General features: G+C 33.4%; 4 protein-coding genes across 6 annotated transcripts; 2 read left to right on the forward strand and 2 right to left on the reverse strand.

The window, feature by feature from the left end:
• The first annotated feature begins 35,674 nt into the window (after positions 1–35,674).
• On the forward strand, positions 35,675–37,865 carry LOC127138584 (probable ribonuclease P/MRP protein subunit POP5). Of its 3 annotated transcripts, none has more exons than XM_051065081.1 (4): positions 35,676–36,392; positions 36,493–36,630; positions 36,804–36,974; positions 37,487–37,865. In XM_051065081.1, exons 1-3 carry the CDS (start codon positions 36,218–36,220, stop codon positions 36,950–36,952), a joined length of 462 nt encoding a protein of 153 aa, XP_050921038.1. In that variant the 5' UTR covers positions 35,676–36,217; the 3' UTR covers positions 36,953–36,974; positions 37,487–37,865. The 3 variants fall into 3 exon arrangements, with proteins under 3 accessions (XP_050921029.1, XP_050921038.1, XP_050921024.1); XM_051065067.1 differs by having other exon boundaries at positions 35,684–36,392; positions 36,804–36,978; XM_051065072.1 differs by lacking the exon at positions 37,487–37,865 and having other exon boundaries at positions 35,675–36,392; positions 36,804–37,292.
• LOC127108694 (patellin-5) lies at positions 37,096–39,556 on the forward strand. Its single transcript, XM_051046019.1, has 7 exons — positions 37,096–37,189; positions 37,273–37,327; positions 37,896–38,232; positions 38,343–38,467; positions 38,999–39,192; positions 39,292–39,394; positions 39,514–39,556. The coding sequence occupies exons 1-7, from the start codon at positions 37,096–37,098 to the stop codon at positions 39,554–39,556; spliced, it is 951 nt and encodes a 316-aa protein (XP_050901976.1).
• A 497-nt stretch (positions 39,557–40,053) lies between these two features.
• Positions 40,054–54,212, reverse strand: LOC127108710 (MDIS1-interacting receptor like kinase 2). Its single transcript, XM_051046021.1, has 2 exons — positions 54,085–54,212; positions 40,054–42,304 (listed from the first exon to the last, which is right to left on the reverse strand). The coding sequence occupies exons 1-2, from the start codon at positions 54,210–54,212 to the stop codon at positions 40,147–40,149; spliced, it is 2,286 nt and encodes a 761-aa protein (XP_050901978.1). The 3' UTR covers positions 40,054–40,146.
• Positions 54,213–60,294: 6,082 nt separating this feature from the next.
• On the reverse strand, positions 60,295–63,494 carry LOC127138605 (probable protein phosphatase 2C 40). Its single transcript, XM_051065088.1, has 5 exons — positions 63,261–63,494; positions 62,369–62,458; positions 61,125–62,219; positions 60,775–61,039; positions 60,295–60,687 (listed from the first exon to the last, which is right to left on the reverse strand). Exons 3-5 carry the CDS (start codon positions 62,208–62,210, stop codon positions 60,560–60,562), a joined length of 1,479 nt encoding a protein of 492 aa, XP_050921045.1. The 5' UTR covers positions 62,211–62,219; positions 62,369–62,458; positions 63,261–63,494; the 3' UTR covers positions 60,295–60,559.
• Between the last annotated feature and the right edge of the window lie 8,595 nt (positions 63,495–72,089).

Genomic DNA, 72,089 nt, shown 5'->3' on the forward strand with positions numbered 1-72,089 from the left:
GAACAACCCCATATCTTCGCTCTTGTCCTCTTCTTCTTCGTCGCTCGAGGAATAATCACTTTACTCTTTTTCTTGAGACTTTGAGGAGGAAGTCTTAAGAGCTATTGATTTCTTTTCACTCACCTTTGTTTTGACTTCTTTTCTTTCTTTTCGTGTTGTTCTAGGCTCAAGAGTACTTGTTCGTGCTCTTGTAGTTTGCCAAATAATGTTGTCAAGTCTAATACAGTGAGATCATTTGCTTCTTTGATGGCGGTCACTTTCGGCTGCCATTCCCTGTTAAGACTTTGAATGGAAAGCAGGAGTATGATATCGCTCCAAAGCCCTTAGCCAAGAGGGAAGTTTATAAAATACAACAACACATTAATTTTGTCTTTGGAAAGAAACAAAAAAATAATGTGCAGAAAAATATTTGGAAAAAGAGGTCGGTGTCCTTTGATCTTCCATACTGGTATAGTCTTGATGTAATACATTATCTTGATGTGATGCATGTGGAGAAAAATGCATGTGATAGATTGATTGGAACACTCTTCAACATTAAAGGCAATACAAAAGATACTAAGAAATTCCACAAAGATATGGTTATGATGGGTATACGACAAGACTTAGCCCCAAAAGAAATAGGAAATATAACCTATTTTCCCCCAGCATGTTACACTCTGTCTAAAAAAGAAAAAAAAATTGCCAATGTTTGCAGGGTATCAAAGTTCCCCAATGATACTCATCAAATGTGAAGAAACTTGTGTTAATGAATGATATCAAGTTAGTTGGCTTAAAATATCATGATTTTCATGTCTTAATGCAACAACTTCTACCAATGGTTATTCGTGGCATTTTAATAATAAATGTAACGGTAACTATAACAAGATTGTGCTTATTCTTCAATGCTATATATAGTAAATTTATTAATCTTGGAAATTTAGATGACTTGGAACGTGAAGCTGCAATTATATTGTTTCAATTAGAGATGTTTTTCCCTCCATCATTCTTTGACATAATTGTTCACTTAGTTGTTCATCTAGTAAGGGAGATAAAAAAAATTGGTCCGATTTATTTACAGTGGATGTATCCGGTAGAGAGTTACATGAAGATTTTTAAAGAGTATAAAAGAATCATCGCCGTTTGGAAGCTTCGATCGTAGAAAGGTACATCACAAAAGAAGCTATTGAATTTTGTACAAACTATTTGTCATAAGCGAACTCTATAGGAATCCCTGGGTCGCGTAATGATGGATGTTATGATGATAGATGTATTCAAGGTTTAAATGTTAAGACATTTGTCCTAGAAGTAGTTCTTCAAGAAAATTTATATATATTTAATAACCTTAGTAAAGTTTAACCTTACTTGAACGCTCACAAAAGTCTTATAAAGAAACAATTCCCCCGGATGAATGAAATATGGTTGTTGACAGAGCATAACAAAAATTTCATAAATTGGTTTAATGAAAGTGTTTCTAAAGATAGTAGCCCATCAGATACAATTAAATGGTTGTCATGTATGCTTAAGTTTAATATAATTATTTGGAGTGCATACAAAATTACTAAATATTCATTCCATATAAAATCAAGGATGATCATATCACCATGCAAAATGTGGAGTTATGGTTGAGGCTGAATCCATGTACTTTTCTAATTCCAAAGATAACAATCCTTTACTAGCATCTAGAGTGTACTTTGGGGTCTTTGAGAAAATTTTGGAGATTGACTATGTTGTTTTTAAAGTGCCTTTATTTAAGTGAAAGTAGATTTATAGTAACACTGATGTAGAGACTGATGAATTAGGATTCATACGGGTTGATCTTCGAAAGACAACTTATACGAACAAACCACTCATCATGGTAATCCAAGCAAAACAAGTTTTTATGTCACTAATCCTGCTAGTACTAGATGGTCAATTGTTCTTCAAGGAAAATATGTTCCCAATAGTGTTGATGAAAATCAAGGTTTTAGCTATGAGACTCTTTGTTTAGCAACTCATGTACATCAATCATCTAAAGAAAATGATTCAGATGATGTGCATGTCATTTATCGTGATCATGAATAGGGAATATGAGAAAACTAGTAAGTAAATGTTTTATATAGCTTAGTAATTTATATTCATTTTACTCTTTTTAATTCCTTGTACTATAGATTTAAAGTTGTTGTTGACTATCCTAATTGGTTTCAAATGTTGTTCAAATTACAGGTGCTTAATAACCAATGACAAATCCTATTGGAAAGCCTACAAAACTTTCCATTTTGGTTATTATTTTTATTGGTTAATCATTTGTTTTAGTTTTGTTTTAAAATTATAAAGTGTGTGCCATTTTGGGTTTGCATTTGGTGTGAACAATGAATATTTGTGGTATAATGTTTCAGATCGAGAATTTAGCAAAATGTATAATCTTTCTGTTTCAGGAATCTGCAAAATATTGTTCTATATTCTGTAATATGGTTTTGTGATACAAGTGCATACAATAATACTAAAAAAAACTTATCCCTTCAGTTTTCACACAAAAATCGAGGTAATAACATTACCTTGGTTCTACACAACACCGATAGTTAATATTGGGTGCGCCATCCCGTTATAAAAATAATAAAAAATGAAAATGATGGGTATTGAACTTATGTGCAAATAACTTTACGCCTCAGTTTTTTAATAGTTGAGGGGTAAAATTTCCACTTTTCATGACGCCCTTTGTTACCTCGCCTTTGTAACCGAAGTTAAATGCATTTTGCGTCTGACGTTAGATGTGTATTTTGTAGTAGTAAATCCTTTTCAAGTTTGTTTAATACAACACCATCGACTTCATGTGTACAAACAAATAGACCTTCCTTCACAATATTCCAAATACCATGATCCATCCCTTATATAAAAAATGTTATTTTTTCTTTCCACAAACTATACCCTTCTCCATTAAAGGATTGAGGTTTTTTTAGTGAATAACTTGAAGTCATTTTCTTCCTAGGATGATTAGTCTTTAACAGGAGTTAGGCTCTGATGTCACTTGTTTGACAAGTAACTTTAAGCATAGAAGGGGGGTGGTGAATTATTATATTTAAAATTCATAATTAATTTAAAGGTTTTATTACTTAAGAAGTAAATTGTGTTATTATTTTTAAGATTAGAGAGAAAATTGTAAAGTAAATAACAAGAATTTAAAATGTAAGAGTTAGAGAGATGGCACAAGAGAATTATTCAGGTTTGGAAGAACGATGGCTTAGTCTTGTCTCCAAGAGATCTTCTTGAGATTTCACTATAATATTGGGATTTTACATGTTATGCCCACGAACCTTTGATACAACTGAATCCGGATATTTTACACTGACTTATTCCCCCTAACCAAAAGAGAGCTTTTCCACAAGCTGAACTAAAAAACAAAGTAAAGATTTTATAGGATGATCTTGCTAACCAAACAAAACTTTTCCAGGTTAAGTTCAATAACCAAACTGAGATTTTGCAAATGGTTGATCTCAAGAATCAAACTTAATTCTTCAAGAGTATCATACTCTTGAAAATAACAATTGTGGCACGACACCAGTATAACTCTTTCCTAACAAGTAGTTTTCACTCACAAGGCACTAAGTCAACTTTGTTGAAAGAAATTATTTAGAGAGAGAGAAAGAGAGAATTAGGAAAACTCTGAATTCTTGTGTAAAATGAAGTGAGAGGAGGTCTCCTTTATATAGGAGAAAAATTAGCTCAAAATTAAAACAATATATGGGCCGAATTAATGGCCTAATCGATTACATGCGTCTAATAATCGATTATTATGGCCCAAAAAGGAAGGTTTTGATATAAATCTCTTACTAACCATTAAGAGACTGTCATAATAAATTATGGAATCTATTATGCATCATCTAATCAATTAGTCATATAATCTAATCAATTAGATTGTTCAAAAAAGTGTGATAGTCAAGCAGACAACCCCGTACTCAACTATCTAGGCCTTGAAGATATTTTTAGGTCATTTTGTTAAGTAAAGAGATGCCTTTAAACTATTTTAAGTGTGTGCATGTGTGTGTGTGTGTGTGTGTGTGTGTGTGTGTGTGTGTGTGCGTGACTGACCTTAGTATCTTAGAAGTTACTCTTCTACTTTTACAAAATTATAATTACTCATACAGACAGGACCATACGAGCTTTCTCTTTCACAACTCTAAAGCTTTTAATTTCCTTTTCCTGATGTACCACTCATATAATCACTTTGGTTGAACCTTGAATATTTTATTTGATGCGGCTTGAGATATCTTCAAGTTAATCACCATCAGCAAAGAGTTAGAAATATATGACCATATATTTTAACAATCATTAACATTATAGTCATCAAAATGTTATGAAGGTTATCAACAGGATCATCAACTTCATACATGCAAGCATATAGATCCATAATTTCAACCTTAACCTAGCTTTGCATACTCTCGTTCATCTTTTGGCCAAACCTATGGTTAAGTTAATACTTAGTTTGGAGCTCCTCACATGTCTTTTCTACCTACAAACACTTGGATTAGGCTTCCATCTCACTCCCGTCTACCTTCCTCATTTGGTAATCAACCTAGTTCACTAATCACCAATAACACTCCTACCTATACAAGCTAATGGTATCCTGGCCCAAGAGCTTCTTTTCATGTCACTGGTAACTTAATAAATCTTTAAAAGTTCACTCCCTTTAAAGGACATGATCAAATATACATAGGTCATGGTCAAGATTTTCATATTCAACCCTAGCTTCAAGCACCTCTACCTACCCAACCTTATATGTCTCTCACGCACCCTCAATCACTAAAAATATTTTTAATTTTTAATGTCATTCATTTTGCTAAAGATAATATATATTTTTATTGTTTAATTCTAATGAATGTCTTAACAAATCTTAAGAAACCAAAAAAGTTATTCTCCAAAATTATGAACTCTATGGGTTTTTTGTCGTGACTCTCAATTATGTTAATTTTCACTCCACTTACTACATCTTATAAACCTATTGATTTAGTCACCAACATCATAAATTTTTATTATAGATACTAATTAGTACCTAGGGCATTTATGCATATGACATCCTAACGCTCATTCTTCAAAAGTTGTTCTTTAAAAGTGAACATTTCTTTGAGTGATAAATATATTCTACCCTTTGCATTGCATGTTATATGGGCAACACTCACACGTTACATCCATAATCTTCACATGATTTTTTTTTTTGAAAAAAAAAATTATAAAATGAAAAGGGTTCAAAATTTGTGAGCTTGACCCGATCCAAAAAAAATAAAAATAAAAAATAAAAATAAATAAATAAAGATAAATTAAATTAAATTAAATTAAATAAATAGAGAATTCAAAAAATTATTACACAAGTTACTATTCTTTGATCGAGTGTTATGTAAATATAACCCATTTGACATGTTTTTCTTTGTTGTCTTAGAGATTACTTCTAAAAAAGAATTTTCTTTTTTCATCCGTGTGAGTCGATTAGTGTCTGTAGCATCTTTACATATTCAATTATTCAAAATATCTATGTCATGAATAAAATTAGGATGCATATTAATGTTGTTGTTACTTTGTTTGTTTCATTTCTTGAGTTTTTGCTAAATTCTTAAACGTTTTAGAATTTTGAATCTCACTTTCTTATATTTGAGGTAATTCTTCTTACTTTTTATCTCATGATAATCATTTCTCTCAAAATCTTCACATAAATCGAATAAAGGATCATGTATATTGTCAACTGGTCCCTTAGTATAATCTAAATGTTTTCGTATAGTCTCATATAAAAGAGGATTTCTCTCCATTATGATTGTATCCTTTCTTAGTAGGTCATCTAATGTCTTTTAGTAATATTTTCAACCTAATGATTATATTTTATTGGAACATAAAGTATATTCTTAGTTATCTTTTTCTTTCTTAATTGCGCAACAATTTTTGTTCGATAGTGTTCTAATGAGTGAAAAATAATATGACAAAAATAACATAGAGAATATATTTTTTTGTACTCAAAGTTAACATTAAAAGCATAACCCTCAATTTCAACATGAATCAATTTGACCTAGAATTCTAACAAATCAAGCCCCGCTAAAATTCTAGCATAATACCCCCCAAAAAATATTGCTACTTGCTTCATCTAAGGCTAAAGGTGCACCGGTACCTCTTGCAATTAAAAAAAGAATTTGTGGTATCAAATATTAAATATAAAATGTATTCTAATCCAACATTATATGTTAGTATTTTTAATCAAATATGGATTGAAGTTTCATGTCAAGGTGAATACACAAAGGATAGCCGGAGACATAGTCCGATCCGATTGCCAAAACCTTCATAAGATCATCAATAGATGAAAATGAAAAAAAAATCTTACTAATAGGTGTGAGAGATCATTTTGTCAAAAAGCATTCCAAAAAATATTTAACTTGCCATTCAATATTTTAGTTGTTGGAGAAGATTCTCCTTTTTTTCAACACTATCCTTCCTTGGAGGAAAATTTTGCAGCTATCAAGACCATGAACACATTCATCTTCCAAAACTTTTATGGCTATTAAATCCACTTTAAAACAAAACATTGGCAGTTGTCTTAGAGGTGTGTTGCAAGTTTTATTCAAAACATGCTTGAATGTTTTCATAACCAAATCAAAAGTCTTGGCTAAAATTGAATTAGAAATATTTTGTTGAGTTTTTAACTAAGATCGTAGAAGGTTGAAACTTGCACCTTTCATTAATACCATATCTCAAGTTGCAGCTCGAAGCACATTGATTTGTAAATAATTTGAGAAAACGAATTTCCAAAAATCTAGTGTAGTGTGAATGTCTCTTCTTAGGCTAATCTTCCTCTCGCAAAGGTTATATGGATATATATTCAAATGGTAGAATGTATATTTTATGGATCTATGTACTTGTAGATATAATCAACTGATTTTGATGATGGCAACTAACGACAACTCTCAAACAACTTTTACATATGATAACTCTATAAGTCAAAAGTGGAGTTGATAACAATTTTCCAATAAACTCTTGGTGATGGTATATGTTCAAGAAGAAGATATTTCAAATTTTATCAGTTAGATGATTCAAAAGATCGAGTTGAAGTGTTAATAAGTTGTCAGAAGATATCTCAAACTTTATCAGTTAGATGATTCAAAGATCGAGTTAAAGTGTTATTAAGTTGTTGAATCAAGTAGAGAATCTTTAAGTATGAAAGAGAGAAATTGTGAAAGCTTTCCTAGTCTCATTCTTAGCTTCTTACAGTGATCCGTTTAAATTGTAAATGACGACTAGTAAGTCTTGAAGTACTAAGGTAATCACACACACATAGAAAAGTTTTTCAAACCTATCTATTTTTATTAAAAATTCTAAAGACCTGTCAAGACATGCATGTAATTGATTAAGTGTTTCTAATCGATTAAAGAAGTTAATTCACTGCCTAATTGATTAAGGATTTGGTATTTTAAGGTTTCCTTTCTAAATTATGGGTGTTTCCTTTTGAACCTCTTATTTGATTAAAATAAGTTTTAATCGATCCATTGATCATTTCCTTTTTAAGCCAAAATCATTTATATATAAAGGAGGTTTCTCCTCATTTCACTAATCACCAACAACACTCATACATATACAAGCTGATGGTATTCCGACCCTAGAGCTTATTTTAATGTCATTGGTGACTCAAGCAATCTACAAATGTTCACTCCCTTTTAAAGGCATTATCAAATCTATGTAGGCCATGGTCAAGATTTACATATTCAACCCTATGGTTCAAACACCTTTTTCTCCCCCTGCAAAACCTCACATGTCTCTCACACTCTACAATATCTTTCACTCTCCCTCAATCATTAAAAACCTTATTAATGTTTTCCATTTTACTAAAGATAATATTGTTTATTTCTTATTAATTTTAATGAATGTCTTGTCAAATCTCAGGAAACAAAAATTATTCTCTAATGTTGTGAAAACCCTGATAGAGTATATGAATTTTCTACCCTGACTTTCAATTATGCTAATTTTTTCACTACATATACTACATCTAAACCTATTGTTTTAGTCACCAACACCGTAAATTTTATCAAAGATAGTAAGTAGTACCTACAACATTTATGCTTATGGCATCCTAACACTCATTATTTGAAAATTACACTTTAACAATGTAACATTCCTTTGAGTAATAAATATATTTATACCTTTTGCATTGCACGTTGTATGGACAAAGTTCACATGTTACATCAATAATCTTCCCATATCACTTTTTTTGAAAAAAAAAATATTATAAAAGGAAAAGTGTACACAATTAGGGAGTTGGACTTGATCCATAAAGAAAAAAAAGATGAAAAAGAAAAAGAAATAAAATAGAAATAATTAAATAGAGAATTCAACAAATTGCATAAGTTTACTATCCTTTGATCGGGTGTTATGTATCTGAAATTCTGTTGACATGTTTTTCTTCGATACCTTAGAGATCACTTTTATAAAAGAATTTTATTTCTCATCAGTGGGAGTCATATGCTTAGGGTTTGTAGTATCTTTATCCATTCAATTCTTGAAAATCTCTATAACATGAATAAAATTAAGATACAAATTAATTGTATACCTTGTTGGTGAAAATTCATGGGTTAATTCAAATGTTATTTTTAGGGGAACTCTCAAAAGAAATTTTTTGGGGGACAAGAGTAGCTCAAGTGGTTAGGTTGAATCTATATATTAATATATGGTGCATTCCCTGTATCTCTGATCTCTTTATTTATCTGTTATTTTTGCTTCACATCTCTCTTCATCTCCATTTTCTTTCTATAGTCTCATTGTCATATCTCTAGTTGTTTATCAAATTAAATATAATTGTTTTGAAGATCAAAGTTTTTATAAATTATTTTTTATTTTTGAACAACACAATTCACCCCATCTTCTGGTGAAGTATTCTGCTCAACATAACCTTCTTATTTATACTTCCTTTTAAATTATAAGTCTTTTGGAACTTTTCACACAAATTCAAAAACATAGTTAATTCACCAACAATCTTATGCAAACAAATCTGGTTTCACTAAACTAAGACTTGAACCAATATTACTTCTAGATCATATTGAGCCCAAGACAATTAAACAATCAATTATAGATCTTAAATAGAAAGATATCATGTAAGTTGAGTTTGAGTTTGTAAATCAATGATAGCTGGTCTTTTATTTCCTTACCTGCCAAATAGAAGATCTGCGGGATGCAAATATGTGTTAGAATTAAAAGAATTTTTTATGGCATAGAGAATAGATACAAGGCAAGATTAGTAGCGAAAGACTTCCATCACATTCATGCTATTTACTTCAATGCAACTTTCTCTTCAGTAGGCAAATCCATAATTATTAGACAACTATATGCTAATAATGTTTTCCTTAATGCCTTGCTATAGTGTGAAGTTGAGTAAGGCATTGCATGACCTCAAACACACTACTAGCAATCAGAATGAATGCCTACAATCCACACTTATATCTTTGAGGTTTAAGGAAACTAAGGACCAATTTGTTTTAACTTTTAAAAAAATAGATTTTTTCTTTGTAATTTAAAAAATAATTTTTATGAAAAAAGTTTTCAAAATAGTAAAATTTATTTGGAATTAATTTTTTTATATTAAAAGACTAATTTTGATATTCAGTATCATAAATATACATTATTAAAGATTAAAACATAGTCAAAATCACATAATTTTGAAAATATATATTTCAAAAATAATTTTTATGAAAAGTTATTCAAAATACCTTCAGATTTAAGTGATTTTTTAGTAATTATGATATCTGAAAAAATTATTATAAAATGATAAAATACTTAAAATAATATTTTATAAAAAGATTATTTAAATTAATTTTTCATTTGAGTTTTAAAAAAATAAGTTCTAAATATTTTTAAAAAAAATATGTAACACAATAAAATTCATGTTTAAAAAATCTCAATCAAACAGATCCTAAATTTGATGTTTCTCTGTTCATTTACTCATCTCAATGTACAATCATTTATCTACTTATGTATGTTGATGATATTATGATCACCGAAAGTTCCAATAAAATCATACATCAATTCATCTTTAAACTCAAAAAGACATTTTCTCTCTAACACTTGGGTCATTTAGTTTAATTTTTAGGCATTGAAGTCGAATATATGTCTTATTGCTCAATACTATTGAGTCAGATCAAGTGTCTAAGAGATTTACTCACCGAAACAATTGCTTGAATCTTAGCCTAATTTTGACACTTAAGCAGCCCATAAACAAACTTTCCACTAATCGGATGATTCTTATGTATGCAAATATTTTGTTAGGTCCATTCAATATACAACAATATTACAAGATCAAAGATATCTTTCTCTATTAACAAATTTTTTCACTTCATATCTAATCTCTTATAATCTCATTGGATTGTGGTAAAGAGGATACTAAGATATTTCAAAGACACAGTTAATCATGGTCTTCACATATATATCTGACACTTACTCTTTATGATCCCTCTTAAGGATGATAATGAGTATCCATAGACACAAGTTATTAGTCTCTAATATTACGTAAATTATTTTATCCTTTTTTTAAAGACATATACAAATAATTTCAAATTTAACCCATCATAATATTAATAATAACAAAATAAATTACATTTATTTTATTTGTCGTTTGTCATATAAGTGACTTTTGAAAAACCGTCTATAATTTATTTTTTTTGAATTCTTCCATGTGAGTTGTGACAAAATGAAGATTCTCCTGTTTTACTCCCTCAAGAATTTTAATCATAAAAAATAATGATATGGTAGGGAGATTTTCAAAAATTGTCAATTTGAAGGGGCAAAATAGATATAAATCCTTAACAATTACATGACATTTAATAGATTATGGATGAGTAAATTTCTTGAGGGACAAAACAATTGAATCTTCATATGAAAAAAAAGGAGAATTCAAACTTTTTTTAAAGAAAGTTTTTCAAAACTCGTATATATGATAGGGGGCAAAATACCTATTAATTCTTAGTTTTAATATTGATAAATAAAAATATATGAAATTTTAGAAGAAAATTATTTCTAGTCACAATGTAATTGATGTCAAAGTTTTAATATCAAAAACCATTTGCCATACACATACAATGCTCATTGTTAATTGATTGCATTATGGAGAGGGTAAAGATCCCATATCAAAAGTAAAATGATAAATCATAAATTTGGTTCAGTTCATATTGCATTAAAAATATATAATTAATTGCATTGATGTTACTTTTACTCTGTATTATTTGGGTGAATTTAAGTTTTCATCCATGTCTTTTTTTTTACAATTCCATCCTTAGTAGCATAGTTTTGCTTCATTTGTACAAATGAGATAATATGGCAGAGGTACAAATGAGATAATATGGCAGAGGCAAAACATAAATCAATAATTTTAATAGAAGAGGACAAAAACATAACTCGCTGAGAAACTATTAGGCTTTAAGGGAAAAACTATTATGAATATAATAATGTATGTCAAAGCGCATTATTTTGACTGAGTTTGTTGTTGTTGAAATGTTCTGCGTGTAGAAATATATAGCTATCAAAATGTTGAAGAAGTGTATCTCGATATAATTTTGACTTAGCTTTATTTGTTTGTTTTAGCAGAGTTAGTTAGGTTAGTTGGAGATTGTTTGATGTGCAAGCAATCTCAACCTATAAATAGGGAGGTACCCTATCATTGTAATAATGTAGTTACATAGAAAAAAATTGAATAAATTTTCAGTTTGAAAACAGAGAAGTTTTTTTTAGAATTCCTTTTCTTCTTCCTTCTCTCGTTGAAACCCTAATTTCTTTTCTTCCCCAAATTCAAATTTTCTGTTTCTTCTTCAATAATCATCGTGCAACATAATCATCTTGCAGTCAAAGTTGGTTGATTAACTCGAGTGATGAGTGAATAACAAGAGGAGTAATCAATCAAAAATATTGATTCTTGTTCATCAAGATTGTTTCAGAATTCTCCATAGGTTTAGTGCAATTCCAACATCAGGTATCTAGAGCACGGGTTGTATGATTCTTAGGAAGCATAGTGCAATGAATCATCTGAATGGGCATTTTTCGACGAGTCTCCTAATTCTGAAGAATCGGAATTATGAGAATTGGTACAAGCGGATGAAGATTACTTTCTACTATCAAGATCTTTGGGATCTTGTGAATGAGGGAGTGACGCCAATTGCAGAAAACGCGACGAGTGAACAAAAGGTTGCACACAAAGAATTGAAGAAGAAATATTATAATGCTCTCTTTATAATTCATCAATGCGTTGATCCAGATGATTTCAAAAAGGTCAGTGATGTAGAATCAGGGAAAGAAACATGGGAAATCTTCGAGAAATCGTTTGGAGGCGCTGAGAAGGTGAAAAGGGTGAGGTTACACATTCATAAAAGGATGTATGAATTGCTTCAGATGGAAGAAAGTGAAAGCATAACTGGTTTTTTCACTAGGGTTACCAAACTAGTGAATTAAATCAAGATACATGGAGAAACACTGACATCAAGATTAGTTGTCGCAAATATTTTAAGGTCATTGGCTCCAAAGTTCGTCCACGTGGTAGTAGCCATAGAAGAGTCAAAAGGTTTGTCAATATTGATGAAGGAAGAGCTTCAAGGGATGCTTGAATCTCATGAACAAAGATTGGATGAATGATTTGCAAGAAAGTCGAAGAGTGATGTGGTTTTGCAGGCGCAATCAGCAAGAGAAGAGAAAGGAAAAGGAAAATGGTTCAACAATAAAGATAGAGGATGCTACAAAAATTCGTTTGGTAGAGGAAACCATCAAGAAGGAAATGCGTAGAACTAGATAAGACCCTCATATCAAAGTAATCACAGAGGTGGTCTTGTTGGTAAAGAAAGATGAGGTGTTCGAAAATCTGACAAAAGTCACATTCAATGTTTCAATTGTCAAAAGTATGGTCATTACTCAAGTGATTGTCTTGGAAAACAAAAGAATCAAGAAAATGATGCAAAGATAGAAAAGCATGAAAAAATATATGTTACTGATGGTCACAACAAGAGATGCAGAAAGATTCACGAACCAACGGTACTTGGACTCAGGATGCTAATCACACAGGACTGGTATTGGCGATGTTCTGATTATGAGGAAAGATGGCAAAAGATCAGTAGTTTCCAATGTACTATATATACCAGACATGAAAAGTAACTTGCTCAGCATATGACAGTTGGTCGAAAATAATTATAAGGTGTCAATTGAAGACAAGATGATGAGAGTTCTCGACTTAGGTGGAAGGTTAGTTGTCCAACCTCGGAAAATGAGAACACAACACTTATGGAGCGCAATCGCACGCTCGCGGGATGGACTGAACAAAGTCGCCACCGAAATTTATTTATTCCCAAAGAGGGAAAGGGAAAATATCGATAAAACCCTTAAAATAAAGGATAAGATATGGTCATCGCAACCAATATCAGGGTTCGAGAGTCGGTTATGCAAGAGGAAGGTATTAACACCCCTCATGCCCGTTGTACTCAACGGGAACCATTTAGTTAGTATCGAATTGAATGCTAGCTTATGTTAGTTTCTAATCTTCTACTTATTTGATAGAAAAAGAGAGAATAGAAATGTTTTTGAATTTTATTAATGAGAAAGAACCTAAAAACGTTTTTATTCTTAGGGGGAAGAGAACTGAACCTAAATTTTTTATTAACGGGTCTGACAAGATTTACAAATCATTCTCCTACATATCTCCAGGTGCAATAGAGAATTTAAGGATTACGTAGTTTTGGGTAGAAAATATTTGTTTGTTGGTCGATTTTAGCAAAAGCTATTTTGTATCAATCGACGAAAACATTACTTACCCAAAACAGGTGAGGGGTGGATGTTTGCATCACATTGAATGGATTTAGAAATCAACGTTCACAGAAAAACACCACTTATCTCAACTCAACGATTACGGATTAAGCATTGCTTTACATCATCTTAAGACAAAACATCTTTCATTTATAAAAAGGGTTTTAAGATCGCACGGCGGCGAGAAAAGAGTTTGATTGGTTGAATGTTTTTTATAGGTGAATGAAGAATGTTTTATGAGAACGAGACCTAAGCCTCGGGATCAATCATTCGGGGTTCCACCGGAATGCTGGATTCCAACGGTCCTTTTTCATTCAAGATTAATTGGGAAAATCGTTTAATGGACAACAAACGCTTGATAATAATCAATTATTCAAAGAGCTACGCCAAAATGCTTGATCCCAATGGTCCTTATTTTGTCCAAGTTAATTAAAATGTTTTAGGGATGAAAGAAAAGAAAGAACGATTAACCCAAAACGCGTGGCTCGGGACCGATCATTCGAGGGTTCCCACCAGAATGCTAGATTCCAACAGTCTTCTTCTTTCGAGGTTGTTAAAAAAGATTTAACATTATGTTTGATTTTAAGAAAAAAAACACTTGATGTTTGATCGAGGTTTGATTCGTATTAACTTGAAAACGGTTTGTGAAATGTTTGAAGTCTTCGAAAACTGACTTGATGTTAATTAAGTGTTCATTGCAAGAAAGTCCAAGAGTAAGCCACGTGACTAAAAACCAACTGAAATCAAAAGAAAACTGAATTTACCTCTAAGCTAACTTAGAGTGGATTCATGTAGGAATCACTCTATAAGAAGTCGAACAACTGAATATATGCATCCAAGCGATTTTCGAAAGTTAAATTAAACTTAAACTTATGAAGTCGCAACACAATGAAACAAAATAAAATAACAGTAGTAACCAAATATATTATGATTACAACAGTGTTATAATATTTTACATCAACTCAAAATAATAATAATAAAATAGAAAGCACAACACATACATGTTACCCATAATGAATTCAGATTGCTACAGAACCGAAATAGAACTATAATAAAATAGAATATGAAAATAATATATATATATATATATATATATATATAGAGAGAGAGAGAGAGAGAGAGAGTACATATAAAATTAAAATTAAAAAAACAGAAAATAAATATACACATGTATGAGGTGATGCATGGTTTTTATGTATTGTTTGACTATGATGTGTGATTAATTTAACTAAATACACTTATGTTTTTAATTTATGAACATAAACAAAGACACTTATGTGAAAGAAAAGTCACTAATTTATCTAATTGAACATTACTAATTGAGACAAAACAATGCTTGGAATAAGAACAACACAATAGCTTGCAGAGAGCAACTGAATGCTTATGCTTTTTACCTGAGACAAGATTGTAATGACGTTATAGATATCATTGCTCTGTTGAATTGTAATTCCTTGTGTCGAAGTAGGTTGCTCGACAGAAGTAAGGAAGTGTCGAACCACCTAGTGTGTTGAGTTGTGTTAGTGTGTCGAAGCATGTTGCTTCACACAGGATTTCGACTTAGGCATATTTTAGTAGTGTTACGTATTTTGCGCTTTTATAGTTTTGGGCTTTGACTTGAGGTCCAAGTTAACCTAAATCTATAAATAGAGTGAGTAACCCTTATTCTTGTAACATGAAGTGAATAGAGTATTCATAACATTGTATTCACGGTATTTTGCAGTTGCAATCTTCTTCTCCTTCATCGTTCTTTACTTTCTTTCTTTCTCCATTGTTCTTCTCTTTTCATTGTTATTGTATGGGTGATAACAATCTTGTTCATCAAGATTGATTGGAATTCTCCATAGGTTTTGGTGAATTTCCAACATCCGGTATCAAGAGTTCCGGTTAAACGATTCGTGGGAAGAAAATCACCATGACAAGAATCATTCAAACGAGTATTTTCCAACAAATCTTTAGATTTTTAAGAAAAACAATTATGAGACTTGGTGCAAGCAGATAAATCAGATATATCTATAAATATAAAATGAATCATCGAATGGAATTCTAATTACACATAAAAACTTATCTTTGAATCTTAAGTTTATTTCAATATATAATATTTAATAGAAAATATATATAATGTAGAAACAAAATACATAATGACAGTTATTTAAGTATCATCACTTATTGTTCTCACACCAATCATGCATGTGACTTGAACCTCAAGCTCAACGTTACAGCTTCAAACACTGATTCCACATGCATCATGTGTGTGATTGTGCCTGTTATTGACTCAATTAATTTGCTAGTAATATCCAATGTCATTCAACATGTATGCCAACGTTTCTCAGTTGGATTTCCACAACATTTCTCATCAATAACAACGTCAAAACAAAACTCGTTCTTCTCTCGACATAAGCTGTCAAATCATCATTTTCAGTATAGGATAAACAATTAGATTTTTTTCAAAGAAAATAAATATAAGAATTGGAAATTTAAATATAACCCAATATTGAGTCGGATATGATTCAACCTTTGATATGCATTAAGAGAAAAAAAATATTATCTTTTCTTGGAGTAATTATAAATAAAACCTCACACAATGCTAATGAATCCAAAAGTGCAAATCTGTAAGAGGAATCATAGCAAATGTGCGAATATATAGCTTCCTTATAGGGTTTTAAAGATATTTGGATAGCATTTGGTTAGAAACGGTTGTGAACTTCATCATGCAAGCATTTTTGCGGAGGTCGTCCTTGGTTTTGCATAGGAACGAGCGCTTAAGACCGACACTTCACAATAGAATGATCTGAAATACAAAGGCGTTCATTAAGATGGTAAATAGGATGATAGAAGAGAATAATACACAATAGAGGTATTCCGTTCTGTTAAGTTCTACCGAAGATGAGTTTCTTAGACCTTCCCATACAATCAAAGGCTAGTAACAATAAAAAGTATATGTTTCATCATCCCCTCTATCATCAATCTATCAATCTATGTCATGTGTTATTTTAAAATAGCAGTGAACCAACCTTGCTCCACTATTCAAATGCTTGAAAAGTCAACTTCTTTATATGAGGCTTGATTGTGATAATTTCCCTATCATATGAAAAACATGTAAAATGAAATTAAATTTAAAGTTTTCTCCCAAATAAACCAAATCACTAAAGATTATTGAATTGTAATTTACGATGTCGAAGCATGTTGTTGTCGAACACCTAGTTGTCGAAGTGTCGAGGAATTAGCCTCGACATGAATTCTTACTAAGGCTCAATTTTATAGTGTTAGCAGCATCAGGTATTTTGGGCTTTACTTGAGGAACAAGCAAGTCCAAAATCTATAAATAGGGAGTAACCTTTATTGATCGTATAACCCAACATAAATGCAGTCGCACAAGTTGAATAAATCTCAATTTGAGAGCAGAGAATTACTCTGCATAATCAATTCATCTTATTCCCTCTCTTGATAAACCCTAACCCTTTTCTTTCCCCAATTCAATTTTTTTTCTTGTTTTCATCATCATTGTGCAGCGATACAATCTTACAACTAAGGTTGGTTGATTCACTCGAGTGAAAAGTAAAGAACAAGAGAGAATTTGATCGGTTGATTGAATCTTGTTCATCAAGATTGACTCGGAATAACTTAAAGTTTTGGGTTTAATTCCAACATCTGGTATCAGAGTCTGGTTGAGCGATTTGTGGGAAGTAAAACACGATGGTTATGAATCAACCGAACAAATGTTTTCCGGCGAGTCTCCCAATTCTGAGGAATCAGAATTACGAAAATTGAGGCAAGTAGATAAAGGTTGTCTTTTTCTATCAAGATCTTTGGGATCTTGTGAAGGAGAGAATGACACCGCTTGCAACAAACGCGATGGATGAAGAAAAAATTGCACATAAAGAATTGAAGAAGAAGGATTATAAAAACTCTCTTTATAATCCATCAATGTGTTGATTTTGATAATTTTGAAAAGGTTAGTGATGTTGAATCAACGAAAGAAGCATGGAAAATTCTGGAAAAATCATTTGGAGACGGAGAGAATGTGAAAGAGGTGATGTTACAAACTCATAGAAGAACGTATGAATTGCTTCAGATGGAAGACAATGAAAGCATAAGTATTTTTTCAATAGGGTTACAAAACTGGTGAATCAAATCAAGGTATATGAAGAAGTGTTGACATCAAAATCAGTTGTTTAAAAGATCTTAAGGTCATTGGCTCTAAAGTTTGACCACATGGTAGTATCCATAGAAGAGTCGAAAGATTTGTCAACATTGACAAAGGAAGAGCTTCAAAGAACGTTTGAATCTCATGAACAAAGAATGATTGGAAGAGCTGCAGGAAATTTGAAGAGTGGTGTGGCTTTGCAGGCGCAATCAGCAAGAGAAAATAAAGGTAAAGGGGAAGTGGTTCTACAACAAAGATAAAAGAGGCTATAAGAATTCAACTGTTCGAAATCAGCAAGAAGGAGGTTGGTCAAATCAGAGAAGACCCTCATACCAAAGTAACCAAAAAGACGGTGATGTAGGTAAAGGAAGAGGTGATGGTCAAAAACTGGTAAAATTCACATTCATATTTTCAACTGTCAGAAGTATTGTCACTACTCAAGTGATTATCCTGAAAACAAAAGAATCAAGAAACTTATGTAAAGTTCACAAAGCATGAAGAATAAGAGATGTTGTTGATGGTCACAACAAGAGATGAAGAAAAAATCCAGGACCAATGATACTTGGACTCAGGATGCTCATCTCACATGATTGGTAGGAAAGGTTAGTTTGTCAACATGAAACCCTCAATAAAGAATATGGTAAAATTTGCAAATGAATATACTCTAGTAGCTAAAGATATTGGTGATGTTCTGATTATAAGGAAAGATGGCAAAAAGGTCAATAATTTCCAATGTATTGTATATACCAGGCATGAAAAGTAGTTTGCTCAATATAGGGCAGTTGGTCGAAAAGAACTACAAAGTGTTGATCAAAGACAAGATGGTGAGAGTTCTCGACTCAGGTGGAAGGTTAATCTTGAAGGCACCTATGTCTCATAATAGAACCTTCATGATTGAAGTTAATGTGATGTAGCACAGTTTCCTTACAATTACAGCTAGCAAGGATGAATGGATATGGCACCATAGACTTGTCCATTTCAATTTCAAAGACATCAGAGATCTAAAGAGAAGGAATATGGTTTCAGGGTTACCAGAAATCGACATTCCAAAGGAAGTGTATGAAGAATGTGTGCAGGCGAAGCAACACAAGAATAGCTTCAGCAAGGATGCAGGAAGCAAGTTGAAGGCAATTCTTGAAGTCATATACTCTGATGTGTGTGGTCCTATCCAGGTGGATTTGATTGGAGGTAACAGATACTTTGTCATATTCATAGATGATTTTAGTCTAAAACTGTGGACTTACCTGATCAAGAAGAAAAGTGAAGTGATCACGGTATTTTCTAATTTAAATCTATGGTTGAAAGACAAAGTGGTCGAAAGCTCAAGATTTTGAGGAATGATGGTGGTGGAGACTACGTGTTAAAGGACTTCGACAAGTTATGTGAGAAAGAAGGGATTGTGCATGAGGTGGTGCCACCTTACACTCCACAGCATAAAAGAAGAATATGACCATCATGAACATGATTAGAAGTATGTTGAAAGGAAAGCATATATCCAAACAATTATGGGGAGAAGCAATGTCGACAGTTACATATATTTTGTGTGAGTGCAACTTTAGTTAGATGTGTTTTGTATGATATCAAAACTAGGATACTTTAGAGTTAATTTATATTAGACGGTATCCTCTTATTCTCTATATGCACCTTAGCATTACGAAGCATAATAGTATTTGGAAACAACTTGAAAAAGGTCTCATGCATCAAACATGCATGAAAATTCAACTTTTGTGAAAAAAATACATTACAGGCCAACACATGCAATTACAGGTCAACCTATGGAAAACATTTCTTGGCTATAGGTCGACACATGCATTCTATAGGTCAACACGTATGATGCAGTATTAAAGCATGTATCTCCTGTCTCATGTGCCGAGTCTTCAGGTCGACTCATAGGCAGCACATAACAGCCATAGGTCTACACATGACTTTAGATAGGTCGATCTATGCATCCAACAGGTCGACATATAACTTTTATAGGTCGGCCTATCTGATTTAATTTTTCAAAAAATCATATTTTTTTCAAGTCTTTTGCATTCTTTTTTTCTCTAAATCACCCATGCATATAAATACTCCATACATGCATCATTCTCTAGTAAGGTTTCTAGAGTGAGTAAAACCTACACGAATCCAGGATTTTAAAGCATCTCTTCATCTTCAATTCAATTTATGCATACAAATAATCAAACTACACATAATCATTTTTTAATGGGTGTCATCTATATTAGGACTGATAACACCCAATTAGGTTTGTTGTACCGAGAATATTGGGTTAAGATCTTTGAGGGATTCAAATAAGAAAACTGAGTCGGGGTTTTCCTCAAGATCTTTAGAGTTTGAAGGTTTTGGACAAGATTCTGCAATTCGGATCCGATCGAGTGAAAGCCTTGGGACTAGGTGTGTTGTGCAAGGGAGTAGCGTGAAACGATGGATCGTGTTGACAAATCTTGAGTTCAACAAGTGTGTGCTTAGGATTAATTCAGCCGGGTGAAAGCCTTGAGACATGGAGGTCTTGCAAGGAAGTAGCAATAACAGGTGAATTGAAGCGGCATTGTTAGTGTCATGATCAATCTTTGATCAAGGTTTTTGGAGGTGCTAGAGTCAAGAACAAACTTAGGGTTTATGGGATTTGATTTCTCATCTCTTGTATACATACATTTTCAAAGTAAGATTTATTATAATAATATCTCAATTCATGTTCAAATTGAGGACAGACATGCCCATAGCGAGGTCGATTGAGGAACTGTATAAACAAATCCTTGTGTACTCTCTCTCTCTCTCTCTCTCTCTCTCTCTATATATATATATATATATATATATATATATATATATATATATATATATATATATATATATATATAATTTTTCGATTCACAAATTATTGATTACTTTGATCTCTTGATCAACATTGTTTGAATAATAATTTTTTAATCATTTTTGAAATTTGTGTTGTTGTAGTAATCATATACCATTTGGTAATGATTGGATTTCTAAGAATTACAAACATTATACAAACATCTAAACTTTGTTGATCGCACGCAAAGTGTTCGACAAATTGTTTCGACTAGTTTTTTGTGTGTTGTTAACATTGGAGATAAACCTTTACTATAGTAGAGTATTCAATTAGTTATTTAAAGTTTTATTAATCAACTTGTGGATTATTATCATATCATTAACACCTTTACGCATATTCAGGCTATTCAATAGTAGGTTCGATTAGACGATTTTTTATCCAGGAAATATTTGAAACTTGCTTGCGTCATAAATTTTTCTAAATCAAAATTTAGAATAAATTTTTAACTTGGGATTTATTCACCCCCCCTCTCTCGATCTAGGCCTATTGTCTAACAAGTGGTATTATGAGATCCGATTTTTTTCGGTCTTAAGATTTGCTTATTAGATAATGGATACCGAACCTAAAGGGGTGTATAATATAGCACATATTTTCACCAGTGAAAATTATGTCTATTGGAAAGCTTGTATGCGTATTTATATCAACTTTGTTGATAAGGGTGTATGGGATGTCATCATCAATGGTCCTAACAAAATTTCATTGACCAATGGTGAAGGCGTCATCGTACCAAAATCGGAAGGTCAATGGAATGATAATTATAGAAAGTTGTGGTGACATGATTGGAAAACACAAAATATTCTCATATCCGCTTTAGGTGTTGGTGAGTATTATTGTGTTTCTCATTGTGAAACCACTAAATCTATGTGGGACGCATTAGAAGTTTCTCATGAGGGAGGTAATGAAGTCACACAAGTTAGAATCAGCACATTAAATCAAGAGTTTAAACTCTTTCATATGAAGCATGGTGAAACCATTGCCGACATGCAAAAGAGACTCACGCATCTCATTGATAGATTGAATGCTCTAGGTAATCCTATATCCAATACTATTGCTACTAATAAGGTGTTAAGATGTATTAAAAGGGAATGGTAATCCAAGGTCACCGCTATCAAAGAGGCGAATGATATTAAAGCACTTGATCTTACTACTTTGTTTGGTAAATTGGAAGAACATGAGCAAGAACTCACTTGCTTGGAAAAAAATGAAAAAGAGTATGAAAAGATGATAAAAAAGAGAAAGGTAAAGACAAGGATGAGGTGAAGAAGTTCATTGCTCTAAAGACTTATAGTTTCAAGTCCTCAAAGAATGAGCCTAGTGAGTGTGAAGAAAGGGATGATAAAAACTCTGATGATGATGATGTTGGGATATTTTTCAAGAGATACCAAAGGTATATTCGGAAGAATAAAGTTAAACACTCCGAAGGAAACTTAGCCAACTTTAGGAAGGAGTCTAAGTCTTCAAAATATGGTGAGAATAAAAAAGGTAAATTTAGAAGATCTTGTTATAATTGCGGTGAAACTGGTCACTATATATCGTCTCATGATTAAGAAAGACGAAGAAAGGGGGCATCCGAAGAAGTCTAGTAAATCTAGAAGAGCTTATGTAGCTTGTGAAAGTACAAGTGATTCCTTAAGCATGAAAGCTCCACTTCAAGTGTAGAATCGGCCCGGATTTATCTTATGGCTAATGGAAGGAAGAAGAAAGAAGTAAGTCCTTCTAAATTTGAGCTTACTAGTGATTTATCTTGTTCTCAATTACAAGGCATTTTTGATAATCTTCTTAGAGAAGCATTAAATGCTTTTAAGAAATTAGCTTCACATGAAAATATATTTTTGCAACTAGAAGCTAAGGTCTTAGAGTCTGAAAGGAAGTTAGAAGCAATTAAGCTATCCATGCTAGATGTTCCAAAGGACAAGATTGAGGATGAAAAAAATTCTAAAATTGGTTGTGAATCTTGTCATTATTGGCAAGAAGAAATAAATTCCTTTCGAGTCAAATTAGATAATACATTATAACTTAAGAGTGCATTTGCTATTGATTCTTCTAAGTATGAAAGGTATTTGAATCATCCATACCAAAAGCATAAAAATTTCAAAAAGGATTCGAATGGTAAAAGCATATTTCATCATAATATATCTTGTCATTATTGTTGCTAAAAGGGTCGTACTATTGAAAAGTATAAATTTAGGAAGATGTTAGTTCCTAAAAGAGCCTCTCAATGGTTTCCTAAATGCAACCTTTATTTCACTCACTTCCAAGGACCTAATAAAAATTGGGTACCTATTTCCTTTATTTAAATCTACAGGTTGAATATCTTGAATCTACATAAAAGATGTGGTATCTTGATAGTGAATGTTAAAGGCATATGACGGGTGACATATCACTTTTCATTGACTTTGTGGAAAAGAAAAAGGGGTTTGTCACTTATGGAGATAACAACAAAGGAGCTATTCTTGGAAAAGGTAGTGTAGGTAATCCCTCATTTACTACTATCTCTGATGTAATGCTTGTTGATGATCTAAAAGACAAACTTCTTAGCATTAGCCAACTTTGTGACAAGGGTTTTAAAGTTACTTTCACTAATACTTGTTGTTTATTTGAGCATAATGAAAATAAGGATTGTTTGTTTAAGGGCTTAAGAGTAAATAATACTTATATGCTAAATTTAGATGATATGTCCTTGGTTGGTACTAAGTGCCTTGCTACCATGAGTGAAAACTCTTGGTTGTTGCATAGGCATTTAGCTCATATTAAATTTGACTTACTAAACAAAGTAACCTTAAAAGATCTAGTAATTGGTCTTCCTAAAATGAAGTTCACAAAAGACCACCTATGTGAAGGATGTCAAATGGGGAAGCAAACAAAGATCTCTTTTAAATCGAAAAATGTTGTTTCAACATCTAGACCTCTTGAACTTATTCATATTGACCTTTTTGGTCCTTCTAGGACCAAAAGCTTAGGTGAAAAATATTATGGCTTTGCTATAGTTGATGATTATTCTAGATTTTATTGGGTTATATTTTTGTCTAGTAAAAATGAGACCTACCCGACTTTCAAACAATTTGCTAGATTGTTCCAAAATAAAATGAACTTAAAAATTATTTCCATATGAAGTGATCATGGATGAGAGTTTGAAAATATTCTCTTTTAAAAGTATTGTGAAAAACATGGTATTGATCATAACTTCTCGACTCCTATAACTCCACAACAAAATGGGGTTGTGGAGCGTAAAAACTGAGTTTTAGAGGAGTTAGAGAGGATGATGCTTAATGAAGGTAATTTACCAAAGTACTTCTGAATCGATGATATTAGCATGGCGTGTTATGTTTTGAATAGGATTTTGACATGTCATATTCTAAACAAAAATCCCTATGAATTACTTAGAGGTAGAAAATCTAATGTTTCTCACCTTCATGTCTTTGGAAGTAAATGTTTTATTTTGAACAATGGAAAGGAAGGTCTAGGTAAATTCGATGCTAAAGCTGATGAGGGTATCTTCCTCGGATACTCACAATCTAGTAAGGCATATATGGTCTATAACAAGAGGCTACTTATTATTGAGGAGTCTGTTCATGTTTCTTTTGATGAGTATTTTCCAAAAAATATTGGGAAAGGTATGTATTTTTATGATATAGGTGTGTCTTTGCATGACATTCTCAATGAAGTCGATGAAGGGATTGATCAAACTTAAACGGATGAAAATGAGAAAGTAGAAGATGATGACCATGAAGAGGAAATGGAGGAGAGTCCGACTTCGGTGGATGACCTTCCTTTGACTTGGAGAACATCCAAAGATCACCCTATTGATAATATTCTTGGAGATATAATAAGAGGTGTGACAACACGCTCTAAGATAAGTAACTTTTGTTATCACTTCGCTTTTGTGTTACAGGTTGAGCCTAAAAATGCTAAATATGCATTACTTGATGAGCATTGGCTCATGGAAATGCAAGATGAGCTAAACCAGTTTAAAAGGAATGACGTTTAGGACCTTGTCCCGCATCCAAAACATCATCAAGTAATAGGCACAAGATGGTGTTTTATAAACAAGCTTGACGAAGATGGAGTGATAACCCGAAATAAGGTCTGGTTAGTCACTCAGGGTATAACAAAGAGGAGGGTATTGACTATGAGGAGACTTATGCTCTGGTCGCCCGACCTGAGGACATACGCCTTCTTATTACTTTTGTTTTCTCTAAGAATTTCAAATTATTTCAAATGGACGTGAAAAGTGTGTTTCTAAATGGTTACATTAATTAAGAGGTATGTGTTGCTCAACCTCCCGGCTTTGAAAATCACGAGTATCCCATTCATGTTTTCAAATTAAAATGTGATTTGTATGGTCTCAAACAAGCACCTCGAGCTTGGTATGAGCGACTAAGCAAGTTTTTGATTAATCAAGGGTACTTAAGGGGAAAGGTTATCACTGCTCTTTTTATTAAGCGCCATGGAAATGATACTCTTCTTGTTCAAGTATATGTTGATGACATTATTTTTGGATCTACTAATATGCAACTTGTCAAAGAGTTTTCTAAGCTAATGCATGGAGAGTTTGAAATGAGCCTCATGGGAGAGTTAAATTACTTCTTAGGTCTTCAAATCAAACAACTTAATGAAGGCACATTTGTTTGTCAAACCAAGTATTGCGGGGACTTGCTAAAGAAATTTAACATGGTTGATGCAGAGTCGATTGACACTCTGATGGCTACAAACGGTAACTTGGAAAGGGACGAAAATGGTAAGGATGTGGAAGTGAATAAATATCAAGGTATGATCGTTTCTCTTATATATCTTACTGCATCTAGGCTAGATATCATGTTTAATGTATGTATGTGTGCCCGATATCAATCGGCTCCTAAGGAATCCCATCTCAAATTCGTCAAACGCATTTTTAGGTACCTTCATGGTACTTAGAATTATGGGCTTTGGTATTTCAAAGGTAGTGATTATAGCTTAGTTGGTTACACCGATTCCGATTTTTCCGGTTGTAGCAACTCAAGAGTTTTCTTTACTTTGTATCCTTCATTTTCATGTTTGTGTTATGACATTTGACATAAGTTGTGACAATTATGTTCTATTGTTGCATTATTGTCTTTTACTTATGTTTAGGAATTCTTTTTCAATATGTAAATCATTCTATGCGAGTTTTATCATATTGATGCTCCTATCTTTGCAAATCGTCTTTATGTTTTACATTGGTTTATGTATGATTTAAGATTCTTCTCATGGATTTATTTGTTTCTTTTTGAGGTTGTCAAAGGGGGAGAAGCAACATGAATTTGGGATGCATATATTCAGGGGGAGTTTTTTTTCATTGCAAATCCATTGTCTCAAGTTTTGCCATCATAAAAAAGGGGGAGTATGTGAGTGCAACTTCCATTAGATATGTTTGTATGATGTCAAAACTAGGATACTTTAGCCTCAATGTATATTGGACGATATCCTATGATTCTCTATATGCATCTTAGCATTAGGAAGCATAATAGTATTTGGAAACAACTTGGAAAAGGTCTCATGCATCAAACTTGCATGAAAAATCAATTTTTGTGGAAAAAAATTGCATTACAGGTCGACACATACAATTATAGGTCGACCTATGGAAACCTTTTCCTGGCTATAGGTCGACACATGCATTCTATAGATTTACACGTATGCTACAGTATTAAAGTATGTAGCTTCTGTCTCATGTGCCGAGTCTTCGGGTCGACAGATAGGTAGTGCATAACAATCATAGGTCGACACATGATTTTAGACAGGTCGACCTATGCATCCAATAGATCGACGCATAACTTTTATAGATCGACCTATCTGATGTAATTTTTCAAAAATTCATATTTTTTCAAATCCTTTGCATTCCTTTTTGCCCTAAATCACCCATACATATAAATACTTCATACATGCATCATTCTCTAGTAACGTTTCTAGAGTGAGTAAAACCTACATGAATCCAAGATTTTAAAGCATTTCATCATCTTCAATTCAATCTATGCATACACACAATCAAACTACACATAATCATTTTTTGATTGGATGTTATCTATATTAGGAATGATAACGTCCAATTAGGTTTGTTGTACCAAGAATATTGGGTTGAGATCTTTTAGGTATTCAAATAAGAAAAATGAGTTGGGGTTTTCCTTCAAGATCTTTGGGGTTTGATGGTTTTGGACAAGATTGTGCCATTTGGATTCAATCGACTGAAAGCCTTGGGACTAGGTTGTGTCGTGCAAGGGAGTAGCGTGAAACTGTGGATCGTGTTGACAAATCTTGTGTTCAACAAGTATGCACTTGGGAGTAATTCATCTGGGTGAAATCCTTGAGACAAGAAGATAGTGCAAGGAAGTAGCAACCACAAGTGAATTGAAGTGGGATTTGATCAAGGTTTTTCGAGGTCCTAGAGTCAAGAATAAACTTAGGGTTTATGGGATTTGATTTCTCATCTCTTGTATACATATATTTGCAAAGTAAGAATTATTATAATAATATCCCAATTCATGTTCGAATTGAGGGAAGACGTACCCATAGTGAGGTCGATTGGGGAACTGCCTAAACAAATCCTTGTGTACTCTCTCTCTCTCTCTCTCTCTAAATCAATTTTTCTAAATCAATTTTTCTAAATCAATTTTTCGAATAAATTTTTAACTTGGGATTTATTCACCCCCTCTAGATCTAGGCCTATCGTCTTGACATTTTTAACAGATGTCCGACGAAGAAGCTAGAAGGAATAATGTCAGAAGAATGTTGGTCTAGTGTCAAGCCTAGCATAAGTCATCTGAAGGTATTTGGACCTATAGCATATATACATGTGCTAGATCAGTTGAGAAGAAAACTTGATGACAAGTCGAGTCAGATGATCCTAATAAGATATCGTTCGAGTGGAGGTTACAAGTTGTTCGACCCAATGAACAGGCAAGTATTGATCAACACATTATCATAAATGAGCTTAAGGAATAGGATTGAACTGAAAATGTCAATAAGGATTCAGTGAGAATCTTATGTGAAGAACCAATAATTGAAGTCGAAAGTGAAGTTCAACTAGAAGAAGTCAGAGGTCAAGCGAGCACAAGCATACCTCAAAGAACAAGACACATGCCTGCAAGGTTGCAAGAATATGTGATTATATCAGATGATGTGCTCGACGATGAAGGTGAGTTGGTACACTATGCAGATGTCGAACCAATAAATGCAGCTGAGGCAATGAAGGATTCGAAGTGGGTGAAAAAAATGAATGAGGAACTGAAGTCCATCGAAGTCAACAACATTTGGTCACTTGTCGAATTGCCTCAAGACAAGAAGGCAATTGATGTGAAGTAGGTATACAAGGTGAAATTGAATCCCAAAGGTGAGGTAACTCGACACAAGGAAAGACTTGTGGCGGAAGGATTTCTTCAGAAGGAAGGAATCGACTTCGACGAAGTTTTTGCACCTGTTGCTAGGATCAAAATAATCAGATTGGTTTTTGTTTTAGAAAACATGAACAAATGGCACATATGTCAGATGGATGTGAAATATGCATTCCTGGATGGCCCCTTGGATGAATAAGTTTATGTTGCACAACTAGTTGGGTTTGTGAAACATGGTGAAGAAAGCAAGGTATATCTGTATGGTCTTAAACAAGCTCCAAGAGCTTGGAACAAGAAGATAGATAACTTCTTAAGGGAGAAGGAATTTCTGAAGTGCACAACTGAGCATGAAGTATATGTATGAAGAAGCAAATTGCTTATACTATGTCTCTATGTCGATGACTTGTTGATAATAGGAAGTTACAAGAAGGAGATTGAATATTTCAAACATGACCTAAGTGAGGAGTTTGAAATGTCAAACTTGGAAAATCTCTCATATTTCCTTGGCATTGAATTTTACAAGAGTGGTAGAGGTTTGATGATGCACCAAAGAAGTTATGCAGGTGAAATACTCAAAAGATTTGAGATATAAGATTGCAACCCAACTTCGACTCCAACTGAGCCCAGATTGCAACTATTGAAATACACAGATGAAGATGATGTCGATCCAACGCAGTACAGAAGACTCTTGGATCACTTTGATACCTTTGTCACACAAGGCCTAATCTAGAATACATTCTAGGTATAATGAGTAGATTCATGCAGAAGCCAAAGGTATCACACCTAGCAGTAACGAAGAGATTACTAAGGTATCTGAAAGGAACTCTCAACTATTCCATTTTATTTCCTGCAAGTGATGAAGGAAAAGAATGCAAGTTGGCGGGCTACACCGACTCAAGTTGGTGTAGTGATGCTAAGGATAGAAAATCCACAGTTGGCTATGTATTTATGTTAAATGGTGCACCAGTTGCTTGATATTCAAGAAAGTAACCAGTAGTGGCACTGCCATCATGTGAAGCAGAGTATATAGTTGCTTGTCTGTATGCATGTCAAGCAACTTGGATGATGAATTTGGTCAAAGAGATTGCAGGGAAGAATTATGGAGCAATTACCATGAAGATCGACAACATGTTCGCTATCAATTTGGCGAAGAATCTAATAGCGTATGGGAGAAGCAAGCACATCGAAACGAGGTTCCATCATCTTCGAGAGCAAGTAGAAGAAGCAAAGCTGAACTTGGAACATTGCAGAACAGATAATCAAATTGGAGACATCATGACAAAAGGAGTGCAGGTCGAGGTATTCAAGAAGTTAAGATCCATGATGAATGTAGTTAGCTTAGACACAATGAATTAGGTGGTGTATTGAATTTTAATTCATGGTGTCGAAGCATGTTGTTTTTAAACACCTAGTTGTCGAATTGTCAAGGAGTTAGCCTCAACATGGATTTTTACTAAGGCCCAATTTTATAATGTTAGCAGCATCATGTATTTTGGGGTTTACTTGAAGAGCAAGCAAACCCAAAATCTATAAATAGGGAGTAACCCTTATTGATTGTATAACACAACAAAAGTGTAGTTCCACAAGTTGAATAAATCTCAGTTTGAGAGCAAAGAGTTACTCTGCAGAATCAATTCATCTTCTTCCCTCTCTCGATAAACCCAAACCATTTTCTTTCCCCAATTCAATTTTCTTTTCTTGTTTTCATCATCATTGTGCAGCGATACAATCTTGCAACCAAGGTTGGTTGATTCACTCGAGTGAAGAGTGAAGAACAAGATAAAATTCGATCGGTTGATTTAATCTTGTTCATTAAGATTGACTCGGAATTACTCAAAATTTTGGATTTAATTCCAACAAAGATAAACTAAAAACCCACTAATTCAAAATTATACTTTGTTAATCTGATGTTGTTTCGGTTATTTAAGTATCATCATTATACTTATATTTATATATTAGTGTAGTGTTGATATATGTATTGTGTTTTCCATATTCCCTTAATGAACAATTTGATTTAAGTACTTAATAAACTTGCATAGAAAATAAACATGAACAAAAAAATGTGTAGACTTTTTAAATGAGACAATGTATTTTACTCATCTTTCTTCTAATATTTACATTACATTATTATTAAAAAAACACAAAGCATATAAATTATAAACTATTACCAACATATTTATTTCAACTAAATCATAATAATTGATTAAATTGAAGGTGAGAAAAATACACAAGAAGGGGGATTGAATTATGTATGTTAATTTCTTTTCACTTCTAAAAAACTAACTGATAATTTGAACAAGTTCAAAATCTAATATCAGAGTTAATAGCAGCAGAATGAATAATATTCATAAGCAAAAAATCAAAGCAACACACAGAAATAATCAAACTGATTACAGTTTGCTCAAGAAAACTAGCAAGAGACTTCAACTGCTCAATCACACTAGAAAGAGACTTTTGCTCAAGCAATCCAGTAAGATACTTCTACTCAAGCACACAGGCAAGAGGCTTCCACTGCTCAAACAAACTAGTAAGAGAGTTTCAATGCTCAAGCAAACTAGCAATAGACTTTCTCTATTTTAAATAAATAGTTTTGTAGAAAAGATAACAATTATACTTTATGTAAATCAGAGGTATAGAAGTGATACAACAACCACAAATATTCTTAAAAACTTAAGATTTGTAATATATACAAAGATAAGAAATCTTAAGAGCTTGTGCAATAAACAGATACAAACTTTAGCTCAAAATTATGCTCAATAGATTTGTTTGTATGTTGTTGGGTAGTTGTATGTCCTTCCTTTAAATCTTCAACTCCTTTTATAGAGGCAGAAAAAGAGTCATTGGAAGGTGACTTGCACAAGTTTTCTATGTTGAACAACATTTTCAAGAGAGACGTTGAAAGACAAATTTGATTAAGATTTTCATCCATTATGTAATGAATTTGTCCAATGCGCCTTTCTCATACTAGGTAACAACCAAGATATTGGAGAAGACTTAAGAGATCACATCAACTTTTCTTGAGTCTTGCACTAAGAAACTCTAGTTGACTTTTACCATAAGTCTGGTGTTGACAAGATTGGTCTGCTATGGAGACAGAGTACAAATCAAAAGCTAAGCACCTTTAGCTGAGGTCTTTAGAGTCTAAGTTGTCACCAGAAAATGAGATACTACGTTCAGATTCTGATCCTTCAGAAGTTGAGATACCACATTCAGAGTCATCAAATTTTGATCCTTCTGAATCTAAGTCTTTTAGCTTCTCTACATGTGCTTTTATCAGGGTCAATTCAGAGTTGAATTTTAATCTTATGATTCTGCATACTTGAACATATGTTAGTATACCCAATTGTTCTTTAAGTACTTGGTTATCATCAAAATCCAAGAGATATAAACAATTTTGTTCCATCACAAACTTCTATGTATATATCATATCTGAGAGTAGATGTGTCACTGCCGAAGCTGATCAGAGAATAATTTCTTCTCCAATAAAGCATATCGGGCATATCTACTATAAAAATAGAAATATGATGGTCTATGTACTATTTGGCGTTGCTAAACCTATCATTTCTATTATTCCAAGATAAATTGCATATTATGTAAATATCACGGCCATCTCTATACCATATTGTAGATTCTAATTCTGAAGTGCCTCCCGGAATGTAATCATACTATTTGATCCACGAGGTACGTTCCAATAAGGTTTGAGATCTGAAGTTAGGATCAATGTTAGCATGAATTTAGAATCAGAATCTAAAATATGCAACAAAAATCCCTTTAAAACATAGTGTAGTAAATAAACATCCATTTGATAGCCTAAAGGAAGTATATATGTTCCATCAAGGTTGGTGTCATTTGGAGGTGGATGAAACAATGGCTTATCAAGAAACTTTGGGAAGTAATTAGCTATGAAACCCTAATATGTACCATCTGGATTTTCTCTTCCATTTTGTAGTTCATGAACTTGAGGGGTTCTTGTAACTTTATCAATGTCGGCATCCTACCAAAAATAATAAATCAATCCCACATTGAATAAAACAATATTAAAGACACACACATAACAAAATAAAAGCATAAACTTATAAATAAATCCAGGAAGCACTAAATATATATTTCCTACCTACAAATAGATACATTGAAAATTAAATAAAACGTCCAATTCCATAAAAAAAAAAGTCCAAATTTCACAATTTTGAAGCCAACCACACATAGCTTGCAACAACTTACTACAAAAAAAATGCTTTGAGTATTTTAACTCATTACGGCACAAGAGAGGAAAAAGATAAAATTATATATATATATATATATATATATAATATATATATATATATATATATATATATATATATATATATATATATATATATATATATATATACACACACACACACTAAGACTTTGAAATAAAATGATGATATATAGATAAGGTCGGTCTGATCATTTTGGAGGCCACGTTCTAATTTCAAAGATAGACCCAACTTTAAAAAAAAATTATAAATGTTAAAAAAATATATAATAATAATAATAAAAATAAAATATCAAAATACAATTATGTATTAGTTAAAAATAAATTTAATTATAATTATTTTGAATTTTGTATGTATTGAGTTTTGATCATAATATTTTTTTTTAATTATAGAGTTTTTTAATAATATTTTATTTATTTTTATTAATATTTATAAAAAAATTTTAAAATTTTAAAATTTGGGGCCTTCTAAAGTTCGGGGCCCTGTGCTGCAGCACTTGCTGCATTTGCACAGGGTCGGGCCTGTATATAGATATGCTGACACACAGAAAAATACAGACAAATTATATTGACAAGTGATTAGCTTACCCGTTTTAATCTTGATTCCATACTTCCAAAAAGAATAACAACAAGAGATTCAATGTCGGTGATGCACATCAATGCCTTCCATATTATCTATGCAGGCGCAAATATCATGTTTGAAGCAAAACACATAACACCTTGCTAAATATAATCTACATAGATAGACCATAAATCCGGGATGTTGACATCACTTGTAGCAAATTCATCATAGCATAAATAGAGAAGTTGAGTTGACAGATTTTCATAAAGTAGTATTTCGTAATGTACTTCATTCACATAAACTAGGTGTAATTCTAACTACATAAGCCGGGAATGAGCTGGTAAAACTGTTTGCATTGCTTTTTTCTTTCTAATGACAATAATGCTTTATCCTCAATAGTTATTCATTTACATCTAAATACAAATATAATCTATAGTGGAAAGTCAGTGAGATCAAAACAAAAAGAGAAAATATGGTGCATTGTTAACAAAAAGGTGAAACTTCAGCATTCAACAATTTTATGAACAAAAGTTAAAGAAAATAAGTATGAAGAATAAAAAAACGATAAAATAAAACTCACGCCTAAAACTTCAACTTGGTTATATCAATCCCTAAAACATCTTCAAATCTATCTTCGGAGCTATTCTCTGCAAATATACAAATCTTGATATATTGATAGAGAGTGAAAGCATACATGTTCGAAAACATGAAACTCTTTGAAGCAAGAGCACAAACACATAAAATGCAACAAACTATTAGATAAAAAAAATAAAAATTGAAGTAAAGAATAATGAAAAAGAATATTCAAGATCTTAACTTTCATTTATGTGGCCATAAAAACAGTGTAGATCTTGACTTTCATTTCTAAGAATTTTGTTGGAGTGGGAATGAAGTTCTTGTTTCAGTGTCCTTGTTGCTCATGCTTTACCCAGAGAGACTGGGAAGGAGGTGAAAGAAGTGAGCAAGAAAGTTAAAGCAAATATAAAAGTGAAATAAGTGAGAGAGGGGGGAATGGGTTTTCAAATGAGAAATGAAAGGAGGGAAAAGGAAAAGGTGAAGGGGGAAATGGTGGTTGAGGAGAAGCGGTGGTCGTTCTTAACTAATCGGTCAGAGATGAAGAAACGGTTGTCGACGACGAGGTTGTTCGAAACAAAATTCTAATCGGTTCATTAGGAATGTCATGAGACGAGGAGTACAGATATGACTTTGGTTTTTTCATTGGAGGTGGTGGTGGTCGTAGATAGGGTGTAGAAATGGGGGATGGCCATACTTTTAGGGTTTGTGGGGAATAGAGAGAAGAGAGAAAAAAGAGAGAGAGAATTGTGTAAAGTGTGGAAAAGTGTGAAAAGAGAGAAGAGAGAAATTAAAATTAAAATGGATATTTGGCAAGTGAAACAATGTCATGTCACGTGTAATGTAATGAGATATGAAGAAGGGATTTATTTGATATATTTGTTTATTACATATTAGCCATTTTAGTGACGTAAATTATGAAAAAAATAATAAATTAAAAAGTATATACAATTGAATTATAATAAGTTGATAATAAATTTATGAATTTGACTTCATTTCAACTATTAGCTTGAGTTGATGACTTTTATTTAAAGTTTATAAGAAGGGATATTGTTCCACATGACATAAATATTAATTCCGAAGAATTATATGAAGATTATTTTTCAGTTTTCATCTCTAAAGCATTTTATCAAATACTATGTGAAATTAACAAAAATGATGAAGATCAGTCGCCAAAATTTAGAAAACATCTATTAGCCATTTTTTTTTTCATTAAATCAGCTATACTACAAATAAAATAAAAACTGACAACATTTTAAATATTATATTAAAAAGAAAGGATAATGCTAACGTGTGCCCTAAGGATACATGTTAAGAAATTTACAAATAAAAAATTTATTTTGAAAAAATAAATAAAATTATTAATGATAAGTTTCTAATAAATTCAATATACATTTTTCAAAAATTTATTTCTATATTCATCTCTTAACTTGTGCCTCAAAGGCACAAGTTAGCATTAAAAAAAAAAAAAATTGAAAATCTGTTTCAACAAATAAAAGAAGCACAGTACTGTAAATACTAAATGTGATAAACACAAGGTTGTTTATTCATAACTATAGTATTTTAAACCTAAATCTGAAAAAAGATAGTAAAAGACAAAAAAAGAAAATAGTGTGGGACATCAAGAGTAATATGGATAGAATTTGGAAACATGTCCCAAGAAGAAGACAGCATTTCTGATTGACCTCTGGTCTTCTTGTGGGGATAAAGTTGTAATTTATTGAAAACACTTTATGGTAGGGATAGGGGTCAATTTAACATCTCACTGATAGTAATTTCTTATTCTAAGAATCACGTGACTTTTTCGTTTCTTTATTCTTTTGAAATGAAATTATTGAGAATTCTGTTAAATCAACTTAGTTAATACTAATTATATAGAGATATCAGAAGTATAACGCAAATTGAATCTTCCCAACTGAAATTGTTTTTGTTTTTTTATATTTTTATTCTTTTAAAATGAAATTGTTTAAAGTTCTGTTAAAATACTCCAATTGATAATTGTGCATGACATGAGATATAAGAGTATAATAATATTTTAATTTCAACCTTGAATGGTGCTAACTAGGGCGGGACAAAAAACCGTGACCCAGCCCAAACCGCAATAAACCGAAAAAAATTAAGATTTTGGGCGGGTTTAGTTGGGCCGACGGTTTAGCGGGTCAAAAACTTGGGTTGGTTTGGTTTGGTATGGGCGGGTCCGGGTTAGGAAATGTGAACCGCAGGAACCCTAACCCGCCCACTAGTAATAACAAAACGTTTCATATTAGGTTTCTAAAAGTTGCTGTGCATTTTCCTTCTTTCATTTTCATTACCATCCAAATCCCTAACAAGTCACCGCCGCTGCCGGATACACACCTTCATCCATCCCCTCAACCCACACCACCACCAACCTTCAAAACTACCCACCACCACCATATTCAAATTGTTTTATTACTCACAACCAGTCAATAATCCTAAAGAGACACGATTCTCATTCACTCATCTTGTTCAAGATTTACTTTTTCTTTCTTGTTGTTTCGAAGAATAGTGTATTCTTATTGTTTTGGAGTTTTCTAAATTAGACTTTTCTCTATTCTTTCTTGTTTCTTTCTTGTTGTTTCGAAGAATAGTGTATTCTTCGTCTTTACTTGCGCAATTGCTTTTGATTTTCTGGATTTTGCATCGGTTAGGTTTAGTTTGTATTCTCGGTTTTTCAGATTTGATTTTACTGTGATAGTTTGAAACTTTGTTTTTGGGTTCTAGAAAAAGAGCGATGGTGTTCAAAAACAGGTACATGGTGATGGAGGTTTTTATGAATCCTAATAGAGAACAAGCATCGGGTGATTCTATTATAATTACTCAGTTTAATATCTCTAATGCTATAAAAGATAGCATCATGGTGAATTTTGGGGAGTGTGGTTTGGCGGCATCACTAGGATCATTTCAGGGTGAGTAACAAACCTGTTGCTGATAATTCTTGTTCTAATGTCATCGAGTTAAATTCTAATTTTTGTATTTGATAGTTTTCACTTTTGGATCTGTGTGCAGTTAAGTATGTGAATCCAATCACTAATGTGTGCATTATTAGAGCTTCAAGAGAGGAGCATGAAAAAGTATGGGCTTCTATTACTATGGTTAGAAGTATTGGAAATTTTCCAGTGGTGTTTAATTTACTTGATTTATCTGGTAAGAACAAATACTACATGATGGACTGTGTTTTGTAACATTTAGATACAGATTGCATTGCTTTTCTTTATTTTTCAATTAACAAGAATTCATGATGCATCACGCTATCATGTTCTGCATATTAGTTTGATCCAGGAACGTATAAATCTAATGAAATTGTAACTTTGGTTCAGGAAATTTACAGGCTTCTAAAACCGCCGCATTGAAGTGCGAAAAAGCAAAATTTGAACAGTACAAACTTATGGTTGGTGATCGATTGTCAGCTGACGATACTCATCGTATGAATAATCATCTTGCAAAGATTGAACTTTTGGAGCACTGAATACTTGGCCATCATCAAGGGCGTCAGTAAGCTTTCTCAGTTTCACATGATTCGTCTGTATTCAGTCACAAATTGCTGCATTAAACATCATGTGATTCGTGAAGTTTAAATCTCAAATTATAATCATAACATTAATTTTATCTATGCTAGTTCTGTACTCTCTCACAGAAGATAAATGCATTGTGGTTTTACTAGCATACAGTATAGTTACAGCTTTAACCATGAGTGAAGAGGCTTGTGAAATGTGGAAATTTGCACCCTTGTATGGTTTTAAAATTGCAAATCTATTGTAGTTCATTTTTTTACTTTTGAGTGTGCAGGTAGTTTCTTTTGGTCTTCACTTCAATTTTCTAGAATTCTAGGAAGTGATACAACGTATTTTTAGCATTTATACTCATTTCAAATAGTGTTTGTTATTCTTATATGTCACTCATCAAATGAAACTTTTCTTTTTCTCTTACTGCTGAGAGTATCAGAGTTACTTCAGAAAACTTAAAAGTTAACACTCATAAAACACGGCTTTTGCTTACGCAGAGGAAAAGGGGCTAACTAACCTGGAGCTGCATACCCAAAGGTGCCTGCAAATGTGGTCCAGCTGCTTGAATCAGGCTTTAGAAACTTGGCTGTTCCAAAATCTGAAAGTTGAGCTTCATAGGATGAATCCAAAAGAACATTCTTGCTTGATATGTCACGATGAACTATCGGAGGTATGCAGTCGTGATGCATATAGGACAAAGCATTAGCCACGCCTCGAACAACATTCACCCTCTTTTCCCAATCAAATGCAGTGGCTTTTGTGTCATTGTTTAGCATTTGAGTCAAAGTTCCACCTTCCAAGAACTTATAAACCAAAAATGAGAATCTTGAATGTTGACAATATCCGTAGAGCTTTATGATGTTACGATGCCTGATTTCTGTCAAAGCTTGAATTTCATTTTCGAAGCCTTGGAACTGATTGGGACAAAGTTGTTTTCACCAATGGTTATGACAAAGAAGGTCATCCGGTTTACTACAATGTTTTTGGCGAGTTTGAGAACAAGGAATTGTATCAAAAAAGTTTCTCTGACGACGAGAAGAGAAACAAGTTTATCCGTTGGAGGATTCAGTCATTGGAGAAAAGTGTTAGAAAACTCGACTTTGCTCCATCTGGAATCGCTACTATTGTTCAAATTAATGATCTTAAAAATTCTCCTGGATTTGTTAAGAAGGAGCTTAGACAAGCTACTAATCAGGCACTTCAATTGCTTCAGGATAACTACCCCGAATTTGTTGCCAAACAGGTTATTAACAGTTATCTTGATTTTTTTAAATATGTTGGAGTTTTTCATGTTTAGTGACTAATATCGTTGCTTAATTTGGTGCCTTTTTTTGTTTGTTTCTGTTTGTGTAGATTTTTATCAATGTTCCTTGGTGGTACCTTGCCTTTTCTAGGATGATTAGTCCTTTCCTGACACAGAGGACCAAGAGCAAATTTGTATTTGCTGGCTCCTCCAAATCTTCTGATACCCTTTTCAAGTAAGTCTTTCCTTCTCCTTTTTTTAGTGTTTCATCGTAAATATGAGTCATGTTTTTTAGCCCATAAGAAGAAAGTTATTGGTTTTATTATCACCCTATAAGGTTATAAATCTGGCTATAAAGTAGTTTTTTGCTGCCATGCTTGATATTGTGAAAACTATGTCAAATACCACTTATTCCAACCAACAAGGTTTTAAATTGCCTACAAAATAGTTTTACGTTGCTATTCTTGATATTGTGAAAAATTGATGTCAAACACCACTCATGCCAAGGAGTTAAGTCATAATTCAATCCCTGGTGGTATTGCTAGAGTTTGATCAAATACAGTTGGTGTAGCCTCAACTATAGTTGCGTTATGGTTGCAGAGACCTAGAAAACCTCGACTTTGTAGTTCAGATTCCAGTCCTAGATGCGGCTGCAGTTATAGTTGCTGATAAATTTTGGATCCTTTGGGAACATACCTTATTAATATATCATTATTGATGTTGTTATTTAGTAAGCTCTTAATTGATAAATATTTGACTGGAACAGATATATAGCTCCTGAGCAAGTGCCAGTTCAATATGGAGGACTTAGCAGAGAAGGCGAACAGGAATTCACCACGGCTGACCCTGCTACAGAGGTTATTATCAAACCAGCAACAAAACATGCTGTTGAGTTCCCAATTTCTGAGGTGAGAATAAAAACTTGTTTGATAATCAATCTTATCATAGTTTTAAATTGCGGTTACGCTTACACTGTGAACCTTTAAATTGTATAATATTAAGGCCTTTTGAATCTGATGATTTTGTGTTCTTTTGGAATTGTATGGTGCTGTTATGCAGATGTGGATCTCAGATTTTGGGGTATATTAGTATTAATTATAGTTCTCCAACACTTGTTAAGGATGGAAAAGTTAGCTATAAAGAGTAAAGTAGCAATGCTAAGGTAATGGGAAGCAAATAGGATTAAAGGATTGAGCATTGCATTTGAAACTGCTCTTTACTGCAAACAAGTTCTTTAGCTTGTTCTTTTTGTTTAACTTATATTTATATGTATTTTTTTAGATTGAAGAAAAAGAGTCTCCATTGGTTCTATATTGATGAGTAATTCAATTGTAAATTAATTAATTCCCATTAATTTTTTTTTTGCTTTTGATTTGTATTAGCCAATTAATATTATTAGTTATTGTATAATTTAATATTTATAAATTGTATAGTATTTAATATTCAGCATGTGGGTACAATTAAAAATAATTGACATAAATTGTGTTATTGAATTTGAAAATTTTATAATGTAAAATCTGTACCGAAGTTTTATGAAAAAGTTAGAAATTTTAAATGGATCTTTAAATATTTTTAGTCCAATAACCCGAGGAACCCGTCCGTTTTAACCCGCAATCCGTCTGGACCCAACCCGGCTAAATCAAAGTTAAAATTGGGCGGAAATGGGCCACACTAATGTATCTGCGGGTTGGACTGGGTGTTGATTTTGGGCCCGAACCCGCCCAACCCGGCCCGTTGTCCAGCCCTAACTAGGGGTGGACAAGAACCGTTCACCCGGCCAAACCCGCAGGGAACCAAAAAAGAAAACCGAAATGGGCGGGTTCAAACGGTCTATCAGGCCAGTGATTAAAATATAGCAGTTTCAATTGGGTTTATATGGGCGGGTCGGGTTCAAAATTCTGAACCGCGGATACCCTAACCCGCCCAATTGAGATACCTCCTACCTAGGGTTCGCGAGTGAAGTTTCTTTACTGCAAAAACCATATCCGCAGACAACTTCGCCTTGTAGACAGATCCTTCTCCTCCCACTCCAATGAGAAAATCGTCATCGAAATTATTCGTAGCTTCAATGATATTTTCAAACATCATTTTTCCATCATGACTCCATATGGAAAAGACTTCATCTGGTTGTGCGCCATTAGAATCTTTACCTTTGGTTTTTGTCTTTCTTGCTCTCCGATAAAGAATATACATCGAAATTCCCACCCCACAAAATACCAGAACCAGAGCACCTAAGATAATAAACAATATTAGTAGGATGATCTTGTGTTTCTTTTGACTCTGGCTGGTTGGGCAAAGCTCTAAGCCAGTGTGATTACCACACAAGCCTTTGTTATTTTTTAATGACTCAATTGGAGCCTTGAGAAAGGCTTGATTATTTGGTATCCTCCCTTCTAAGTGGTTGTTTGATATGTTGACATAAGTCAAGCTTGACATGGAATTTTCAAAACTGGATGGAATGTTGCCGGAAAGATTATTGCATGACAGATTCAGCTTTTGCAGTTGCTTCAACTCTCCTAGAACTGTTGGTATTGTTCCACTCAACAAATTCCCGCTAAGATCAAGAGATTCAAGAGGCTGTGACAGGCCAAACTCCGAGGGAATTCTCCCTTCAATTTTGTTCGTGCTCAAATTCAAGTTCTGTAACAAGGGTAACTTCACAACTTCTTTTGGTATTGTGCCACTCAACATGTTTCCTCCTACATTGAAATCTACGAGATTCTCTAGCAATCCAATTTCACTTGGAATATTTCCTGAAAGATGATTGTTGCTGATCTTAACTTCAAGTAATGATTTCAGGTATCCAAGTTCCTTTGGAAGCTTTCCTGTTAAGTGATTTGAAGAAAGGTGGAGTTTTCCTAGTTTGTTTGCCTCAAGAAGTGTTAACGGTATGCCACCAGAGATATTATTGTTGGATATTATGAAGGTATTAAGATTAGGACACTTTCCCCAGTTTGGTGCAATGTGACCATAAAATTTATTGTCACTCAGATCAATGTATTTCAAATTTGGATATACGCCAAAATCTTGCGCTATATCACCTTCTATTTGATTACCCTCAAGCCTAATTCTTTCAATACTAGAGCAGTTTTTCAAGCTTGTTGGTACTGGACCAGTGAAATGGTTGCGAAAAGCAGCGAAGTATCGTAGAAATCCACCAGAACAAACTTGAGGTGGCAAATGGCCAATGAAATCATTCTCGTCCAATGTAAAGGAACCCAAGTCGGTAAAGTTATATAGGCTTTGTGGAATGCTACCATGCAATTTATTGTTGGCCAATTCCAAGGCCATTAACCCTGTCAAATTTCCAATTGTAGCAGGAATAGTTCCAGAAAGATCGTTTTCTACCAAACTGAGGAACAACATATCGATCATATTTCCAATAGAAGCGGGGATCGGTCCAGAAAAAATATTAGTGAACAAGTATAATCTCGTTAGCTTTGTCAGGTTTCCGATTGAGGAAGGAATAGGTCCAAAAAAGTTGTTGGAATGAAATGAAAGTTCCTTCAAATTGACCAAGTTTTGTACAGAAGAAGGGATTGATCCAGAAAATTTATTGGTACTAAAATAGAGCTCGGACAAGTAAGACATATTCCACATGGAGACTGGGATTGTTCCCGACAACAATGTGTTATTAGAAAGGTAAAGTTTATTTAAATTGGTCAAGTTACCAATTGTTTCTGGAATGGTACCAGATAGAGTGTTATGCGACAAATCCATAACACCGAGTTTTGTCAACATTCCAATTTCTCGGGGAATGGAACCAATACGGTTACAACCTGCAAAAGATAGATACTCCAAGTGGTTCAATTTTCCAATCTCACGAGGAATATAGCCGTTAGAAAATTTGTTGTCCATGAAATCTAGATAGGATAGGTTAGTCAAGTTTGTTATGGAATTCGGAATTTCTCCACTTAGCTGACATGCAGAAAAATCAAGGCCTTTTAAACTCCTCAATGTCCACATTTCTTTGGGGATGGAACCTTCTAGTAGTAGATTTGTAGAAAAGTTCAAAACAATTATTTTGGACAAGTTACCAATTTCGTACCGGCAGGGTTCTGGTTTGGTACGGCTACAGAATTCATGATTTTTAAAAATTTAAGAAATCATTATGTCAATTTTTTTTTAGCTATATTATAAAAATAATATAAAAAGTCACATTGTTCAATTGATAATAAAATTTCAAAATTTCAAAATAATTTATTCAAAAGGAGTCAAATTTTGTCTAGAATCCCTAGTCAAAGACTGAAATATGAGAACATCAATGCAGCGGCAGTCAAGTAAGAGTATATAAAATTGACTTTTTATTTTTCATTTTATAAATAAAGAAAGAAATTTAAGTTTAACCAATTAAAAAAGCCCATGAACATAAAAAAAAATCTGTGTCCATATTGTAGGTTTGCGTTCCAATATGCGTACCAATACGGATATTAAATAAAAGAAAAAAAATAAATACTCAATATGTATCATACATATTAGTATCAGATATCGTTCAATGCCTAAAACTACAAGTAATTTCTAAAACTACAAGTAATTTTCCAGAATAATTTCCTATGGTATAAAAATAAAAACAGGTTTTTGTTTTGATCCAGATGGTAAATATATAATCAAGTTTTTTAATTTTAGTACCAAACTAATCAATTTTTCACATAATTTTTAACGTAATCATGTTTAAAAAAACAGATTAAAGAGAGACGACGTTAATTCAATTGTCCTCAATTATTTTTTAAAAATCTTTTTCAATTATTTGAATGTTATTTGCGAACTTTCATAAAAATTTAACTACAGATCTACTTGCAGTTAAAAAGTTAAAAAATCAGCATGTTAATCCATAGGTATTATCAAATAAATTTACAAATATATATATCTATCTATCTATATATATATATATATATATATATATATTATATATATATATATATATATATATATATATATATATATATATATATATATATATATATATATATATATATATAAAAGACTGTTTGAAACATGATTATATTGAAAATTAATGGAAAAGATTGGTTAGTTTGATATTAAAATTAAAAAAGTTTATTAGTAATGTAAAATTTGTTGGTGCAAAGGTAGAATGAAAGATGAATATTCTATTAAGAGAATGACGGCTACAAAACATGATAAAAGTTACAATGATTGTCACCCTATTTATAAGCTAAAAGTAGGGTTACTAGAATAGGATAAAATACTAAAATACCCTCTAACAAACTTAGGGACTAAGAAAATAGTACAACTAATTAAATATGAATTACTTCTAATACCATCCCTTAATTCATATTCCATCAAAACTTGTAACACCAATTCCATCCCTTAATCTGAGAAATTGATCAGTCTTGATGGCTTTCGTCAGAACATCTGCCAACTGTTTCTGAGTGCTGCAGTGTACAACTTCTAACACTCCCCTCTGAACTTGATGTCTCAGAAAATGATACTTGGTCTCAATGTGCTTGCTTCTCCCATGCAACACTGGGTTTCTGGCAAGATTGATTGCAGACTTGTTGTCAATCATCAGCTTCAGAGGTTTGTTTACTTTAATCTTCAGATCCTGCAATAGATTCAGAATCCACACAGCTTGGCATGCAGTAACAGCACCTGCAATGTATTCAGCTTCACAAGTTGACAATGCCACAACAGGTTGCTTCTTGGAACACCAAGAAATGGGACCTCCCAGAAATTTGAATAAGTACCCAGACGTACTTCTTCTGTCAACTCTGTCTCCACACCAATCAGAATCTGAATAACTCAGAAGTTCTGACTCATCCTTTCTTCCAGAAGGAAATAATACTCCATACTTTAGAGTTCCCTTGATATACCTCAGAATCCTGACAGCAGCTTGGTAATGGGACCACTTAGGTTTACTCATGAACCTACTAACCATCCCAACTGAATAGCAAATATCAGGTCTGGTATTGCACAAATACCTCAGAGAACCAACCAACTGTTTGAAGGTTGTAGCATCCACATCCTTTCCATCAGAGTCAGAGTCCAGTTTCTGATTTGTATCAGAAGGTGTGACAGCAATCTTACAATTCTTCAGTTCAAATCTTTTCAGAAGTTCTAATTCATACTTGAGCTGATGCAAAATAATACCTTTCTCAGAGTATCTGAATTTCATCCCTAGAAAGTATGTCATTTTGCCTAGATCAGTCATTTCGAATTCATTCATCAGAACTTTCTTGAACTTGGCTATCTCCTGTTCAGAACTTCCAGTCAGCAGTATATCATCAACATATAAACATACCAGAGTCATATTTCCTTCAGAAGTATGCTGAACATAGACACCGTACTCCATCTCACATTTCTGAAAGCCTTGCTTCTTGAAAAATGAATCAATCTTCTGATTCCAAGCTCTGGGCGCTTGTTTCAATCCATATAGAGCTTTGTATAATCTGTACACCATCCCTTCCTGATTCTTTTTCACAAATCCAGGAGGTTGTGACACGTAAACTTCTTCTTCTAATGGACCGTTCAGAAATGCAGATTTTACATCTAAATGCATCAGAGGCCAATTCCTGTTAGCAGCTATTGCAATCACCATTCTGATTGTTTCATGTCTTGCTACAGGTGCAAACACTTCAGAGTAATCCAACCCAGGTTTCTGTAGAAATCCTCTGGCTACCAACCTTGCTTTATGTTTGCCAATTGAACCATCTGGCTTTAACTTCTGCTTGAAAATCCATCTGACGCTGATGGCTTTTTTGTCTTTTGGAAGTTCTGTCAGCTTCCAAGTCTTGTTTCTCTCTATAGCATCAAGTTCTTCTTTCATGGCCTTCAGCCAGAGCTTCTGCTTAAGAGCCTCTTCTGTACTTATGGGTTCAGAGTCTACTAACATGGCACACTGAATAACTTCTCCTTCAGAGTCTACTTCAGTGTCTTGCAGCATGTCAAACTCTGCATATCTTCTGGGGATGTTTCTGATTCTTTGTGGTCTCTGAAATTGTTCAGAGTCTTGAGCTTCAGAGTTTCTAGCTTCAGATGGTTGACTTCCTCCAGAGCTTTGACCATCTTCAGGGGCTGACATATTTCCAGAGTCTGAATTGCCACCAGAATCTGGATTACCATCAGAGTCTGGGTCATCAGAGTCTGAATCATCAGAGTCACCTTCATCTTCTGAGTCTTCTTCAGAGTCAGAATCACTATCAGAATCAGAATCAATGTCAGAGTCTACTTCAACTTCAGAAATTCTTAACTCTGACCTTTCTTCAGAAGTTCTAACATCAGAATCAGATTGAGACTTATCCCAATTCCAAACTTCTGATTCCTTCACAATCACATCTCTGCTGAATTCAATTTTATTGGTTTCTGGACAATAGAGCTTGTATGCACCTGTACTGTGGTACCCTATCAGAATCATCACTTTGCTTCTATCATCCAGCTTCTGTCTTCTGGCTTCTGGAACATGTTTATAGCAAACAGAACCAAACACCTTCAGATGACTAACACTTTGCTTATCTCCAGTCCACTTCTGTATTGGAACTATTTCCTTCAACTTCTTCGTAGGACATCGGTTGAGTACATACGTTGCAGTGGCAACAGCTTCTCCCCAGAGCTTCTGAGGAAGCTTCTTCTCCTTTAGCATGCTTCTCACCATATCAAGCAAAGTGCGGTTTCTTCTTTCAGCAAGACCATTGTGTTGAGGGGTATAAGGAGCAGTAACCTCATGCTCAATTCCATTCTCCTCACAGAACTTCTGGAACTCTTTGGAGTTATACTCACCTCCACCGTCAGTTCTAAGAATCTTCAACTTCTGACCACTCTGATTCTCAGCCTTCATTCTGAACTTCTTGAATTCATCAAACACCTCGTGTTTAAACTTAATAAGGGATACCCATGTCATTCTTGTGAATTCATCAACAAATAACACAAAGTATTTATTCTCTCCAATCGATGCTACTGGAAATGGACCACACACATCAGAATGTACAACTCCCAAGGCATGTTTTGCTCTTGGAGCAGTTTCTGACGCAAATGGCAATCGTGGTTGTTTTCCTTTCATGCAAACTTTGCATGACTTTTCAGGCTTCTTAATTGCAGGAATTCCATGTACCAACTTCTTTGAATTCAAATGTTTTAAGCTTCTGAAATTCAAATGACCAAATCTTCTGTGCCACAGCTCACTCTCCTTCTCAGCACTTGTTGCACTAAGACATTCTGAGTCTGCAGTTCTGACATTCACCTTGAATGTTCTATTCCTTCCCTGTTCTGACTCCATAATCAACTTCTGATTGCAGTCATACAGCTTCAGAAGATTGTCCTTCATGGTAACTGAAAAACCTTTCTCAATTAATTGTCCCACACTCATCAGATTGCTTCTGATGCCAGGTACATACCACACGTTCTGAATCAATGCTGTTTTCCCATTGTTCAGAATCACTCTGACATTTCCCATACCTTCTGCATTAAGGTATTTGTCATCAGCACATCTGATCTTTGTCCTCTTTTCAGAGTCAAAGTCAACCAGCCATTTCTTGTTTCCAGTAAGATGATTTGAACAGCCAGTGTCCATATACCACCAGTCTATCAGATCCATATCATCAGATTCAGAGGCCATCAATAGCACAGATTCGTCATCAGAACTTCTGGCTATATTTGCTTCTTCTGATTTTCTCTCCTTGTTTGACCAACAGTCTCTAGCAAAATGACCAAACTTCTTACAGCAGTAACATTGGATTTTCTTCTTGTCATACTTCTCTTTTCCCTTCTGAGCATTCTTTTGTCTATCAGAGGTTGAGCTTTCTGACTTCTGACCACCATCAGATCTTCTCCTGGCTTCTGACTGCTTCTGATACCTCCTATCAGAAGTTGCTTTCAGAGCCTGCTGCTCTACTTCCCTTTCAGAAGTTCTCTCAGTTAAACGCAACTCTTGCGCTTCTAGACTGCTCTGCAGCTCTTCAATTCTCATGGTGCTCAGATCTTTGGAATGTTCTATTGCTACCACAATGTAATCAAATTGACAGGTAAGGGATCTCAATACCTTCTCCATGATTGTTTCTTCAGAAAGAGTTTCTCCACACGCTTTCATCTCATTAGTGATCAGAATCACTCTGGAGATGTATTCAGAAACTTTCTCATTATTCTTCATGTTGAGATTCTCATATTGCTTTCTCAAGGACTGAAGCTTCACCTTCTTCACTGATGCGTCACCACCATAACATCTAACCAGTGTGTCCCACGCAGCCTTTGCTGTCGTTGAATCTGCAATCTTCTCAAACACATTTACATCAACACATTGATGAATGAAGAATAATGCTTTCTGATCCTTCTTCCTTACTTCCTTCTGCGCGTTTTTCTGTTCATCCGTCGCATCTGCTGCTACCGGAACATAACCATCAGTGACAAGATCTAGAACATCTTGAGCACCGAACAGTACACGCATTTGGATCATCCAACGATTCCAGTTTTTACCGTCAAATACTGGAAGTTTGGTGTTCATGTTGCCGTTTCCGTTCATCTTTCTACCTTGCACAGTACACTCAGATTTCTCACACAGTGTTTCCCAACCCACAGAATTAAAATTCTGATCAGATTTTGTTCAAGATTCAACACGAATCTAAGAATCAAAATCAAACACACAAGACCTCACGTTCACTCGTGTTTCCCGTGTTTCCCAATGAATCTGAACCGGAGCTCTAGATACCAAATGTTGGTGCAAAGGTAGAATGAAAGATGAATATTCTATTAAGAGAATGACGGCTACAAAACATGATAAAAGTTACAATGATTGTCACCCTATTTATAAGCTAAAAGTAGGGTTACTAGAATAGGATAAAATACTAAAATACCCTCTAACAAACTTAGGGACTAAGAAAATAGTACAACTAATTAAATATGAATTACTTCTAATAAAATTTTCCCATATTGTGTACTTAGTTTTTTTTTTTTTTTGATATTGATAGTCATAATAACATCACTTTGACCGGTCTATGACATAAGTCAATCCCCGACAAAGCTATCCTATTTATGGTTCTTAATATAAGAAAAAATGTATTAAGAATCAATGAATTTTGATTACATATAGTTCAAATACATCGTTTCTTTAATAAATCTAAAAAACAAAACAAAATTATATTAAGAATCAGAGTGAGTAATTGATAAAATATTTATTATTGATGGAATATATTAGGATTTAGGACTTGGGATGCTTAAATTTGATTGCTAATCACCTTTTTAAGAGGTCATAGCAATTAGGATTAATCGTATTAAATGACTTTTAGTGAACTTTCTTATAATATTGATCATAATTGTTATATAAGGAGAAGAGCACAAGAGTAAAACTCATTCATAATTGATGAGATTTTTCGACTATGGTTTTACTTGTCTCCATTAGTATAGTTATAATTGGTGTGCTTTTACAAATACATTTGGCACCCACCGTGAAGTCCGGTAAAATTAATCTAAGTCACACATGACACGCTGCACGTGCACGACTATGCGAAGTAGTAAAAAATTATAGAACTATAGAGACCAATGATTTAAGTACTGAATTCCGTCCTATCGATATGTATATCTAGAGGAACGAATAATATGCGTTTTGGTGAAAATAACTTAAATGAAAAAACACTTAAATGAAAATAGCTTATTTGCAAAATCACTTAAATTCCATTTGAGGCAAACAAGACATATGGTTATGATTCTCACTCTAACACATTTATACAATCCAAATCATTTTTATTACGAGAACTCGACATAATTTATAGAAAATGGATAAATATGGACAATAGTTGCTTTTGCCAACACATTACCTTATTAATGACGAATAATTCAATTTCTTTTGCACGGTCGGATTATTCGTAAAATACTCGTTACTTTTGTTCAACTATAAAAATTTCTCAAATTCGTCTAATCGCTTTCGTTGTATTGGACTTGTCTGTTTAAAAACCCGCGCTCTGGTACCGACACATATTCTTTCAGACTACGGCCAATACCTGAGAACACTTTACTTTCGTATAAGAGTTGGAATGCATGAAGTCAGACAATAAAATAAATTTAGACAAATACTCTCATAATCAACATGTGAAGGATCACATGAAAGGTTTTAAGATGATCCCCATAACCCCTAGTCCCTAATATATTACTCACTCATGGTGAGGACAAACACAATCAATCTAATGACCACAAATGAATTTATAATATGCAATTGAAATAGACAAGAAATTGAATATGAAAACAAATATAAAACCTGAATTGCTAACTTTGATCCAAATTGCTACAAATGAGACTTGAGTACAGAGGAAAATAGAAATTATGTAGAAAATTTGGAGAATTAAAACTCGGGATCCTAAGCGCATAACCATCTCTAAGTTAAATATAAAAATCTAAACTTGGCTCAATATATTTTTGTTCAATGGTCATTACATCAGAAATAAATCAAATCAAATAATGCCAAACTTCCAGATATATCATAATCGATCTAAAAAAGGAAAGAACCAAAATCTGCCTCGCCTCCTTGCTACAGTCCATAGAAGTTGCTAAGGATGGTCGTAGCAGGCCTCTGGTATTAGTACTGGAGGAACCAAAAGAGGGAGGTCTATGTGCCTTGTTGTTACGGCCCGTAACAGTTGCTACGGGTGGCCATAGCAGCCCCATGGATTTTGTATGGGAAAAAATCGACTTTTGACTTTTTTCCATGTTTTTTTTGCTTTCGACCCCTTTTCATCTCGAATACTCATTAGGCTCTGAAAATAGTAAAAATACACAACCAAAGCGTAAAATATGGTAAATGAAAATAAAACAGTCAAAATGGGATGAAATGCTAAGCAAAAACGACTAGAAATAACGGTACGAATACTAATTATCAACACGCACCTTTAACAATGATTTGATCTCATCTCGTGATGACAAGGAGAGCGACTAGTAGTAACAACAACCCCTGGTGATCGTATTGCAAGAGTGGGGATGTTAGCCGTTATGGATGAGTTGTGTCACCAAAACAAGGCATTACAGGAAAACGTTCATGACTTACATCACTAGCAACATACAGAGTCGGAGGTGGACTGAGAAGAGGAAAACACATACCCCCAACAACTCGCATCCAAAATTTGGGACGCTTAAGTTCCTTGAAACTTTAAACATGTGTCATTTGATGGAAATATGATCCTCGGGAGCATATCATCACCATCAACACCCAGATGACTATCGTGGGAGACAATGACTCACTAAAGTGCAATCTGGTTTCCAAAATGTTCAAAGAGGAAGCCCTTTATTGGTGCATGATACTTTTAAGGTTCTCAATGATGAGTTACCAGGATTTGACGAGAAATATGGTTCACCACGTTTCGGCCAACAAACACATAAAATTTTCCACTACAAGCTTGTTCAAAGCACGACAATGACATTTCGAGTCTTTACGCAAATATTTGGTCATATATAATAAGGAGACAGTCAAGGTCGTCAACTAAAACCAAGAGATTTATGTTGGATCTTTCCATAATGACCTTAAGGTCAGACACTTCAACAAGTTCTTAGCCCAAAAGGCGGAAACCTCAATGGAAAAGATCGTGGAAAAGGAGGAATGTTGGATCAAATGAAAATAGAGTAATGTCGAAAAGAGAATCTAAGATGCAAGAGAAAGGGGGTGGTGAAAACTCTGAAGTGCACCACGATCAGCGTGGGAATCAAAACCAATGCCTATTTAGGGAAGATTGCATGCAAGCCCACTAGAAGACCTTTAGAGCATTTAACCCCATTGATAAGTGCCAAAATTATGTGTTTCACGTAAGCACTTATGAATTTATATAACAGGATATCATATTAAAAAATCATCCAATTTTTCATAAAAAGTAAATAAAACATTAGTGTGAAGATTTTAACTATGTCAGTCATAAGCACAAGTGGAAATATCAAAGAAAATGACAAAAACACAGATGTTGAGTAGTAGAGGACTCATTGAACGAAGTAGGGGCTCGCTCACCAAATACAGGACAATGAAGAAAACATCATTTTTTAGACATCCTCGTCAGACAAAGACACATGCTAACTGGGAAAACATAGGTGGTTCAACTTATGGGTGAAAGGATGGGCTCATTGAGTGAAGTTAGGCGGTCAAAGCTCACTTGGATGAGTTAGAGTGCTCAGGATTCTGGATGTGAAAATATGAAGGAAGAGATCTTTATTTATAGGCTAGAGGGTGGTACAAAAAAGGAAAATTTCTTGGGCCAAAATTAATGTGCAAATCGATTGGCATCTTGCTCTAATCTATTGGAAGGCATCCAATCAATTGTTTAGGATGTTTAAAAAGGAAAGAAAGGATATATAGTCGCTGAATTTCATTAATACACTATCATAAATTATTAAGAATAATTTTTAAACTTACCTAATCGATTAGGTATAGATTTCAATCAATTAGGGTTTATGGTTTAGGGTTTCAATCTTCATCTCTTGAATTTCCTTTTCGAGATGAATAACTTCCTATAAGCCCCTCTTGTGGATCTATGGCTTGCAGATCTAATGTATTCAATAGTTAGTTTACTTATATGATTTTGATGATGTCAACACCATGAGGTAAATTCTTCTTCTAAAGTGATGATCAAGTTTTTATGCTTGGGAGACCAAGATGTCAAAGCCAATCTCTTAAGGACAACACCTAATGTTAAGAGACATCCAGTGGAATCCTGATGATCTTCAATCAATAAAATCTCTCTGATGATGGTTTCTATCAAGAAGCTATATACAGTCTCATAAAATAGAAGTCAAGTCCTAGACAAATCTTGAAACATCATAGTTTTTGAAAGAGAGTAGGTTTAAAAGCTCGCCTAGTTCGTGTCTAAATGATCAGAGCCTTGTAAAAGATATTAGAGTAGTTGCTAAGTTACTTAGGCAATACACACACTCACCTAAGAGTTTTTTTAACCTCTCTATTTGATAAAACTCCTTAAACCTCTTAAAGGAACCATCAAGGTGCTTTTGAAATTTATAAAAGGTGTTCATAAATATTTATGAGGCTTATATACACTGCCTATTCAATTAAGGCCATTAATCAATCCATTAGAGAAAGGTTTAAAGCTTCTTAATCGATTAGGAACACTCTTAATCGATTATGACACTGACCATCGTAGGCTTTCTTTTTTGGAATTAGGATTGTCGTTTTATGAAGCACATGATCGATTAGACCTATGGCATAATCGTTAAAAAACCCATAGATTGGTTTACTTTTTGAGTCAGATTTCTCTCATATAAATAGAGGGTTTTCCTCGCTTTCAAACTACATAAGAAAGCGTGTTTTGACACTCTTTATCACTCTCTACTCTTTTTCTTCTCATTTATCTCATTTTCACTAAAATTGTCTTAGTGATGTAGGAGTGAAAAATCTTAGTGAGGATTTTCTTTTGTATTTTTGGTGCATGGGTAATATTGTAATTTGTGCAAGAGGTTTTTTTTACCTCTTTGTGTGAGGTTGTTGTTTGATTTGTGAGTGTGTTCGTGAAGATCTCTGTTTGATTTGTGAGTGTGTTCGTGAAGATCTCTGTTTGATTTGTGAGTTTAGTCTGGTGTAAAAGCTATCATTTCATTTGTGAGATTTTCTGTGAAAATCTTTGTTTGGTTTGTGAATTGTGCCTAGTATAAAAGTTCTCAGTTGGTTTGAGATTAGCCTGATATAAAATCGTGTGTTTGATTTGAAGGTTAGCCAATGTAAAACTCCAAGTTTGATTGTAAGAAGTTTCATGGGCATAACCCGGGAAAAGCTCCCACATATAGAGGAAAATCTCAAGAAATTTTTGGGGAGAGGATTAGGCCAAGTGGTATGTCAAACTTGTATAAATCTCTAGTGCAATATTTTTATCCTTTATTTATGTTATTTGTTTATTTCGTTGTGCCTTCTTATCTTCTTCACTCTAATTTATTTTTTTTTATTTATTTTGTTGTTTACCCTTTGTTTGAAATACAAAATTGTTTTAAACAATTGCTTTGACCAAAGTTTTTTAATTGGGCATAGTTTTTTTAATCAACACAATTCACTCTTATCTCTTCTACTTGGAGTCACTAGTATAACAAATAACATCAAAGTTTAACTCTTGTTATAAAACTAATTGTCTCAGGATGTAGAATAATGACTGCAAACACTTTTGTTTTTAAAAATGACTTTTCAAGAATTAGGGCGTGTTTGATTTAGTTTTTAAAAACAGTTTTCTTGTTTTAAAAATTTATAAAATTAAAAATTTGTTTGATTACAATGTTTTAGAAAACTGTTTTTATAGACTTTTTATTTTTATTTTTTTTAAAATTTAAAAACAAAAATAGAGTAAGCATGTTTTCCATTTTCAATTTTGTTTTTTTTTATATTAAATCTCAAACGAAAAACACGGAGAAAAGTGACAATTTTCATTAATGGCACATATGTAATTATGATCAATTTTATTATTTTCTATAATTTAGTCACGTGAATGAAAAGTTAAGTAGTACTAATAAAAAATAAATGTAATGTACTTGTATACTTGCATAAGTTTGTAAAAGTTTCTATAAACCATGATCAATTTGTGCTAAATTTCATAGATCATTTGTTACATTAGTTATTTATAATATCTCTATAAATAAATAAATAATAGAATATTATAATTTAAAGTTAAATAATTTTTCTCTTTTAAAATTATAAAGTTTCGTTTGTTATTATCATCATAAAAAAATCATATTTTTAATCATATAAAATTACATGCAAATATTTTTAGTCTCTACTATTAAATCAACCTATATTTTTAAATTATTTTGTATATATTTTTAAAATAAAATAAAAAATTCCATAAAAATAAGTTGAAAGTCTAATTTTAAAGTTCATGTTTTAATTATTTTCATTTTTAGGTTTTGTCATTTAAAACATTAATATTTGTTCCGTTATTGAACCAGAAATGGATGATATTGCGGAAATCACGACGGAGCAATGCTTCACGAGTGACTTTACGATATGATTTTGTGAATCGAAGGTTGCGATCATGGTGTTTCTTGAATCGAAAGCATTGATCTTGAGTCATCGTCTTTGATCAGTGTCGATCTTGAATCGATGTTGCAAATCTCCAATACGACGATTCAGAGAGGGTACCTGCATGCTTAGCACTCCAACTTCCAAGTCAGTTTAGGGTTTGAGAAAACCACAATGAGAGTGGAGATTAGAAAGTGTGTACCTGAAAATCCTTTGTGAATGTATTTATACATTGAGCTTGATGGATCAGGTCGAATGAGTGGAACTCGTGTTATTGGGCATTTGGTTAGCAGAGAGCGGTGAGTCCCTATGCCTTTGGCCGACACGAAACAATATTTAATTCTAATCAAGCATGAGATATAGGAAGTACATTGTTTGAAAAAGTGAACTTGGGTTGATGGTGAACTAAGAGATTCAAATTGTATTTTGAAATTTTGGTTCGTCGTCGAGAGGGTATATGCAAATACTTCGACGCCTAAATTACTGACTATTGTGGGAGGTATTTAAGATTTAAAAATGTGTACCTTAATATGATCATTTAGTTGTCGATATATAGTAAAAGGGGTTTTAGGGGCGTATAACCTTTAAGGTAAGATGGGTATTAGAAGATTATTTGTTATATAATTTGATACTCATGCTTCAATCATTTTCCATCATCATGTGTCCCTCTAGCAAAGCTTATCGCAAGTCTCACAATTTAGAATCTTCTTATGGTTTACAGTTGGATGAGTGATGTTTGCGACTTGATGTCATGATGATGATGTTGGAAGAGTGACTTAAAGCACGAGAGGGGGTGAATTGTGATATTCAAAGTTCGCGATTACTAATATATTTTTCTCGAATTAAGCTTTAAACAGGGTTAGTATATTCTTAAGAGTAATTAGCAACGGAAATAAAACACTAAATAACAGAAAATAAAGATAGTAAGGATTAATTGCTTGGTTAATACTGGATATAGAGTTATTGCAAGTCATTAATGTGTTGTCTTAATTGCTTGATTAATTGTTTGACCTTGCTCAAATTGATTGACTTAATGTTCCAATCGATTGGGTGACTTAGAAAAGTTTTCTCAATCGATTGACATAAGTTACCAATCAATTGGTTAATTCAAAAATTACTTGGAGAGTGATTGAACAACTTCTTAATCACTTGACTTTCCTTAGAAAATATTTTTCAAGATAAAATCATTTGAAAAAGATATTTTATAGTGTGACTGAGTTGCCTTAGTACTTCAAAGTTGCTTCCTTACTTTTATAAAACTCGGGTCACTCAAACAAACACGCAGACATGACTGGACAAGTTTTCACACTTTATCTGAGACTTCAAGATTCTTTTCTAGATTGCTTCATATCTTATAATCACTTTAATCTTGAGTCTCATTCTGTTGATGAGACATGAGATATTTCTCTAGTTAGATCACCATCATCGAGGTTAAAAGCTATTGTCACGGACTTCGTCACAATTATTGACGTTGTTGTCATCAAAACTTCATAGAAGATCTTTTGCGGGATTATCAACTTTATATCTGCAAAAACATAAATCCATATATGACACTATCAATCATAGATGAATATGATCTAACAGTCTACAATCTTCTTGAAATTTTGAAGTTCTTAGAGAGCTCTATATTTAAACTGAGTCACTGCAAATTTGGGTCTCTGAACCCGATCGAAACAAATTCATTTCAAAAATAAATTTTTTATAATGATTTAAAGATGATTGCATAAAATTATTTAAAATTTTGAAAAATAACTAAATATATTTTGTTTTAAGAGGGACTAAAATATTTTTGAATAAACTTGTAATGACTAAAAAATGTAACTTTTAAAGAAAAAGTGTATCTTTTTTTTTTTTTAAATTATTAATTTTGTAAGAATTAGATTTAACTCAACAATTTTTAATACTAGAGATGTGACTTTTTAAAAATAAACCTACCAAACCTGTTTTTCTATTTTCTATTCTTTAAAACAGTTTTTAAAATTGTCATTACTAAATGAATTTTATTTTATTTTATTTTATTTTAAAAAACAATTTGTTAAAATTGTTTTAAAAAATAAATTTTAAAAATTAAAAATCAAAACTCATTCAAACAAGCCCTTAATCTCCATTGTTTTATATGGTGAAATGTTTAAATTATGGAAATCTAGAATGAACTTTTTTATTAAATCAAATGATTTTGAAATGTGGGAAAAATTGCAACTTTTCGGAGGCCGAAAGAAATGATATTGGTCCCAACATTTATGAATCTTGTTCCCACATTTCACCAGATCCAAACAAGGGGGTCGTAGATACCATCCTCTGGTAGAATGCAGAAAAAAGGGCTTCTCGATTACGGTGAGTGGCCAAGAAGTAGTGTTCCTTAAAGTTATTCTAGCTCTTGAGGTATACATGAAATACTTTCGCCAAATAATTGAGTGTGTGTGTGTGTGTGTCAGAGAGAGAGAGAGAGAGAGAGAGAGAGAGAGAGAGAGAGAGCAACTCTTGCCCCCGTTCCTCTCAAGTAGAAGTGTGAGTCAAATTGAAGAGGATGAAGAATAATCATAGGGTTAGTACTCTTACTCGGTACTTGCACCAATATTGAAATACCTCAACAAAGGCCCAAACTACCGGGTGCAACTAGGACGGTGCAATCCTCAGGTGATTTAAATCTTCTACCTTAAAACCGTTGAAAGGCATTCTAAACTTTAATCTAAAAAATAGACATTCTTAAAAAGGAATTGAACACCCGTCGAATGAACTACACACCCTTTTGTCGGGTTCAACAAAGGAGACATACCGTCAGAATATGGCCTTATGTCTGAGTAAGCATATTCCAAGCTATGAGTGTTACGGAAGGTGGAAACCATCCCCACCAATTCGGTCTCCATCCAATAATATTGAGCATCATTGGCATGCAGCACAAGACCTTATTGGTGTGGTCAAACCATGTATACCTAGAGGTGTCAAAAAAGTCCTAAATAAGAAAGCCTCAATAATTAGGTCCCCTATTTGGCCCCATTTATTTAGGCCCCTTACTAAATCAATAATTCTGGGGGCCTTTACTTTTAATCCCCATCATGTTTTTGTTTTTTAAGGGGTCTTAGTGTGGGGTTCAAAATATAATTTGTTTGAAATAAATTATTTTTTTTAAAAATAAACTTTTTCTGAAAAATATTTTTTTTAAAATATATATATAGAATTTTTTTTAACAAATAAAAATAAAAATGTTGATTTTTTTCGAAAATAAAAATCATTTTTTACTAAAAAAACATTTTTTTAAAATAAAAATAGTCGATTTTTTTTAAAATATTACAAAATTTGATATTTTTTTTAAAAAAATGATTTTTTTATAAATAAAATAATATTTTTGAAAAAAAAAATGATTTTTTTTAAAATATAAAAAAACTGATTTTTTCGAAAATATAAAAAAAAAATTAAATGAGAAAGACGATTATTTTCAAAAATAAAAAAATCAATTTTTTTTATTAAAAAAGTCAATTTTTCCGGAACATAAAAATTCGTTTTTTTATAAAAAGAAACAATATTTTTTAAAAATAAAAAAAAAGTGATTTTTTTCAAAAATAGAAAAAAAAGTCAAATTTTTTCAAAAATAAAAATAGTCAATTTTTTTCGAAAAATTAAATCGATTTTTTTTAAATGAAAAAATTCAATTTTATTTGAAACAAAATCGATTTTTTTTCCAAAAATAAAAAAGTCAATTTTTTTCAAAAATTAAAAAAAAATGATTTTTTTGAAATTAAAAAAAAAAGTTAATTTTTTCTATATAAAAAAAAGTCAATTTTTAAAAAAAAAATTGATTTTTTTCTTTAAAGAAGTCAATTTAAAAAAATGATGGGGCCTTAAGGTCTTATTTGAATTTTATGGGCCTTTAGTTTAAGGGACCTACATATTTTGGGGTTCATTTATTTTTAAAATTTTGGGCCCCTATATTTTTTGGGCCTTAAAAGTTAGGCTCCGACCCCCTAAATTGACAGATATATGTATACCATATTGTCAACAAAAATATAATGTTCATCATGAATTTAGGAATGATCTCGGAAGTGAAGATGCTTCCTAACCTCATTTCCATTATTGGGTTCTCGGTTGCTCAAAGACCAAAAAGCTTTAACAAAATCATGAACCCTCATACCATCGTGATACGCCTTAACATATTCAAGACATGTTGTATGTAACATTGAAGAGGAGGGACCAATGCTAGCCTACTCGATAAAGGGATGATTCAAACTCGTCCATCTGATTCCTTATGCAAAAACATCAAGGATTCGCTACTATCTTCGATGAAACTCCCACTAGCTTCAGAATTATCGCTAAGAACAGCAAGGTTTAAATGGGATGGACAACTTTCAAAGGATCAACATTCAACATTTTTGGGTTTACTATCCCTGTGTGAGACGAAACATTGCTTATATCATTACCACTGGATATTTCTATGGCATTATCTAGTTCACCCATACACTAGTCATGGCTAAAATAAAGGAGACACATAAATAACTGAGAGAGAGAGAGAGAGAGAGAGAGAGAGAGAGAGAGAGAGAGAGAGAGAGAGAGAGAGAGAGAGAGAGAGAGAGAGAGAGAGAGAGAGAGAGAGAGAGAGAGAGAGAGAGAGAGAGAGAGAGAGAGAGAGAGAGAGAGAGAGAGAGAGAGAGAGAGAGAGAGAGAGAGAGAGAGAGAGAGAGAGAGAGAGAGAGAGAGAGAGAGATGACACTTGGAAAATTGGAAGTTTGAAGGGAGAAGTACGATGAAAGGTTGTTGTGAAAGTGCGACGAATCAAGGGTGTACAAAATTCGAAGGAAGAAAAGAATAGGTAAAATGGGATTCACGGAGACATAGGGAAGAAGAAACAAAAGTTTGAAACAGGAAGAGAAAAATCATAGTTTAAGCAAAAAGTGAAAATGTTCCCTAAAAGGTTAATTGACATTTATATAGTGAAGTGAGATAGGCAAATCAACAATCCAAATGGAAGGAAATCAGATCGATGAAAAGCAATGGTCAAATTTGCCTCGAAAGTACCATAGTACTCAAGTACACTTGAGCACCGTAGAGGGGAGAGTCACACCCTACTCTAAGAGCCTAGAGTCACGTGTAAGGGAAATTTTGGGAAGCGTCTGAATGACGGGACTAACATTTAGTGTGCTTATTCCGAAGTTCATTCAATCTGACTATATGAATTTTTTACTTCTACAAACAAAGAATCTGCCTTAAGGATCCCAACCTAAGGTGACATCGGCCGAGTATTTTGGAAGTCTTCCCATAACTATGTTATGGCAAGCTTTGGAGAAAAATGTTATGGACCGACCAAAGACCTAATAACGGAAAAGTCTAATCATCAATCCAAAGTCATAATAAAGTGTTGGAGGTACAATACATCTGCAACCTCCATGTGTGTATTCGATTCACACCATAGATCATCCTTCTTCGTTTGATGTCATCTAACAGTTTCCTACATACTATTTCGGAAGACAATGGGATCTCTAATCGATATTCATATATAAAGGATCTCACAGAAGACATTAGATATGTCATAATCATATTTTACTTCCGCATTAATTTTTACTCAAAAACATTAAAATGTAGAAATAATAGTGTTGTAGGTCGGCTCCTTTACCGTTGCGTCCGAAGCTTACTCCACTTGCTTCAAAACATCATTACACATTTCTAATTTCAACACATAACAGTTTTAATGAGATTCTGTAGTTAGGTTGATAACTTTGTATCGATATTTTTGGTCTATGTATTTGATATTCTTGGTTTATTTAATAACATTTCAACTCCTACGCATATAAAGCTTATTTGAATTGTATAGTGGTAGATATAATCTAATCATTCTAGAAGTAATTTGAATAAGTTGTAAAGTTGTAGATATAATCTGATCAATCTAGAAGTAATTTGAACAAGACTTTTCAGCCACCCACAGTTTAGATCTTAGTGTTTTCCATAAGAAATTTAGGTATATATACAAGTTTGAAATAGTAAGCCAGCATTATAAGTCAATTTTACCTAAGTCAATTTTTTTGACAAAACTACCAAAGAACCAATTGTGATAGCATTCTGAATTAGACATCATTGATACATGCACAAATTCCCTTGAAGGTTTAACTTTAATAAAATGGGCATGTAAATGAAAACACCTCATATTAATTTCAATTCCACAAATATATTATGCCAAGCAATGAATGAATTCATCATAATCTGTAAAGCAGCCTATTTATTTTTTTACATGCATTTCTACAGCAAAATGGAAGCACTGCACAAAATATTTGAATACTAAGGAACTATTGATTCTATGTTCAAAATTGTTGTCATATGTACAATCTTCCAACATCCCAACTTTCTACAATACAAAAAATGATTTTAGTTTTCATTGAAAAGCTTCATCTGCAAATTTTCTTCGGTCAATGTTCAGATGCAAATTGACGCCTTTGAAGTTCGTTTATTCATCCCAAGGATGATCACCATTACAGTAACGTCATCGTGATATTTCCGCCTACTTCCAGCTGGAACATTCATCAACTCCTCCGTGCTGAAACCTGTAAGAGAATCGATCATGTAACCGAACAGATAATAAAACCACAAATATCTATTCATAAACTTAGTATGATATCTTGGAAAAGAACCTGCAGAATCAGCTGCTTTTGTTACTAGTTCTTCAATGAGATATTTGGCTGGATCACCGTGAGGATTGCGCAAGATGTAAGACTCCACAAGATTCACCGCTTCCTCGTTGCTGAAGAAGTCGAATAAACCATCACTTGCAACTATAACAAATTGATCGGATGGAGAGATTTTATGCACGTTCAATGATGGATCTGTTGAAATGTATGGTGGGCTTCTAAGATCTTGAACTCGGAGGATTCCCATTAGTGCATCATTCAGAATTTTCTGTACGAAAAAAAAAATCAACTTTATCTATTTGGTAAAATACAGCACAGATATTGCGATTCGGAAAATACTCAATGTTACCAACCTTTTTCAAGTACCCAACTCCAAAAGCACGCGTAACCTTCAATTTTCCTTTCACTCTCCCTGCTACAATGGTCTTAGGATCATCAGGATGCTCGGCAAGAAGTCGAGTTCTTTCACTGTCATTGTCAACAGTATGACTATCAGTAAGCTGAATAGCTCTCAACCTCTCACTCCCGTTCATTTCGTTACCTGTACTGCACGTTGCAAGCACTGCTCTGCTATCACCAAGATTGAGCGTACACAAATCATTTCCATGAAGAAGCACGAGCAAAACGCAAGATCCAATCGAAACTAAATCCAGACGCTCCTCCATTTCCTGCTCAACCATGTACAGGAAGTCATTCTCAACCTGATTAAGAACATGTTTGAGGCTATCAAGTACCACATTCGAAAATGATTTATCTGATGAAGATTGATGCTCGTGATCAAGAACACGACTACCATCCAAACCGACATTGTCAGAAGCATTGATGGAATTCGGTTCTGAATTCCAATCTATTGTATTTAGATAAGATACAATAGAGTCATAAAGAGTACAAGCTAGATAGTCCGCCGCATCTCTCCCATTAAACCCGTCATAAATTGCACAAAATAGCCAACCATTTTCTTCAGAACAAACTGCTTGAACTCTATCTTCACCAGCAGCTCCTCCTGCTACTTGTACTTCTGTAGCACCGAGAAAACTTTCATTTCTAGAGGAAGGACTCATGAGTCTTAACGAACAAGGCTCGTATTCAAGCATATGACTTGGACTGGATGGGCTGCAACTTAGGTTCGACAAACTACTTTGGAAAGAAGTTGATAGCATGTCCAACATTCCAAGACATGGCGAAGAGGGTACCCGCCGAAATGAATTAGGAGAGTCCAAATTCGGAAGGATTTCTTCTCCTATCACACCGTTGCAGATGTTTGTGTTGGCAAGTGTAGCATTTGCACTCAAAGCAGCACCAGACAAGCAAGAGAAACTGCTTGTTCTTCGCATTTCAGGAAGGATTTTGCAGCCTTTGGCAACCTTGCAAGGGATACCTCTGTCGTCATTGCATTGATAGCCGAAACTTATTTTCAGTTCACCTTCAGGACTAAGCATGTTTATCCCCTGGTTTAAGAATTCATTCTCAACAATATCAATATCACATGTACATACGAAACGTACATGAAATGCCTAATTTCGTTTAAATCAATGTATATGTAATCATAAATATTTTCTAATAGAAAATATCAATTTAATCAAGTAGAAAACTCAACTGATAGATTTTCTAGATTGTGGAAGGGCTCAATTGATATACTAAATAACGCTCCAAGTCCAACAAGGTTTCATTCAATAAACCTTGCAGCCTGCACCACATACAAGAGTAGCAGCCATCAGGTCAACAGATAAAGAAAAACCGTGACAATTTCATTAACTACATCATGCAATAAACAAGAAAGCAACAGAGATTCATCAAAGTAAAACTAAGTTTCACAGTAATATTAACTTCAACTCAAACATTTCAAGTTATACATATTCACCTCAGATTATCTCTCCCAACATATAAAGACCAAATTCTATTCAATTCATCACCATAAGCAATCAAAAAGCTCCTTCTGATAATGGTTAAAAACCAACAAAAGTCTAGAAACACTACTAATCTATGTGTACTAAAATCAATGTTCTCGTTTGCTTGCTTCCAATCTATCTCACTCTCTTACTCAGTCAAGCGTCATTGACAGTGACACTTACATTATTATAATTCTTAAAACCATTGATTAACGCAAGAGCCTAATTAACTAAAACAAATAAACTTCAGAAAACTTTAGGTAAAATCAGACCAAAGGTGAAGAACACATGAGACCTTTCACCACCCTAACAATAGCAGTAAAAACAATTAGTCAGAATTTATTTTTTTCCAAGAGTATAGCAGCAAAATTCATCAATCGTTCATAATTCTAATAGCCCATTTTTTGTATGGAAGCTTAAAGCAAAAAGTTAGCATCTTTTTCCTAAGATAGTCAAAACCCACAAGGAAGAACAAAACATAAACAACATAGGAAAACCAGAACACAAAATATCCAACACATACCTTATTAAATTGATAAATAAATAAACAAATCATAAAATGAAAATTGTATGTAAAAAGATGAAGGAGAAGCTACTTACGAACAGATCTTGAAGAAGGCAATGAATCAGATGAGTGAAGAAGCTAAGAATGTAGCTATCAGAGATATTTAGAAGAAATGAAGACGAAGAGGGAAATCAATTAAGAAAAGGGAAAAAGGGTTGTTGCGTTTATATATAAAGTGGAGAATAAGCGCTTCATTGAGACGCGAAAAGCGAAGTCGTTGCAAATTCGAATGGTAGATAAGAAAAGTGTGTTTTTCCCTTTTTGTGAGGAACCAAATTTTTCTTGGCTCATGATTCTCTCTATTTCTTTTATTTATTTTATTTTTTATTTATCTCAAATTTGTATATTATCTTTTATCAACAAATTATTTATAGTTTTCAAGTGCCACTTCAAACAAAATTGATATTATTAAATTGCACATTATCATTTCTTTTCAAATTTGATATTTCACAATTGTGTCTGAATTTTCAATCTTATTATCATTTTGTTTACTTACGTACAAAATCTCTAATTCATGAAATATTTTTAAGCAAATCTCTTATTTGGAAGTGAGCTAAGTATTATTTAATTGTTTATGGGTCGTCCGCAGGATCAGTATATAAAGTTTAATAAAAAGTATTGGAGAAAAAGATGAATGAAATAGGTGGATCCTCATCTTTGTTGAGGATACATGATCATGCCCTATGTTGTATCTCTCATCTTTAATATTTAATCAAACGATCGTATGCATAAGACGTTGAATCCCTCACAAACGACTTTTAATCGTCCATATTATAAAGACCATACTACGTCATTTCAAGTATTTAATTGATTCCCGCGCACATTGTCATTTTCACACGGTAATTGGCTATAGTGTTGGAGTTTTAACCTTGCAGGTCCACCCTCAGTCTGTCGTACCAGAAGCTTACTTTGCCGCTCAACGACTTCGTTTCTCCACTTCATGACATGTTTCTAGTTCTGAAACGGAATAGTGACGCCGTCAGTGGGAAACGACTCTTGATTCCCACTGTTTTTCCACGAAAATTGTCACCACTTCACCAAATATGCATATCATCGATCTTCTTCTCTCATATCACTAATATCATTCTGGCACATCATCGATCCTTTTCTTCTCAAAACACTGACCTCTTTCTCCAACAAATCTGATAGCAAACTCTTAAAGATATGGTGACATCAAATATTACCATATTCATTGCTCAACGTCATGCCATTGTTGCAGTTGTTAAGGCTAACAAAGCTCCACCTCCTCCTCCAATAAAGAATGATTTATTCCTCGTGATCTTCATGTCCGCTACTGCACAAGAAGATCTTGCTTCTCCAAGAATTGACCGGGGAATATTCCAAGCCTTGTCGTTTTTCCAACCTATGCAACAATTTTACCAAGGTAAACCTTCGCATCAACCTCCTTCACAATCGATGATGCTCGGACACGAGATGCTCCCGAACATTCAACGGTTGCAAGCTAAACTAGGCATGCATGGAGCAAATAACCTACTGAACAATGCCTATAATCTAGTATAATAGCCAAATTCCTAAGCCCTGATGACATGATACTCTGAATTGAATGGAACTTACAATGCACTCCTCTAAAGGCCAATGATGTGTGCGACGCAGCATCACACGGAGACCAAAAAATCATACCACAATCTACTCCAGCAAATACAACCTCGCCATACAGAGCATTTTTGGAGCCACTAAGTCATAACTGAAGCATAATAAACCATACTCCTTTACCCAATTCTAGAGAAAAGTGATAGTCACACTCCACCAGAGGTTCGCCGACCCCATATGTCACCATCACACTACTTCTGGAAAAGGGAAAGTACAACGCACATGACCTGTTTTCTGAACAGAAGAGGAACCCACTTTCATATATTGGGTTCATAAAGTGTAAACTCTTTGTGTTAACCATTATGGGAGCTACCATGACTTGGTTAAAAACCCTCCCAGACGAGAGCATAGACTCGTTGAAGGAACTGCGTAATTTTTTCACTACTCAATTCACCGCTCAAAAGTAGAAACCTAATACCATTATGGTATTCATCGAGATCACGCAAAAGACTAAAGAAATTTTGCATAAGTGCATCGACTAATTTACCAAGGTACCGACAGAGGTAAGAGGTTCAAATGATGGACTAAAATGTTAGTTCTTCAAAAAGGAACTGAGAGGACACACTACATGCTCAGAGAAAAACTAGGTTAAAAGAATAGTATAGTTTAAGTGACCTGATAAATATGGCTTAACCCTATATCAACTACAAAGTAAAGCTTCTAGCTTAAGAGAATACCCAAGGAGTGAGAAACCCCGTACATGGTCGGGCTCCATAAAAGGATAATAATTGTCGCAAAGATGAAGGGGAACGAGGACCTCGATCCAGATTATTTCTATACAATCCTTTAAACACATTATGAGAGAAAAACTGGCAAGATTGCACATACACAAAGTTCAAAGAAGCCACAATTAGGAACCTCTATCCGGTTTGAGAGTCAACCATGACAAATAAATCGAAGTGTTTTCATTTACACAAAATTCTTGGCCATGATACTAATAAATGTTCCATCTAAATGAGGCAATTGAAGTGTTGATCAAATAGGGGCGGCTCGTCGGGTAAACCCTATACAGAGGCAGGAGATACCACCAAGACAAGAAGAAAGGTCATATAGGATTAGATGAGTCCCCAAAGAAGAAATGATATTCTCGATCATAGAAAATTCCTCTAAGAAGACTATCGAGGTTGTAAGCGGGTCCAATGGGAAGAAGGACAGTAGCAGCAAAGAAGAAAAACATTGGAAGAAGAAACGATAATACATCGCTTGCATTACTGAGGGTATTCCTAGAGGAAAAAACCTCTCAAATAGGACTATGAAGATGAGGATTGCTGAGTTAATTGTGGATCTATGTGATTGCAAGTACTGTCAATATGATCAAAAGTGATGAAGTATGTTTATCGCAAAGTTGCAATCAATTATTTGGTATTGAGATGACAACACTTGATATTCAATGATATCTAGTGAAATCCTTATCTCTTGAAGATAGATCAAGCGACCGAAGATACTTAAGATGTTTTATCAATCTATCCTTTTGAAGATGCTCTTGAAGATCGAGTTATCTTTTTAAAATAAACACTAATATCTCATTGAAGTCAACATCCGATATCCAACGAAGTTTAAGTGAAGACTTATGTTTCTCCAGTGGTTCGGTCTCTCAACTCTCTGATGATGGTAATCAACTTAAAGACATCTCAAGCCTCATCAAGTTATAAGATTCAAATTTATTGTGTGATGCTAAATTCAAGGATAGTGGTGCCAAGACATAAAGCTTTAGAGTTGTGAAAGAGAAAGAGTGTAAAAAAATTATTTGGCCATGTCTGTCTGAGTGACCAGTGTCTTATAAAGACACAAGGTAGGTTTTGGAATTACTATGGAAAAATCATACACACTAAAAACCTTTAAGAAACCTCTCTTACTTTGTTAAAACCACCTAAAAATGTTTGTAAAGCCAAGATAATTGATTACGAAAATGTCTGATCAATTGGAAGCTTGTTTACAAGTAAATAATCGATTAGCCCTAGTGTTGTAATCTATTATTCCAATTTGTAACACTCACAATCGATTGAAAGGCGTCTCTTAATGATTGGCAATGGCTAAAAATAAAAACATTCCTTTTTGGGGTCAAATAATTAATTAGCATAATCGTTTATGACTTAATTTTTCTTTAGAATGTTTCCAAATTTAAATCATGCCTTAGCCTATAGATAGATAGCTCATCTATCATTTCAAATCACTCAGAAAACGATATTTGATCCCAATTTCTCACTATCTTATGTCCTTTTCTACAAACCTATAGTTTATCACTTATATTTTTTGCCATTAGTGCTTCGAGAGTGCTTGCGTGCTTAGTGAGTATCATTATTTTAGGTGAGAGCAATCTTGTAATTTACAAAGAGTGTATTATCTCTTGAGTAAATATTCTTCTATAAGAATTTATTTGGTTGTGAGGTAAACCAGTAAAAGCTCTTATTTAGTTTGGAGGATTGTCTTACAAAGTCTTCGTTTGGCTCGTGAGTTTCGCCTGCAACAAGTTATTTTTAGTTCGTGAAGATCGACCATCAAAATTTCCACAAAGGTTCACACTACTACAAAAGAGACCTTTCGTAACACCTATTTTACAATGGTCTTCCTATTAATCGTGGTAATAGTACTTTTTTGAGCGTTTTTTTATTTACTAAAGAACACTTCACAACGGTCATAGGTACCAACCGTAGTGAAATGTACCTAGAGTGAAAGGGTTTGAATCTCATCACAAACAATTTTCTATTTATTATGACGTAATGGGCTTGACCTTACATATCACTACGGTATTTATAAATAATTGTGGTGTAAGTTGCAATCATTTTATTACGGTTTGTATTGACAATTGTGGTGAAAGGTTTTACTTATTTATATATAAGTGAAATCATGTCTCACTTCAGATACATTACAGTTGTATCTCACAAAACAAAACCCTAACATCTCCTTCACCTGTCTCTCCCAAAACAAAACCCTAACATATATGTCACTCGTTTCTCTCATATGGAAACCCTGAACTTTTGCAGCTAACTCGTCTTCTTCCATGGATATTTTGTTGCATCAAATCTTAATGAATGGATACATTACATGTTAGTCTTCACTATAGTTTATGTTCCAAAATCTTATTTATGTATTATTGTTTATGTTTCAATAGCTTGTTTCATAATGTTTGAACTTTCTGCTTGTTTTGACTTGTAGGTAGGGGTACTTGTTTCAATAACGAGGAAGAAGCTAAAGTTAACATTGCAATTATGGGACTTTCATTGTGGATGCCATTATGTGACATGTACATTTATGAAACATTCTATAAGTTGATATGTTTGTTGTATCGTGTATGTTGTTTAAGGTTTGTTGTTGATGAATGTTGTCATTAATGTTTGTTTAAAAGATGAGTTTATTATATCTTATGTGGTTTGAGTATTTTTCCAATTCCTTACCGAATATATAAATTTTAATATTGCATTAGAAAATTATAATAGGATAGATAAATTTATATTAGAAAATGATTACACGTTCAATTCTTGACAAGAATTCTTCAGCCTATTATCTGCATTTAGTTCTTTAACCGTTATAACTTTATTTAATGCTTGTAATTCTTCCATTGCCTCTTTCTCCACCTTTAATTTTGTTTACAAAGTAAATAATATTTTAAAAAATGAATTAGAGGTGAAGGAAAGGGGGGCAGAAGAACTAGGAGCATTAAATAAAGTTCTAACTATTAAAGAGAAAAATATGGATAACTTAGTTGAAGAACTCTTGAAAAGCATTTAACGTGGATTTGTTCTTCTAATATAACTTAATTTGTCATGTTATAATATTCTAGATCAGATTGAAATGTTATATGTTTAGCGAGCATTGGTGAAATAAGCAATCCACAAAATTTATAATAAACTCAGTGTATATATCACAACGGTTGTTTACACCAACCATTATTAAATTTTATGCATTAAAAAATATCACAACGGTTATTTAACGCAACTATTGTGGTAGGTAATGCACTACATAGCTTATAATCATGGTCGCACAACCATGGTGGAAAGCATCATAAATATAATCACATCTTACCTCACAACGGTTGGTCCAACATGGTGGTATCCCTTTTCCAACCGTTGTGATATGTGTTTTTCGTAGTAGTGTCATGAGCTCAGCCCAATGTAAAAGCTTTGTTCATTCAAGATTAGCCTGTGTAAAATCCCATCTTGGTTCTTAAGCCCAGACATGTGTAAGAGATCTATTGGTTTGAGATTAGCCTGTGTAAAATCTCATATTGGTTTTTGAGCTCAACCTGGTGTAAAAGCTTTATTAGTTCGAGATTAGTTTGTGTAAAATCTTAACTTGGTTGGATATTATCCTATATAAAATCACATCCCAGTTCAGAGGTAATCTCAATTATGGAGAACATTATTTCTCTTCCTCGCTTGATTGTTGTGTGGCAAGAATGAGTTAAAAGTTTCGCGCTACTTTGAAAAGTGAAGATTGAACAATATAAATGAGATGACTCATAAACATAATGTTTGAAGATTTTAGGTGAAAGTGTAATGTATCTCTCATTTGTGATGTTGTTCTTAACCCTTGGTCTAATGTAGATGATCCCAAACCTTTCCTCATATGACCCACCACATACAATTATCTATTTCATTCTTATGACTCAATACATATAACTATCTATTTTATTCTTATTTAAGAAAAATATAAGACTTTCTTTTTCTTTTCATAGATGACTTCTACTTGATAATAATATATTCAAGTTGTATAAAGAAAATAAATGTTATATCTCTTTCAATTTAAATTTAAATATTGATTCAGCATATTATGAAAGTTTAACTCGCTCTGTTATACATAACTTTTATTGATAAATAAAGATTTTTTTGTTTGTAGTCGAAATCACAATATTCACTAAAACTTACACATAACATGAGATTTAGAGTTTGAATCTAAGTGGTAGTGTTTAACTTAATAGTGTCAATTTTAATCACTTGAATTATCATTTGCATAATGTAATTAAAAAAAATTTAATATGTTTTTTCGATTTTTTTATAATAGAAAAACATACTATGAACTTCATTTCATTTCATCAACTAAAGTTAGTTTGATTATAATGCTAAGATCCATATATATAGTTGCACGTGCATGCTTGAGCTAACTTTATCCATATGATAACATCTCTATGTATGCATAACTTGCATGCATGAGAACTTTTTCTATGTTTACAAAGCTTGATTTTCGGTGAGTGACTTACTACGCGCTATTACTTCCCCACAAGCTCAAAGAGGATTGAAGGTGATGAATTTGAGCTTGGTGTGTAAGTCTAAAAACACCCATGTACCAGGCAGTTTTGTGAGAGTATATGTGATTTGTAAGGCACTAGGTACATGTTGGATCTTCATACATTTTGCAATGACTCTTTCACACACAAAATAGATGTCAAGTTCAATGTGTTTGGTGCGGGCATGGAGAATGGGATTATGTGATAGAAGAACAACATTAAGATTGACACATAGAAGTGTGGGAGGAAAGAAGGTTACACCAAGTTCTTTGAGTAAGGATTCAAGCCACCAGATTTTTGAATTAGTCTGAGCTAAGGCATTATATTCAGCCTCAGTGCTCGAGCATGCAACTAGTGGTTATTTCTTCGAACTCCGTGTGATAAGATTCATGCCAACAAAAATGCATGATCCTGATGTAAATTTTGTTATCTTCAGGATCACTTGCCCAGTTAGAGTCATTGTAGCCTCGCATGGAGAGTTTGCTTACAGTGGAGGCAGGAGAGATCAAGAAGCCATATTGAATCATGCCACTGAGGTACCACAATATTTGTTTTACAGCAGACTGATGAGATTGCAGAGGTGAAGCTATGAATTGGCATACTTTCTTTACCCTGAAAGCGGTGTTTGGCCTTGTAAGTGTGACATACTAAAGTGTGTCATCCATTGATCTATAATGATGAGGTTCACCGAGATTGGTGGTACCATACCTACTTAGCTTGAAGTCTATCAACATCAGAATGGATACCCCATTTGTATTATTCATGTTTGCACAATTAAGAAAATATTGAATATACTTGGACTGTGTGAGGATAAGGCAACACAACGACGGGCATTTAATCTTAATGCCTAAGAAATACTCAAGATAACCAAGGTTCTTTATAGAAAATTTGTCATGTAGAGACTCAATAAGTTTATGGATCAACATTGAGGAAGAACCTGTGATCAAAATGTCATCCACAGGCACAAGGGCAAATAGAGTAATACCTTGATGTTTATAGATGAACAAAGATTGATCACATTTATTATATTTGAAACCAAAGTGAACAAGGTCCTGGGTCAGTTTCTCATACCACACATGAGGGGCTTGTTTAAATCCATATAAAGCCTTGTGGAGTTTACATACAAGGGTTGGATCTTACTTTTCAAAGTCAGGTGGGCGTGTCACACACACACACACACACACACACACACACACACATATATATATATATATATATATATTCTTGCAATGAGCCGTTAAGAAAAACATTGTTCACATCGATTTTTTGAAGTTCCAACTTGTTAGTGAGAGCCAAAGTTAGAATGACATGAATGGTGGTTGGTTTAACAATTGGTGAGAAGGTCTCATTGAAGTCAAAACTAAATTTTTGGTGATATCCTTTGTCCACGAGGAATGATTTGTACTTGTTAACGGTTCCATCTGGATTTTATTTTACCTTAAACACCCACTTGCATCCCACTGGTTTCCTATGAGGTGGAAGAGATGTTAAGGATCACGTGTGATTAGCTAAAAGTGATTCATACTCACTCTGCATTGCCTTAGACCAATCTGGATGAGCCAGGGTTTGTTTAACGAAAGTTGGATCAACATGTCCAATAAGTGATTTAGGCTTTGAACGGCCTATTTTAGATTTAGTCATCATGGGATGCTCATTAAATTGATTGATATGTGGTGTTGAAGAACTATGAATATAAGGAGATCTTGAATAAGTGGAATTGGAAATAAGAAGACTTAAGGTGTTAGAGCTAATAGGCATTACTTTAGAAGGTTCACTAACTGGTAAAGGTGATGAGAGACTTGAGGTATGACTAGGAGTCGTGACTGAGTGGGAACTCAATGCATCATTAGATTCATAAGCATTTGGAAAGCTATCAGCAACTCTGACTAGTGAGTTTACAAGATCAAGTGTATTATTTTGAAGAGAACTCCTTGTATTGCCAATAGGAGGTGGTTGGACCATATGATAACTGGTCAATGAATGGAATGAGAGTGATTCAGATGAGTTGAGTTGTACTTTAAAGGCATCA

This window comes from Lathyrus oleraceus, chromosome 1, assembly GCF_024323335.1.
Source record: "Lathyrus oleraceus cultivar Zhongwan6 chromosome 1, CAAS_Psat_ZW6_1.0, whole genome shotgun sequence".
Taxonomy (NCBI): domain Eukaryota; kingdom Viridiplantae; phylum Streptophyta; class Magnoliopsida; order Fabales; family Fabaceae; genus Lathyrus; species Lathyrus oleraceus.

Coding starts and splice junctions, on each gene's coding strand:
- LOC127108694 (XM_051046019.1), top strand. CDS start 37,096: ATGCTAGTTCTGTACTCTCTCACAGAAGATAAATGCATTGTGGTTTTA. Junction 39,193..39,291: donor TATCATAGTTTTAAATTGCG/GTTACGCTTACA, acceptor GCTGTTATGCAG/ATGTGGATCTCAGATTTTGG. Junction 39,395..39,513: donor AGTAAAGTAGCAATGCTAAG/GTAATGGGAAGC, acceptor GTATTTTTTTAG/ATTGAAGAAAAAGAGTCTCC.
- LOC127108710 (XM_051046021.1), bottom strand. CDS start 54,212: ATGACTCAAGATCAATGCTTTCGATTCAAGAAACACCATGATCGCAAC. Junction 42,305..54,084: donor CGCAATATCATCCATTTCTG/GTTCAATAACGG, acceptor TGAATTCTGTAG/CCGTACCAAACCAGAACCCT.
- LOC127138584 (XM_051065072.1), top strand. CDS start 36,218: ATGGTGTTCAAAAACAGGTACATGGTGATGGAGGTTTTTATGAATCCT. Junction 36,393..36,492: donor ATCACTAGGATCATTTCAGG/GTGAGTAACAAA, acceptor ATCTGTGTGCAG/TTAAGTATGTGAATCCAATC. Junction 36,631..36,803: donor TAATTTACTTGATTTATCTG/GTAAGAACAAAT, acceptor ACTTTGGTTCAG/GAAATTTACAGGCTTCTAAA.
- LOC127138605 (XM_051065088.1), bottom strand. CDS start 62,210: ATGCTTAGTCCTGAAGGTGAACTGAAAATAAGTTTCGGCTATCAATGC. Junction 61,040..61,124: donor GAGTTGGGTACTTGAAAAAG/GTTGGTAACATT, acceptor TTTTTCGTACAG/AAAATTCTGAATGATGCACT. Junction 60,688..60,774: donor AAAAGCAGCTGATTCTGCAG/GTTCTTTTCCAA, acceptor ATTCTCTTACAG/GTTTCAGCACGGAGGAGTTG.